This window comes from Zophobas morio, unplaced genomic scaffold (genome assembly GCF_036711695.1).
Source record: "Zophobas morio isolate AGI-343-1 ecotype UQ-CSIRO unplaced genomic scaffold, CSIRO_AGI_Zmor_V1 ptg000243l, whole genome shotgun sequence".
Classification (NCBI taxonomy): Eukaryota; Metazoa; Arthropoda; class Insecta; order Coleoptera; family Tenebrionidae; genus Zophobas; species Zophobas morio.
Genome location: NW_026972347.1, coordinates 250,197 through 311,144, shown reverse-complemented (window position 1 = coordinate 311,144; position 60,948 = coordinate 250,197). Strand labels below are relative to the sequence as shown.

General features: G+C 28.8%; 7 protein-coding genes and 5 long non-coding RNA genes across 15 annotated transcripts; 5 read left to right on the top strand and 7 right to left on the bottom strand.

The window, feature by feature from the left end:
• Window positions 1–446: 446 nt before the first annotated feature.
• Window positions 447–1,463, bottom strand: LOC135146635 (uncharacterized). 2 transcript variants are annotated; one of them, XR_010283892.1, is made up of 3 exons: window positions 1,037–1,463; window positions 830–978; window positions 447–774 (listed from the first exon to the last, which is right to left on the bottom strand). It is a non-coding gene; the product is annotated as an uncharacterized LOC135146635 (long non-coding RNA). The 2 variants fall into 2 exon arrangements; XR_010283893.1 differs by having other exon boundaries at window positions 447–771.
• A 244-nt stretch (window positions 1,464–1,707) lies between these two features.
• On the bottom strand, window positions 1,708–2,119 carry LOC135146615 (uncharacterized). The gene is made up of 3 exons (XR_010283886.1): window positions 2,036–2,119; window positions 1,874–1,981; window positions 1,708–1,799 (listed from the first exon to the last, which is right to left on the bottom strand). It is a non-coding gene; the product is annotated as an uncharacterized LOC135146615 (long non-coding RNA).
• Window positions 2,120–2,157: 38 nt separating this feature from the next.
• On the bottom strand, window positions 2,158–4,037 carry LOC135146586 (WD repeat-containing protein 75-like). The gene is made up of 11 exons (XM_064078706.1): window positions 3,975–4,037; window positions 3,786–3,922; window positions 3,649–3,725; window positions 3,483–3,581; window positions 3,337–3,429; window positions 3,003–3,165; window positions 2,866–2,945; window positions 2,686–2,813; window positions 2,512–2,627; window positions 2,336–2,461; window positions 2,158–2,284 (listed from the first exon to the last, which is right to left on the bottom strand). The coding sequence occupies exons 2-11, from the start codon at window positions 3,791–3,793 to the stop codon at window positions 2,158–2,160; spliced, it is 1,017 nt and encodes a 338-aa protein (XP_063934776.1). The 5' UTR covers window positions 3,794–3,922; window positions 3,975–4,037.
• A 5,875-nt stretch (window positions 4,038–9,912) lies between these two features.
• LOC135146565 (uncharacterized) lies at window positions 9,913–10,583 on the top strand. The gene is made up of 4 exons (XR_010283872.1): window positions 9,913–9,999; window positions 10,071–10,180; window positions 10,244–10,317; window positions 10,500–10,583. It is a non-coding gene; the product is annotated as an uncharacterized LOC135146565 (long non-coding RNA).
• Window positions 10,584–11,275: 692 nt separating this feature from the next.
• On the top strand, window positions 11,276–12,784 carry LOC135146585 (uncharacterized). Its single transcript, XM_064078705.1, has 8 exons — window positions 11,276–11,305; window positions 11,394–11,451; window positions 11,502–11,602; window positions 11,655–11,772; window positions 11,864–11,910; window positions 11,961–12,073; window positions 12,500–12,641; window positions 12,695–12,784. Exons 3-8 carry the CDS (start codon window positions 11,576–11,578, stop codon window positions 12,782–12,784), a joined length of 537 nt encoding a protein of 178 aa, XP_063934775.1. The 5' UTR covers window positions 11,276–11,305; window positions 11,394–11,451; window positions 11,502–11,575.
• Window positions 12,785–12,869: 85 nt separating this feature from the next.
• On the top strand, window positions 12,870–20,045 carry LOC135146584 (uncharacterized). Its single transcript, XM_064078704.1, has 36 exons — window positions 12,870–12,900; window positions 12,957–13,068; window positions 13,120–13,228; window positions 13,279–13,430; window positions 13,492–13,647; window positions 13,705–13,854; window positions 13,927–14,074; window positions 14,125–14,237; window positions 14,291–14,403; window positions 14,874–14,974; window positions 15,042–15,112; window positions 15,168–15,326; window positions 15,377–15,478; window positions 15,535–15,625; window positions 15,680–15,751; window positions 15,805–15,879; window positions 15,938–15,991; window positions 16,043–16,159; window positions 16,217–16,329; window positions 16,393–16,476; window positions 16,529–16,597; window positions 16,652–16,774; window positions 16,831–16,938; window positions 16,993–17,081; window positions 17,156–17,285; window positions 17,616–17,693; window positions 17,758–17,812; window positions 17,877–17,959; window positions 18,046–18,120; window positions 18,209–18,333; window positions 18,465–18,552; window positions 18,631–18,696; window positions 18,783–18,867; window positions 18,945–19,211; window positions 19,284–19,438; window positions 19,499–20,045. The coding sequence occupies exons 4-36, from the start codon at window positions 13,392–13,394 to the stop codon at window positions 19,988–19,990; spliced, it is 3,846 nt and encodes a 1,281-aa protein (XP_063934774.1). The 5' UTR covers window positions 12,870–12,900; window positions 12,957–13,068; window positions 13,120–13,228; window positions 13,279–13,391; the 3' UTR covers window positions 19,991–20,045.
• On the bottom strand, window positions 20,036–26,180 carry LOC135146596 (FERM domain-containing protein 8-like). 2 transcript variants are annotated; one of them, XM_064078716.1, is made up of 17 exons: window positions 26,154–26,180; window positions 26,053–26,091; window positions 25,866–26,000; window positions 25,756–25,806; window positions 25,507–25,554; window positions 25,360–25,454; window positions 25,218–25,271; window positions 22,790–22,890; window positions 22,076–22,146; window positions 21,491–21,554; window positions 21,311–21,415; window positions 21,162–21,243; window positions 20,999–21,101; window positions 20,897–20,935; window positions 20,388–20,470; window positions 20,206–20,328; window positions 20,036–20,150 (listed from the first exon to the last, which is right to left on the bottom strand). In XM_064078716.1, exons 1-17 carry the CDS (start codon window positions 26,155–26,157, stop codon window positions 20,055–20,057), a joined length of 1,293 nt encoding a protein of 430 aa, XP_063934786.1. In that variant the 5' UTR covers window positions 26,158–26,180; the 3' UTR covers window positions 20,036–20,054. The 2 variants fall into 2 exon arrangements, with proteins under 2 accessions (XP_063934786.1, XP_063934787.1); XM_064078717.1 differs by having other exon boundaries at window positions 21,311–21,412.
• Window positions 26,181–28,077: 1,897 nt separating this feature from the next.
• On the bottom strand, window positions 28,078–30,228 carry LOC135146595 (polyadenylate-binding protein 4-like). Of its 2 annotated transcripts, none has more exons than XM_064078714.1 (3): window positions 30,042–30,228; window positions 29,644–29,875; window positions 28,078–29,590 (listed from the first exon to the last, which is right to left on the bottom strand). In XM_064078714.1, the coding sequence occupies exons 1-3, from the start codon at window positions 30,081–30,083 to the stop codon at window positions 28,125–28,127; spliced, it is 1,740 nt and encodes a 579-aa protein (XP_063934784.1). In that variant the 5' UTR covers window positions 30,084–30,228; the 3' UTR covers window positions 28,078–28,124. The 2 variants fall into 2 exon arrangements, with proteins under 2 accessions (XP_063934784.1, XP_063934785.1); XM_064078715.1 differs by having other exon boundaries at window positions 29,644–29,872.
• An 8,541-nt stretch (window positions 30,229–38,769) lies between these two features.
• Window positions 38,770–39,561, bottom strand: LOC135146567 (uncharacterized). Its single transcript, XR_010283874.1, has 4 exons — window positions 39,476–39,561; window positions 39,143–39,256; window positions 38,967–39,059; window positions 38,770–38,876 (listed from the first exon to the last, which is right to left on the bottom strand). It is a non-coding gene; the product is annotated as an uncharacterized LOC135146567 (long non-coding RNA).
• A 2,878-nt stretch (window positions 39,562–42,439) lies between these two features.
• On the top strand, window positions 42,440–44,706 carry LOC135146582 (ribosome production factor 2 homolog). Its single transcript, XM_064078703.1, has 8 exons — window positions 42,440–42,502; window positions 42,561–42,693; window positions 42,748–42,984; window positions 43,049–43,138; window positions 43,305–43,440; window positions 44,265–44,389; window positions 44,450–44,555; window positions 44,618–44,706. Exons 1-8 carry the CDS (start codon window positions 42,486–42,488, stop codon window positions 44,704–44,706), a joined length of 933 nt encoding a protein of 310 aa, XP_063934773.1. The 5' UTR covers window positions 42,440–42,485.
• Window positions 44,707–46,100: 1,394 nt separating this feature from the next.
• On the top strand, window positions 46,101–47,095 carry LOC135146566 (uncharacterized). The gene is made up of 5 exons (XR_010283873.1): window positions 46,101–46,167; window positions 46,269–46,392; window positions 46,452–46,676; window positions 46,733–46,836; window positions 47,019–47,095. It is a non-coding gene; the product is annotated as an uncharacterized LOC135146566 (long non-coding RNA).
• A 212-nt stretch (window positions 47,096–47,307) lies between these two features.
• On the bottom strand, window positions 47,308–55,941 carry LOC135146581 (lamin-L(I)-like). The gene is made up of 17 exons (XM_064078702.1): window positions 55,869–55,941; window positions 55,599–55,689; window positions 55,412–55,540; window positions 55,303–55,357; window positions 55,077–55,246; window positions 53,991–54,172; window positions 52,201–52,277; window positions 51,145–51,224; window positions 50,901–51,017; window positions 49,407–49,565; window positions 49,286–49,325; window positions 49,178–49,227; window positions 49,063–49,117; window positions 48,826–48,880; window positions 48,073–48,151; window positions 47,468–47,567; window positions 47,308–47,415 (listed from the first exon to the last, which is right to left on the bottom strand). The coding sequence occupies exons 1-17, from the start codon at window positions 55,889–55,891 to the stop codon at window positions 47,318–47,320; spliced, it is 1,560 nt and encodes a 519-aa protein (XP_063934772.1). The 5' UTR covers window positions 55,892–55,941; the 3' UTR covers window positions 47,308–47,317.
• Window positions 55,942–60,948: the final 5,007 nt, after the last annotated feature.

Here is a 60,948-nt window from a genome sequence, read left to right as displayed (position 1 = left end):
TTTTTCAATTCAGTTATTTTACTTGAGTTTCTGGAAAAACGTAAGTTTTAGTATTTATTTTATTATGTTAAGCTTATTTATTTAATATTAGAATTTATTTTTACAAAGCAATTAATTTTACTTAACTTAATTTTTGAAGTGAAGTTAGCTTCTTAGGCTATTTATATGTTATAGAAATAAGTTATCGTTTAACAAATGTTCGCTAGTTTTTGTTAAAAATTATAGGAATAAAAAAAGGTTTAAATCCTCTTATATGTATTAACTATATTGTTTTCTCTATGTAAGAGTAAACTGAGCTTTAAAGTTTTTTTATTTGTCAAAATGTATGTCAAAAGCTAGCAATTATTATATATAACTTAATAAAAAAAAAAAAGGTAAACTATCTCCAAGATAAATCATTCTTTTAAAAAATTATTTAAAAGCTGTATTACGTTAGTGAATTATTATTATCTTTGACTATTTTTCTTGTTTTTGCTATTAACTTTGTTGTTGGGACAGTGGCTGCTCTTTTTCCCGCCGAGTCCACTGCAGTGATTCCGTTCAAAGTTAATTCTTGATTTGTATTTTTATAAGAATTTAGTTTTGAACTCTTTTTTACTTTCCTTTTAAATATTTCCTTTTGAGTAACAGAGGGCGTTTCGACTTTATCGTTAATTTTTACAATTCCATTCGTATGTTTATAAATAATTTCCTCTTTGGAGGGATGTTTATCTGCAAGTAATTTATATTTATAACCTCTTAAATTACTTTCAGCGTCCTTTGGTTTGAGCTCTACTGAAAAGTAAAATAATAATAAGATCAAAAAAAAAGTTAATTGTAACAGCAATACTTTGAGCAAAAACGTTAGCCAAAAAATTGAAATCAATTGGGGCCCTTAAACTTAAGTTATGATTTGTAACTTCATCTAGAACAGCCTTAGTAGGAACCCAAGTGGGAGCGGTCGGCATTTGAAAATTCGAGAAATCTTGGATCGACTGGCTGCAAATAAAAACTTAATATATACATAATAACTAGTAAAAAGAAGAAAAAAGAGCACCTCTTAGTAGAGTCTTTAGTACACTGAAGAAGATTAGAAACAAAATGTGGAAAAAGTTGGCGAATGGGCGGCAACAAGTGAGATGGCGCGTTGAATACGCCAGTCCACGATTTTTTTTTGGTGTGGTTAGTATTATTATCATCATAATTATTGTTGTTACTGTTATTGCCACAAAGAAGAAAATCCAGATTATTACTATCAACTAAATTAATGGAGTTTTGCAACACTGACTTGGGAAATTCTGTATTCACTACCGAATCTTCTGGAGAACTTTTTATTGTGACCAAATATATATTTCGCTCCTTTTCAGTTATAACAACCAAACGTAAAGACTTTGTATTATCATATTCTAAAAAAGTTAAATTAAGAATTAAATCGTTGTACACTTCCAGAGTGCTCAAAGGCGCTGGAGATGCGGGAGAAAATAATATTATTTTTTGTCCAAGCTTAAGAAATAATAATAGTTATTAGTCCAAACGAAATCAGTTAACAAATATAATAAAATAGTTAACTTGACTTAATAACTAATCTAAATCAAGATGTCTACATTATAAAAGTATCGTTTCCACTTTTTCATAACCAAACATTGTAATATAAATTACTAAAATTAAAAAAAAATGCAAATATTATAAATGCTAAATAAATATAAGAAAAAGGGAAGTTGCCTCTCTTTTCGAAGGAGAAATATACGCAGATACTGCAAATGCGCTGTTCTGAAAACTAGAGATAAGTCGTGTAGCGTGCAGTTCACAACTCCACCAAACTTTGCAAAAAATAGATCAAATCATTTTCGACGTGAAAGACAATGTGTAGATCAGACTAGTAAGGACAACTCACCCGAACAAGTTAATAAGTTCCACACGTAACACATGGACTCGGTAATAGAAACAATATAAGGAGCTGCCCGTATGAACTTGAGTTGTCTGATAGTTTGCCCCGGAGGAACTTTTTAAGTAGAAAGCATAATAATAATAAATAATAACAATGATGAAGGCATACCATAACAGAAGGAGCCTTTTAAAGTGTTCAGGTCTGAATCCCAAAGCGTTATAGATTTCCCATAGGCAACAGCAAGCAAAGAACTTTTGTATAATATACATTAACAGTGTTATCTAAATTAACTATAAGAGCACGTGCCCGTCATGGCAAAAGTCAGCGTAAGTGGGGGGCTGACCACGGTACGCTCCCACATTCCGGCAGCTCCAGTAATAAATATCTTTATTATTAGGTATCGTTTGTCCTTCTTCGCTAATTTTATAATAATTATTATAATAACAATATCGAATAATAATAATAAACCCTTTGAAAGTGGTAGCAGTAGAATCTTTAGTTATGGTGCACTGGGCCCACACTTTAAACTTTTTGTCACTGCCGGTGGTCACGACCACGTGCTTTGCAGGGTGGTAGACGAGGCACGTAACATTGCTATATATTTTTATTATTACCATGACAATTACTTATTACAGAAAGTATACATTTCATGGGGTGAGTCGGCGCATGTATTCAAAACAAACCGAGAAACCGCAACTTCGTAAGTCCAAAATTTTAGTTGAAGTTCATTCCCAAGCTTTCCATTGTCACATCGCTCGACCTTACACAATTATGTAAGTATGCGTAGAGGTATACAAAAAATCGAAAAAAATGTTAACTGTGGCTAAGCGTGAGGCATCCCAACTAAAAACCGCATGCTCAATCACAGTTTTACTCAGTCGGGTGGATTTTTGCATAGCCAAGTAAAAGTTTCGGGGTGATACAGCCAGCGTGTCAACGTGCTTATCTTCGTAAAATATATATATGTATATATATATATTCAAACGAACAGAAGTAACCTGAAACGATATCATAAAACTGCAAGTAGCCAGGCATGGCTGGTAAAAGTAGGTAGCCCCGCCGTGGATTTACCGTAAGTCTTTTTAAAAGACATGAGGATGGAACGATAAAAAAAAAAAATTAAAGAAAGCAGTACAAAGGAAAAGAAGATCTAGCGGCGGGACCCGAGAAAACTGGGCCATGTGTTATGTTTAAAGTAGCCAATGTCAAAGAGGATACAAGGCGGACAGTGTTGTCTCCGCAAGCCAGTAGAAAGTACTTTTCATCGGGGCTTACGCGGATCCATAATATTTCTGATCCTATTATAATAAGTATATAACTGAATAAGAGAAAAAAAAGAGACGAACGATAACTCCTGCTAACAAAATCCATGTAAACAAAGACATTACTTGTTATTAAATATACAAACGGCAAGAAAACAAGAGAGTGGCCAAATCATACCAGAATTTTTCAAGTAAAAATTTATATACCCAAGCGCGGCAAAAAGTTCTTGGCTCCAGTTTGCAACTGCCATACTACAAGAACTGATTCGTTGCCTCCAGATAGAAGGTATTCCCCGTCGCCTATTATTATTCTTGTTACTTGATTAAGTCTAATATATTAACAAAAAAATTACTTGTAAAAGTTATAGTATTAACTCCGTGTGAATGCCAATGCAACTCGGAATTTAAAGGTTTCTGAGTTTCCTTATTAAAATACCAAATTTTTATCACGCCTGAAGTATATATAGTAAATAGCATAAATCTTCTAAGAATAAATATTAATAAAAAATTATGAAGTACCAATATAATCACCGGTAGCTATAAACCCTTTTTGAGGGTGAATAGCTAAACATGTGAGTCTATGATTATTTTTAAAGCTATAAAATAATGTAGTAAAATTAAAAATTAAGAAAAAGATGTACTATAAAAATAGTAACATTTTCATATTATACTGGATTCTATTCCACACAAATAGTTGCTTTCCAGAAATAAAAGCGACGAAATCACCTCTTCCGGATAAATAAAAATTGTCAACTTTGCCCTGTATTCTGGTCTGAACTTTTAACGAGGTAATCTGAAGTGTTTAAAATTAATAACAAGTAAAATAATACTACTTCCATAGACACCTTTCCTGACAACTTTGGTAACGTCACTGAATAAAGTAAAACTTGTTGTCTATTTGTGTTTTTTACTTGGCCATCAACGATTTTTTGATAATAAGAAAGAAATAATATTTGATTAGTACTACCCTTATCAACCTCTAAATGTAAAATGGGAAGACCAAGTTCGTATGTCTAAAAATAAGTCAGATTGGTAAAAAAATTTATAGTAACCAATAAAAAAAACCTTTAATAAGTTCCCATCTTCATAATCCCATAAATTGATATAACCACTTTCAGACCAAACGTAAAGCTTTAAAATTTCAATAAAGAAATATTTTAATAACATTATATAAAACAACTTGTAGGGGATTTATAGGGCTAAGGCGAACTCCAGAAACTTCTTTTTTGTTTTCAAGGGTATTAACCACAAAACCAGTTTTTGTACTTATTATTTTTATTTTGCTTCCAGAACAAACAAAAATATATCTAACCAAAAACTTTAATAAGTAAACAAAGAAAAAAAGTATAAGTTACTTTGAATCCGTTGAAAATACTGGCTCAAGTGAAACTATATCTTCACCAATTTTAAGGCAGTTTAAAAGATTATTAGGTAAAAATGGCATATCTTTATTTTATCTTTTAATTCGTTCACAAACAAAAATTATCATAATTCATTTTTGAGACGTCTAAGATTGCTAAGGTCTTAGTTAACTTCCAAAATCTATGAATCACATGGAGCACTTAGCTATTCCAATCACGTGTGAGCACAAACTTCACCATATTGGAGAATTTTAAAAGTTTTACTGACGACTTATTACTATATCAGTCACTATAACACACCAAAAGGAGTATATTACAATTCTTTATATAGCCTGCCCTAAAAATGCTATATTTAATTTTTTGTAAACTGATGTATTATTACCATAATAAAACTCATAGTTTACCAAAAATCACTTAGAAAGATTAATTATTTTGCCAAAAATCTCACTTTGAAAACTAACTTATAGGATCACTAATGGCTTATTAAATTAACCTCCGTTTTAAGCTATTTAGTTTTTTTATTTTTATAAAAAAAAAAATATTAACAAGTGTTCGAAAGAAAAAAGAAAACGCGTGCTTTAATTATAGCTGACTGAGCTACTCCCACTTGCACGTGATGTTTTTACACTAACACTATCCATCTCCTTGTGCTACATTGCAGGTCGAGTCGAATTTGTAAGTCTTTGTGTTTTAAGGGGAATGGGTAAAGTTGCTGTTCATGATAAAGTAACTGGGAAATTCCGGTTTAAATTTCAATCTTTTCGTGAACAAGTTGCTAATTTAAAAATAGATAAGCATAGACTGGAAACTTTTAAGCAAGTTCCAGAGGTTAGATTTCGAACCTATACATTTATTTTTTATAATATTTTTTAAAGTGCGAAGACTCTTTTTTTCATGAATCCTTGGAAAATTGGAAAGATCTAAACTGCACTTTGGATTTTGCTAAATTTTGTCTTGAAGTAAAATATTTTTTTGCTTGTTTACCTTCTTATATTGTTTAGTATAAAGCAAAAAATTATTGCACAAATATAAGAATTGGGAGAATCTCTAGTTTTATATCTATTTTATTTTTTTAGTTTACTTAAATAACTATGAGCTTTTGAATGTAACATTATATCTAGATAACCCCGTATGTTCTCTCCTTCCATCAGCTATTATTTCATAAAGAGAAAATATCAAGTCTTATTATAGAATACTTAAAAGCTGAAGGTAGTATGGCGCTTGTTCCTCTTCTGGAGTATGTTTTATATGTTACTCATATTATATAACACTTTATAACGCTGCAATATAGCCTAACTGTTCAACTGGCAAGAGATTTAAGACAGGAATTTTATTATTACTTTAAAAATTTTTTCGACGTTTTCATATATTTGCTAGAGAAGTCCACCGACGTGGAAGTTATTAAGGTTTTTAATTCCTTTTTCTAGATTTTTAAGTTTTATTCTTAATTTTATTTAGAGTATATTCACTTCTTTGGCTTGCCTTTTTAAGTTTCTTGGCAAGAATATCATTTCTGATATTGAGATTTACATTAGGTTTACTAAATTTTAATTTATTTAATTTATGTTTGTTTTATACCATATTTTTGAATTTTTTTTTAGAGAGTATTATTTACTTTTGGAGCGCTTTAGGAAAGATTATGTTTTACAATTTGCTGCTGAGAGTTTTGCTTATTTATTAAGGAAACTGAAAGGGCAGAGTCTCGTTAGTAAACTATTGTTTTTACTTGTTGAGTTACCGAAGTCAAAGGTTTCGGTGGATAAAGGTTTGCCTTTTGGTGATAAAAATTATTTTATTTAGAAATTATTTAATATAAACATTTCTTATGATTAGTTATTATTATTTTAAGTTATTAATTTCCCTTTTTTTTATTAGGAATTTCGAAATTACTTTTCGAGCTTTTTAAAGGAGTTAGAAAAGGCTTTTATTCGCAAACTTCTGAAATTCTGAAGCACTTGTTAGATTCGCTTATCAACATACACTCTGAAAAAGATGCCTCTTATGAGCTTAACTTCCGTCAATCTCTAAACATTCGGGTGGCCTTGATTTTTAAAGAGTTAATGATTTTACTGAAAAAGTAATTATTTTTTTATTATTAACTTAATTAAATTTTCTTTTTTTGGTTTTGCTTTTTAATTTTTTTATTAATAAAGTAATAAGATATTTAGTATTTTGATTTAAGTTTAATATAGAGGTGATGTCTTTATTGAAAAGTTTTTTTCTTTTTAGGTGTAGTATATATTATTTTGATTAACTTCTGTTTTTTAAATTTATTTATTAAATTTGTTGAAGGGTTATATTAATTAAAATACTTTTAATATAGAATAAAGTAAATAAATATACTATCATTTAGAAATAATTAAACCTAATTTTTTCGAGTTCTCGTTTCAATGGAATAAGTTTTTATATGGTTTTTGCCTTTCGGATTTTTTTTTAAGTAAGGCTAACGATTTATAGAGTTCTCCACTTTTAAAGTCTCTTACTGTATTTTTGATTTAAATTATTTATAATTAACTCTTTTAATGTTTGCTAGTTTTATTAAAAACTTGGATTACTTTAGATTTTGATTCCTTAAATTTTGTAATTATTTGTGTTTAGTTGCTTCTAATAATTACATTATTTTAGCCATTCCACACCAGAAACTTCTTGTGAAATTTGGCAAGTTCTTATAGACCATCTTTTATTTATAAACGACACTTTGTATCAGTACCACCAGCCAAAAACATCTTTGAGCGACCCATATAATAATGTGACACTCGCTGGTTTGTTGTTTGCGCTTTGGCAGGCGCTGGCATATCTTAAAGTTTGGCTGAACTCGAAAAAAATCGACCACTCTAAATGTTTACCACATTACCACCAATCACTGCAGTCTGTTTTTGATTCTTTAAAAAATGACTCGTTCAGGATTTTTTTAGAAAACAATGGATATGAAACTTCTCATCTTTTGGAAAAAGGTTGTTTTTTCTTAAAATTTATTTGTATAAAATTTTTTGAAGATGAGAACTTTTATAATAATAATTAAATTTTTAATATGGTGATGTTTTACTAATGAACTAGAGTTTATTAACAGCTGAATATTTTATTTTTATGCTTGTTCAGTACTTTTACGTTGATTGGGTTTTGTTTATTTTATAAAGTTTTGAGTCTTTACTCTGAAATGTCGTGGGAGCTTTCTTTAGGATTGGTTGCTTTAAATTTTTAGATTTGTTAAAAAATGAGTAACTTCTGGTAGTAGAAAATGCTAACCAAATTTATAAAAGAAATTCTTGGAAATACAATTATTATATTTTTTTCTATATAGTTAAGCAAATAAAACCTACAAAAAAATTTAAGTTTATATATTTCTTTTTTATCATTATTTTAATATTAAAAAATAATGTTTATATTAAGAATTCTAACAGTTCGAAATGACTATTCTTTAATGTATATTCTGGTTGTGGAGTTTAGTTCGTGAGCTGTTATAATATTTTCTGATCCTAATAGACTGTTATTACATAAAATCTCTAAAAAAAGCTTTTAGCTTTAAATAATATATAGAATATTTTAATGTTTCGGAGGAGTATACTTAATAAGAATTAGACGTAATTATTAAAAAAGTTTATTTATAGTACTTCTCCAAGTTTTTGGAACTGAAGATATTTGGTTATAATAAGATGTGCGAATGTGACTTTGTGGATAATTATCAATATTATACTATTATTTATTAGTTTGTTTTGTTATATTTCGGCTTCTGTCAAGATTTTTATACGATTATTGTTATATAAGTTTCGCATCTTAATATCAGAAGTTATAATAACTGCGAAAACTATTAAAGTAATTAAATAAGATTATTTCGTCTGTTAATGATTTATTTTTGCTTGGAGGTATCACATAATAGTTCTACTATGAATTAATTTTTAAAGAAAAATCTTCTTCTATTAACTGTATATAATCTCTATGTTATTAAAGTCCTAATTTCTATGTAAGTACGTTATAGTTGTTGTGTGTGTATTTATTGGGGCCCTTGATTTCGCCATTGTTTTTTACTATTTAGTTTTCATTATTATACATATAAATTTTTTTAAAAATACCAGAAAAAATTTAATATTATTAGAGGTGACAGTTTTGTTTTTTTAGTGTCTGAAGAAGCTTGCGACCACTTTGTTCTCCTTATCCGGTTTGCTGGGGACTCCTCGCACGCGGCACTTTACTCATCAACATTTATTGATAATCTTTTCAACCATTATATAGTGCCTCGAAGTAGAATCGTTGCCATGTGCGGTACATTTAGTAAACTTCCATCATTTTGTTTTTAACAACTGCCCAAGAGTACATGGTAGAGCACACGGTAGATGTATTTCACAGCCGTTGCTTGCCCGGTCTCGTGTCTTACCTTAATGAAAGCCACGTGGACTCTGCGTTGCTTCAAGACGTTGTACCCCTCTTATGCAAGCTGACAGGAAAAATTAACTTCTCTCTCGTCTCCAACGAAACTTGCTTAAAAGTTATTATTATTAAGAGTTTTTTAAATACCTATTCTACCTGCTGGTTATTTTTATAAGTTTAACATATTTGCTTTGTCAATATTTCTTAGTCCAACCGGCTTAATTGTAAGGAATATTTTACGAACGAGTTGGTGGGGCGCCTTCAAGATTTTAAAACGAACCCAAAATTCGTGTTTGAGGCGCTCATGGCGTTGAATGTCTTGTCCATTCCCCACAAAAACTTTAAAGGACTTATAATTGGCCTTGTTGAAAACTGGTTGGCCCAGAAAGAGGTGTTTGTGCCCTATAATAGTTAATGCTAGGTTATTATTTATTTATGAATTTTATAGCCCTCCAATCAGCGCGAGCTTTCCGTTCTCTGCTCTGCGGCTCTTCGTTGTTTGCTAAAGTAAGAAATTTAAATTTTTTTTTTTTAGTTATTTATTTTTAACTTCGTTCAGTTATTGTGTTGATTACGGTGTCGAACTTTCTGGTTTACTGGAAATTTTTATTATTTTGCTGGAAGTTTTTGATGGTTTAAACAATTTTTTATGAACGTTTTTAAAAGCTTTTGATAGTTTCGATATTTTTATTACAGAATATTGTGTTTTGGAAATAAGTTATATTTTTTTTGAGTTGACTCAGAGGCACAACAAAAAGATCTTTTCTCAGTCTCTGCTTGAAAAAGTTTATTTTACATTATTTTTATAATACCTTTCTATGCCAATTTTCATTTTATTAAGCTATTCTCTTTGGTTGAAAAAAATTTTATAAGCCCGTACAAGAAGCGGCGTCTGTTTACCTTTAAGCTTCTTTCTCTTTTTGAGGCAGAAATTCGTAAGGAGTCTCGTTTTCGAGGCTTTGAAAGTTTTGATTTTTATTTACTATTTACCATTTATTTTTTATTATTTATTATGATTATATTAGTTGGTATTGAATGCGAAAGTTACGAAGCGGACTTTGAAGAGTATCGAGGAAAACTAAAGGCACTTCGCACGATGATGATGTGCTATGAAAATAATGAAGTTCCTCCTCTTTATAGAAACGTATTTATTTGAATTTGTTATTACAATTAAATATAAGTATAATTAAAAATATTATTATATATTTATATAAGGTTCTTGTTTTATACACTTTTGGGCTTTTATATACGAACTTTAAGCCTGTGTGGGAAGGCTCTATAGCTCTTCTCCGCCAGTTCGTTTCTTCCAGACAGAGAGGCTTCTGGTTATATCCATAAAAAGAAATGTCATTGATATATTTATTTACTTACACATTATATGAGTAAAGGAAACTTTTTATAAAACACTTACGCTCTACTCACGAAGTGGTACAGCTCTTGAAAGGGAACGCCTTTCCTTTAGGTTTTTCGTTTTTTTTTGCCTTTCCGATTATTAAAGATTTTAATTAAATAAAAAAAATAAGAGACTTGTGTTGGAAAATACATTTTTATATTATTTGCTTTTAGGATACTTTTTTATAAATATTATTATACTTAAATATTTAAAAGTTTGTTATTGTTGTACGTTACTATTATATTCTGTAGAGATGCATGAAAGGGAAGAAGATTGGCTGGCTGACCATGTTGATCGCGATAGACTCGATTATCAGCATTACTTCTCACTTTTACTCGAAGTTTTTCAAGTTAATAATAATATATATATATTATTTATTATTATAACTTTTTATTTATTTATTTACCTTCAATTGTTTTTATATTACCTGCTTTGTTATTATTTTTTATTTTTACAAGTTTTATTTACATATAGAATATTGTATATATTAAATTATCATAATATATATATAATATGACAAGGACAAAAATTCGGTTCAACTACTTGAAGAGAATGCAACGGAGTTTGTTGAGTTGTTCATAATTTTTCTGGAAGAAGAATATAACGTCATTCATATTGGAGAGCACAAAAGACAAAGTCTTATCAAAGTTCTAATATGTGATATAGAACTTTTTTTCTATAGTTTACGTTATCCTTTTTTTTATGTAGAATATTACGAACGAGGAATTTTCTATTTATAAAAAGCCAGCAAATAAAAAACTTTGCTCTTTTTTGAAAGTTTTTGGTTATTATTCTTCTTACCATGATTAACTTAACTTGCAAAATTCTATTAATTATATAGAAAACCTTTCCAACCCGCGCAAGCTTAAACACTCGCATTACCTTTACGGATTCTACATTGGCAATATTATTATTATTATTATTATCATTATTATTAATATTATTATCATATGTAGAATGCTTGACCAAAGCTCATACTGAAATACAGAAGTTGGCCTTAAATTGTCTTCTATCTTTTAACTTTAATTACTTAAACCCTTATAAGGACCTTTTATTAGTAAATAATAATAATAATAATAATAATAATAATAATAATAATAATAATAATAATAATAATAATAATAATAATAATAATAATAATAAAGGATTTGTCAGACGAGAGCAAATTTCGAGAAGCTCTCAGCAAATTTTACAGTTATAACGGTTCTTTTTATAACAATAAATCATAGTAATAATATTAATAAAAGTAACAGAAGCTGGCAATGGGGTTCATCCCAAGCATCGGACATCTTTATTCCGCGTGGTCATCCCTATTCTTTATTCACACATGCTTTCCCGTGGCAAAGGGAACAAAGTATTACTATTATAATTAAGTTATCATTATTTATTCATAATATTACTATTAGTCTATAACAAAGTCTAGAAGATTTGGCGTTCTGAGTTTCCTGCCTTCACTAGAAAATTCTGAGTTGACAGCTTTCATTGATTTTCTCTGCCGCAACTTTCATTATGAAAAAACTTTAAGTTTGGCTACTTTGTTATTATGTTTTATTTATTTTAATCGTTTTTAATGATGCTTTTATGTAGATTATTATATTATAATTATTTACTTTAGCTGTAAGAGAAGTTGATATCGAAAGTGTTGTGCCCCTTGCCAGACAAGTACTACTTATAATAATTATAATAACTATCGTAATAACAATAGTAAACAGCTTGGACTTTTAAATATTGTTTCTGATATTTTCAAGCAAGTGCGAACAAAGCTATCGCCTTTTGTTGTTAAAGTCGGAGTTATCCTTTTACGTTTAATAAGTGATGCCCAATGGTATTTTTATAATTGTTATTGAAATTTATATACAAGATAAAGTTAAGGACAAATAACGTTAAAAAAAAGTAAAGCACAATTTTCTTAATCTTTTATTTTATAGAATTCTCAGCTAGCGTGTTCTTAGAGTACCAGTTAATAATAAAAAGTTACTATACTACTAATAAAGTATATTAGTTGTTTTATATGTGTACATGAGTAGAATGTCATATAATAATAGAATTTTGAAGCTTTTATAGTTTGATAATATAAAAGTATATCAAAGTAATTGGATTATAAGTTATATTTAATATAGAAAATTGTTAAATTTATTAATTAAAAAGCAAATTAAAAGTTAAATGGCTTTATAAATACATTAATAGAAATTTAAACCTTACAGTTTGTGAATAAAAAAGTTGCCGCGTTATTAATTTTAAATTTTTGAAGGCTTATGACTTATAAGAAAAGTTTGCTCAGCGAAAAGGTTGCCTCTTCCTTGCGAGAAATTCGAAATCGCGGCATAAACACGTTCGCGCTTCTCTGCGAGATCAGCGAAGACTTATCATTGGAACCTTTCATACCATTCATAGTATCTTTTGCGGGTTTTCCTCTCAACTTTTTAATGAAGCTTTTGCGTAATAGTATGAAGCCATTATACTTCCCAGACTGCCTTTTCTTCTTCAAGACAACTTTCAACACCCTTCTGGCTTAATAACGGCAACTTTTATATAACATACACATACCTACACACACATATATATATATTTAATATTTTTTTATTATGCGTAGCTCTTTTTGTATTGGAGTAGAAGTCGTTCTCAATGCACTTGGCTTGCTTACCATAATAAGTAATAGTTCGACATGGGGTCTAATAGGGTACTTACTAATACTTTTTTTATTATAGTACTGTTTTCTCCCACGTGTTTTCTTGCCTGTCTAGCAGTAAAGTTAAACCAGAAGTTAACAATGTTGTTTTAGAAATATTCGAAAATCTTTTATTGTTAAAGGCAGAAGAGGTTTTTTATTATTATGATATCAATATTATTAAGATTTATTATATTTATTAGGAAACAGTTGAATTTCAACTTCAAGGGAAAAATAAAGTAGGGGAGCTCATCTTTTATCCCGCTCTCGTTTTCTTTTTAGAAAACTTACACGCTAAAGTAGCTCTTAAAGGTTTTTTATCTTTTCTAATAATTATAGTAACAAAATAAAAATAATAACAGCTTCAAAGGAAAAAACGAAAGAGAAAGACCTCGCTTTTTCCGCGAGAGAACTTTCCGTCCTTTCGCGTGTCAGTAAATACGTAAAAGACCCCATTTCAAGCGTTAAATGCGCCATGCTGTTGCTCCCTTCTTTACTCCAGCCGTCCTTAAAGGTTCTTGGTTGGCTTTTCTTCCTTATTTTTGATTTATTTTGTGTATTTTTTTAACGAGCAGCTAAATATAACGGAAAAGACTAACATTCTTACTATTCTGCGCCACTTCGTTACGATTATTGAGCTGAACGAAAAGAACTTTAACTTTTTCTATGATTCTTTTTCACGTCTTTTTCTAAGTCTTTCTGAAATGGATCTTCGCATGCTTCTTTGCGAGGTTTACAGAAAATAATGAAAAATGAAGTACCTATAACTTATAATTCGTATACTTCAGTGTGTCTTCCAGCTCACTAGTCGGCGAGGCTTCCTTGACTACGATCGTTTATGTACTTGCTTGTCCGGCCTCAACGCCGTCGCGCAGAGTGGTCTTTCCCAGGAGCCTGATTACGAGCAACGACACGCGGCTTTCTCACTCTTTAACAATGTCTTTTTTTATTATTTACTTATTCAATTATCCTACTTATATATATATATATATATATATATATATATTTAGGAGCTTCTTTCTGGCGCCTCACCCGTGATTCTCCTTCCGTTTGCTTATAACTTTATTTTCACGCTGAATCACTTTGCTGACGATTATTCTCTACGAGCCAGCGCTGCTAATTCTCTGCAGCTCATCGTGCTTCAAGCACTGAAAAATCGTTAAATATTATTTCTTCGTTATTATGTATTATTTACTGTTTCTTCGTAGGCAATATATATAATAATATTATTAAAACCATCCTCGTGCCTGCCATACGACGGGCCATGCACTCCGCTAATAACTTTGTTCGATGGGAATTTGTTAAACTTCTTGTGCTTTTGGTTATTATTATTATTATTATCAACATTATTTTTTATTATTATGATTGTTATAGATTGAGAAATTCCCTGAGTGCTGCTTTGGAGATATGAATAGTTTAACTCACGTGGATGAAGAACAATCTTTTTTTGTGAATATTACTCATATACAGAAACACCGCCGCGCTCGGTAACAATAATACAAGCTTTTTTATTTATTGGTGCCTACCCCCTTAAAATGGGATATCTTCACTGTTTATTAATTTTCTAAATGAAACTTTTACAAGTCGAGTTCTCCTTTTACGATGCCTTATTGGTAGCAAATTTGGCTTGCTTTTTGGACGATTTTTTAGCCTTTGTTTCTATTTGTCATCTTAAGGATGATTTTTAATGACGCGCACAATTATGATATAAATTATAAACAAAAACGAAGACAAACTATTAATAGCGTACTCTAAAGTTCGAGTAGCAAAATTTTATGCAATTAATCATTTCGCTGTTCCAACAGAACAGCGAAATGCTAACACTGCAGTAAGTTGATTATAACAATGTTTAATATGCGCTTCACTTGCTACTATTTGTCGGCATGAACTCTTCAATAAGAGCCAAGCAGTGCTGTTGCTCAGCTCATTATCTTTATTATATTTTTTACTCTTATAGTGCAGTGCGCTTTCTATGCAATTCACTTGAGCTTTCCCAACTTTCGCAACCCTCCGTTGCTTATATACTTTTGCCGTTGTTGAGCCATTTCATTTTTGAAGGTTTATTACTTTTTGCTGTTATTTTTCTATTAGAGTATAGTAACTTTTTTGGTTACATGGAAAAAAGATTGTTCTGACCCCAACTTTGTTCGCGATGTCGTGGACTGCATAGGTCGCTTGGCGGCGTTGCTTTCTTGGGTAATACTGCTAACACTTACAATAATAATAACAATAATAATAATAATTGTTCTAGAGTCACTACTTGCGACTGTTGAAAATCTATATGCACGCGCTTCCCTTGAAGCCTGCGCTCGAAAAAACTTTACTGAAAGTAGTTGTTAGTATAATCAATTCGTTCCATTTCAGCGATAACGAGGTGGAGGAAAAAAAGGAAAAAAGCAAAAAAGAAAAAGTTCTACTATGTTTACGTAAAAAGTAAAAAAATTTATTCTAATTGATTAGAAAAGAACTGTAAAGGACGTCATTGTTGGGCTTTTAATCCCTCAAATAAGCAAATATTTCACCAAAAAAGATGAAAAGGGTGATTTAATAATCAGACCGTTTGTACGCTCCAATTATTTCTTATTTATTTTTTCTTTTTTAATTGGCTCTTTATATAGATAGGTCTAGCTATGATTGGATTGCTGCAGAACTTACCTGAAGAACTTCTGCGCATTCATTTGTTGAATATAATTACTAAAATTACTGCAGGTTTTACACGAGGTCCGTTAACGAGAGGAACGCTTATATTTATCTTATCACTAGTTTTAAAAAGTCGAGAGTTTAAACACAGAGAAGAAGCCCGACAGACTTTAGTGAAAGTCTGCAGAACACTCGGTACCTAATATTATTGATTATAATTACTTCTATTACTCTTTTTTACTTTTTAGGCGTTCGCTATTTTTCATTTGTTGTGAGTCAACTTCAGAGTTTGCTTGCAAGCGGTTATCAGTTGCACGTTCTCGGTTTTTTTTTTACTTTTAACCTTTTTAATTGGTTATCATTTTGTTCATACTTTTGAAGGTTATACGGTTCATGCCCTTTTATGCGGTTTGGAAAAGTGTGAAGTGACCTGGGGTTCAATATTAATACCACTATTATTACTATTATAATTATTATATTGTATAGAAGAGTTTGATCTTTCCCTTCCACAGTTATTGGAAGTTTGTGTTTCCGATCTTTTCGGGAATATATCTGAGGAAAAGGAGGTTCAGAATATTACTCGCAAATTAAAAGAAGCGAAAAGTTTGTTATTATTATCGTTACTATTATTAAATATTATTTATTTAATTCTCTTCGTAGAATGCCGAAGTTACGAGACTCTCTATATTCTCTCTTCTCACTGCAGTGTTAAGTATTTCTGCGCTCTTTTGAAACCTTTTAAGCAAATCATGTCCACCACCGACTCTCCAAAAGTAAAAGATATTTTTTATAAAAAAAAGGTTTAAATATTATATTTAATATATAATTAATACTAGAGCATTAAAAAAGTTGAAAAGGTTTTGGAAACTATTGCTTCTGGTATATGTAGCAATGAAACTTTGAAGTTGGAAGACGTTATGGTAACAGCAACTTTTAATAATAATTATAATAATAAATATATTGTACGTAAAGATTTTTTCTTACGACCTTATTCACGAAAACTTGGCCTTATCGAAAGCAGGAAAAAAATATATAAAAACGGTATTACTACTGTGATAACTGATATTATTACTATTGTTATTATGAATATCACAGAAAACTTTGCAGGAAGTCACTGCGCATGTCCATCACGTGGCTCGGCAGGACGCAAAAACGCCTCGTTGTTGCTTTCAAACACATGCTCATATGTTTATAGAATTGGGACTTACGATTCTTAACGTTATTATTTTTATTATTATTATTATTATTACTATTATTATTATTATATATTGTAGTATTTGTGCAAAAAACATAAAATCGAAAAAAAAAATCCCCGTCATTTGGGTTTACTGGATCCTTTTATAAGTAAACTATGCGATACGCTTTTATCGAAATACGATAAGGTTATTATTATTATTATTATTATTATTGTTATTATTATTATTGTTATTATTTAGATCATACTTCTTTCCCTTAAAATATTATCTTTTACATTTCAATATAATTTACCGAGCTTATCAGAACATGTTTTACTTATAGAAGAAAGGTTCATATATAAAAAATAATAGTGATGATGCTTTTTAACACCTGCAAAATACTTAACATTAATATTATTGTCAGAGTTTTTAAACTTTTGAGAAAAACGGGGGGAGGCACGGCCTGCAAGGAACTTCCTCAAGCATGTTTCAAACTAATAACGACTATCATTCGAGATTATTCCGATTTTAATATTTCGGCGGAGCATATTGAGGTTCGGTTATTGATTGGCTTTAACTCCACTTATATTTATTATAATTAGCAGTCGCTAAAGATGTTTGGGTTTGTTTTTCAGATTTTTGGTGGTATTTTAGCTGTATTTTGTAACTAGCTCATTGTAGCAACCCTTTTTCCTTTTTTTATACATATTAAGTGCTTAACTGGTACCGTTTTATACGTCCAATGGTATAATTGGTATTTCATTCATTACGAGTTTGCTAGCACTGTATTTTTAATTAGTCACTATTTTTCTATATGTAAAGTTAATTATTAATTATTTGAAACTTTTATTATGAAACGGGAGCAAAAGTTTGTTTGTTAACAGATTCTGCTGTTGATTGCCAAGGCGGGGCTGGAAGAAGCTGTCCCACAAAGCTGCACTTTTACTTTCCTGAACTTCATTGTATTTTTGATTGTAAAATCATTTAACAAAGTAATAGTTGTGTTAAGAATGTTTTTTTACTGAGATCAAACACAAACTTTCACTTCCTATTGTTTACGATATCATGGACATTGTTCTCGGTTATTTTTTTATTATTCACTTAATATTATTATAATTGTCTGACTTATCAATTTTAATTTTAAGAACTTGCTATAAAAAGTGATTTGCCTATCACGAGACGAGCTTGCCGAAATATTTTTATTGCTTATATAGTTGCTTATCCAATAGTATTTTATTATTATTATTATTATTATTATTATTATTATTATTATTATTATTATTATTATTATTATTATTATTATTACTTTTTAAGAGCGAAAAAAGACTTGATAAACACATGCATTATATTGTTGAAAACTTGAAGTACGAACAGAAAAGCGGTCGTGAGGTTTTTTATATTCTACTCATGTGCCACTTTCTATTGGCCATTATATTTGTATTAATCGAATCACGTTTTCTATATCTTTAATAATTAGAGTTCGATGGAACTTCTTCACTCTTGCATTTGCCGCTTTCCTAGCGATGTTTTACTGAAATACACCAAGTTTTTTTTTTTATCTCTCGTTCTTGTTTTGGTCAATGACGAAGAGCCTTCCTGTAGGTCGTGCAATTATCATTGCGATTATTATTATTAGTATACGCCTCGTAACTTGTCTGAAGAAGAAGTTTGCTAAATATAACACTACTAAAACCTTCCTCTCTAATAATAAGGATAATAATATTCGTTATTAGGGGAATGGCAGGGTTGCTCATAAAAAAACTTTTATCACAGTGCGTTCCTCCTCAACGTAACCTACTTTTTGAGATGAATAATAAATGGGTTATTACTATTACTTTTATTATTATTATTACTATTATAATTATTATTATTGTTATTATTATTAATTATTCGCTTAAGCTCTTAAGTGAAGGGAACACTCTCCTGCAACGGGCATCCGCTCAAGTTTTGGGATTTTTTATAGAAGTATTATTATTATTATTATTATTATTATTATTATTATTATTATTATTATTATTATTACTATTTTAATTATTATCATTATAAATAAGGTTTGCGGCACATCTTTTTCGATGTTTATAGAAGAAGTGGAGAGGAATATTTCTTCTTTAATACTTTTTTACCTACAAAAACATGGTATATATCTCTTCATAATATTGCAATTTTTTTTCGACTGGCAGTGAGAACATATTAAACTTGTAAATATTTTATAGAATATGAAGAAATCGAAGATAAGAACTGGACCATCATATATTATTGTCTGATAGCATTAGAAAAACTCATTTCGACCTTTCCATTCCTCCTTGAGCGAACTCACCATAACAATAATAATATTGGCGATAATAGTCATGCTGCCTCGGTAACGCTGGTGTGGGCTCATATACGAAAATTGCTGCTATATCCTCACACATGGGTCCGCTTAGCGGCTTCCCGTCTTCTCGGTTTGAGCATGTCCCTCAGCGCCGCCGATAAACTAACGGGTACACTTCTTGTTACGCTTTAGATTGTTACTAGTATAAGCATTGTAACCAATAAAATCCTGGCTAATCAAGGCCCGTTTTTTTTATTGGAAAAGTCGGAAGTCTTTAACCTTGGTCGAACGCTCTGCGGGCAACTTGCGTCTGACCATCTAACCTCGCCCCTCGCACATCAAGTCGTCAAAAATTTGGTTTTTGCGACCCGAGTTCTTTCCCGCCATAAAACAGAGGTTTTCGTTTATTTTTCGTTTTTTTTTTTTACAATCATCGACAAATAATGTGTCCGCCAGGTCGTTTTGGGAGAACCACAGCAAGAACGTAACACATACATTGTATGGCTTTTACGCCGGGTTTCCTTCTTGGCGCGTAAAGGGCTCTCAAATTCCACCGTTGCCGCAATATTAAGGATGCACGTTTTTGAATTCTTCGGCGCCGTTATTATGATATTTGGGGCTAGTGTGGCCTGCTACGCTGATTATATTGTCTCACCGATTGCGCGTCTCTTGGAAAGTAGATCCATACAAGGCAATGTGCGGGCCACCGGCGAAGAAGTTTTAGAACTGCTGAAGAATACTATTGGCACAGAGAGCTACACAGCTACCTATAACAAGCTTAAGATATTTATAGTAAACACCAGGCTGGAGAGGCGAAAACGACGGGCCCTTGAGAAAGTCCTCGACCCAATGGCAACGGCAGCGAAAAGACTAAAATCCAACAAAAAAAAGATGGAGAGGCGCAAAAGACTGTTGGCCGAGTGGAAACCATTCGCACGTATGCAATAGATGTTATTATTCATGATTTATGAGCAACAAATGCACCATCTCCAATAAAGTTAGACGTTTATCTTTATTTAGGGGCATTTTCCTTAACACCACGCGCGATTCTGTTGCGAATTAGCTGCATTTCCATAAAACTTAAAATGAGTCCTTCCATTAACTCGCCCTGCCAAATAGGACTGGTTAAGAACACGTTAGTGCGTACAGCGAGCCACGTGGACCTGTGGGGTCATGATCAACAGGGTTTTGAAGTATTTCAGGTCTCCGAATTCTAAATACAGCAATTTGTCGATATCGGAGTATTGCCAGTTGAATTCGTAATAGCCGAGGTGGAGCTTCAGTTCCTTTCATTATAAAACGTGCTATATGAGCCATGTGGTAGAGTAATCGTAAAACTTCTTACGTTTTTGGCATGATCGATGATGAATATTCCCTCCGAGTTGACTCCAACTCGCATGAAGTCCCCAAACGCGGAGTTAATAGCTCCTAAAGATAAACGCCATCATCACACACAGCAGAAAACACTCATACGAGCCCGATGCCCAGACAGTTTTACGCAGCTTTTTAGGCTTCTAGTTAGTTCTTTTTCCACTTTACACGCGCCGTTTACAACCAAATAACAAGAAAAAATAAAAAGGAGTTCTAAAAACAACAAGGACGTGCTGGCGCGACCAAAGCGCTATTAGCAAACTTGCCAACACACTACGCAGGCTTACTAATAAAAGCCCCATTGAAAAAACGGAGAGCCAATAAAGCTCTCTTACAAACCCGACCAAACAAGTTCCTTATGATTAACGTTTGATAAAAAAAAAAATAGATCAAAAAAAAAGTTTCACCCTATAAACAAACTACTGACAAGAGTGATGCAAACTTCCCAAAAAACACAACACGTCTGTAATGTATCAGTATAACCTTTTGATTCTCTGTACTTTGCATCAAAACATATGCGTCCTTTAGAAGAATAACGTTCATAAGAAAATCTTCGGCCCAAATTTAGCAAATACATAGACAAACCATAAATAAAGGAGCAGCCATAAAAGGGAAACTGATGGCAGTATTGGATATAAAGTTTCTGTATTAAAAGTACATCGTTCTTTCCTTGGTACTTTTTATGAGCCTTAAAATAAAGTATTAATAAGTAATTAATAAATTATAGCACACTAGTAATAATGAAAACCTCCGATACTAAACTTCTCCAAGTTTTCTCATCATTTTTTGCTTGAATAAACTTCGGTATGAGTTCAAAAATTTTCCTTTGGCTAATAATAAAATAATAATAAAGAAAATAATAAAAACTTAAAAAGGCAATGCAAATAATGATACAACCTCAAAAACTGTTCTGAATATGTAGACTCCATCCAGTCACCAAATATAAGCTGCATATCGAGGCCGGCAAGCTGTGCTACGTCGCGTGCGGAAATGGGGTACCTGCTATTAAATGCCAGCAATATGAATTATATATATAAGAATTACCACTAAAAAAAGGGGAACTTTAAAAGAAAATACTTATTCAAAACATTGAATCTACATTCGTCGTATAAAAGTTTAATAGCGCAAGGATCGGTAATGCCTGAAAGGTTGAAATCAATTCATATAGAAACTATAATAATAAAAATCGTCTACGAAATATACCAACTTATAAATAGGAGGACCACTACTGAGTAGCAGCAGCACGTGTTTAATACGCATTAAAGGTAATAATAAACTAAAATCAAGCCTTGTTATTCACTTCTATTTGTACTTACAGTATTATGACTTTATAGACTCGCTAATTACAACAATCACACAATCTATTATTTTGTACTAACAATTACAAATATATTTGCTATCGGCAGTGAGTAAAGTTAAATCGCTTTTAACAGATTATTAAACGCGCTGCAATTACTGCAGAATCCCAACAAAAAATTTAGCAACTCAGTGCAACGGAGAAGAAAAGTTCATAGTAATTAAGAGTCTCTCAGTAAGTATAAAACGCTTAATTCTCTACTAAAAAGTTTTCTAAAAATATTATTATAATTCTTTTATGAATTGGGGGATAATACAATTTCAAAGATAAAAAGACTCTCGAAGGAAAAAAAAAGAAAAATCAACCTTTTTCGATGTACTTGTCTAGAAAAGGATCGCGGCGGTATACAAACACCGGTTCCACCGAAGATTTTATACTTTTAAAAAATATTAAATTTATAAGTTAGTTGAATAATAAAAATTAAAATTGTAAGTATAACTACTAACTATATATAAATTAAAGCTATCATCAGAAAAAAGTTAAAATGTCTTCCTTAAAATATATAATTAAAATAAATAAAACTTATTGTAAAAGTAAAAAAGCGTTCAAAATATAAATTATATATAAATATATTTGAAAAATATGAATAAGCATAATTATACAATAAAATACCAAAGAAAATATTAATAAAATAAATATATTTATAATTAAACAAAACCCAATCTTCAATTATATGTATTAAAAAAAAAAACAAAGCAAATGCTAAAATAGGTTCTCTAAAAGCTAAAAATATTCAAAAAAAAGCATAAAGTTATAACTTGAAAAAATTAATCAATAAAAAAGTATAATGCAAAAGTAGCAAAAAAACTACAAGTTGAAATCATAAAAGCTAATTAAGTACTTATATTGGAATTAAAGTAAAAATAAACATGAGTACTATATTATGATAAAACTGCAAGAGTTAAAAATAAATCAAAAAATGAAAGTAATTTTATAAATAAAAAGAAATTAAATTTCCCATATTTTTAATTTTTAGTAATGAAGCGATCAATAAAGGCCTTGTAGAGTAATGAAATTACGGTCTTCTTAGAAATCTAAAAGTAGTTTCTGGGTAGTGCTTCCGAACTATGAAGGGCTCGTAGTTGAACTTTAAAGCAAGCTCTAATATACTTTCAGTAACCTTTTGTTATATAAATTTAGCAAAAAGTTAAGTTAAAAATAATTAATATGATAAAGATTGACAGGCTTCCGCAATACTTTTTATTATAAACTCTATAAACTTTCAAAAAAATAAAACATTAAAAGTTATAAAATTGGAAATCCAATAGTTGTACATTTATAAAAGCTTAATTAACTTTTATTGGTTATTAAAATGTATAAAATTAATATCAAAATTTTGTAAATTAAAAAAATTGAGATGCTCGAAAATCTCGTAATAATACTATAAAAAACTATAACGAACTTTCAACCTTTTCATATAATATAATATGCAACAAAAATAAAATAAAAGTATAAATTCTTTAAAAGTTAGTAATAAAAATATTAACATTTAATATCAACTCAAAAATTAGAAAAAAGATCAAAAGTTATATCTCATGCTTACTCGATAAAACTAAAAATAATTATCAAAATAAAACAAGATTAGTAGATAAAAAATAAAAAAGCATAAAAATAAGTTTATATATATATTATAACTATTATAAAATTTACAACAAACTTTTATGCGCACCACACCTTAACTCTTTTCAGAGTTAATAGGCTTAAAAAAAATGATAATAATAAGCATTTCCAAAAAAATAGATAATTTACTTTAAGTTACATTAACCATAAATAAAAAGAAGAAAATTTAAAAATATATATTAAAAGTTGAACATCTATATAGCAATCAAAGTAAAAAGTAAATTAAAAAAAAATTAAAAAACTATAGTTTATAAACTTCAATAGTTTAAAAGTAATAAAGAGATGACTTGAAGGTTGATACAGTAATATTATTTTATTTAATTAAAGAAACAATACTTAAGTTTACAATAGGAATTCAAGCAATAATGCGATATCCAAACTGTAAAGTAAATTTATTTGCTGGTTAAGATATATATACAAAAGTTTTTTAAATTTTTTTTTGATATAAATTAGTATTTTATTCTATTGAATAAGTAATTTTAATATAACAAAACTAAAAACTTTTTTCTATTATAGTAAAAAGTTTAATTATTAGAGTGCAGTATACAACTTATCATTAAGTTCTATCTTAAAGTTTATTAACTTAAAAAGTAAAGGAAAAGTTAAAAGTTAAGTAAAATACAATAGAGAAGTTGTAGACATATAAACAAACAAGCGCTAATATATTTTATAAAAACAAATATCAATATTATAAAAAAAACAAGAAAAGTTTACTTCTTTGCAAAAAAATAAAAATAAACTTGAGTTGATTAATTTTTATATCAAAAACTCAAAAAATGAAGAGTAAAAACTAAAAATCAATATTAGTTATACATTATCAGCAATTTAATTCTTTATAATACATAATAAATAATCTAAATAAAAGTTAGAGTTAGAGTTTAACTAAAAAATAAAACAATAAAAAAGTTTAAAAGGGCACTCATCTATACATATTTCAAAAACATTTTTAAAAATTTTTATAAAATAAAATATACTTTATAAATTTACTTACCTTTTAATATAAATTAAATAAAAAATTTTAAATCGTTTAAATAATATATAGAAGCAAACTATTTATAAAAATTAATAAAAATTTAAAAATACTGGGCAGCTGTAGATATAATTTCAAAAAAAATTCATGGTTAAGTAAAATTAAATTGACTAATTTACTATAAAAATTGTAAAACGGATAGTGCCCTTCTCTAAAATACTCATATATAAAAAAAATTTTAAGCATAAGTTTTTCTGTCCCTATAAAGTTTGTATACCAAATATACATTTTTATGCAACTTTTAATCAAAAATAAGTAACTGTTATTTAAAGAAACTTAAAAATAATAATTTCAAGTCTTTCAAATTAAAAAGTAAATAAACTAAAAATTATAAGACCACACAGTTATTAAGTAATAGTAAATTACTAGAAATTTTTAAGGAAGGCCTAGAAAAAAGTAAATACTGTACAACCGTATATAGCTACGAGAAATTTTAAATAAATTAAAATTAATCTTAAAAAAATAGTTATGATACAACCAATTCTTTTATTTATAAAGAAACAAACTTTTAATGTAAATATTAGCAAAAATTAAATGCCGATAAATTAAAAACAAGAAAACAAGTTAATTAGTATTAACGGAAAAGAGCAAAAAAATTAATATTAAAGTAATATAGTTTAAGCTTTACATTATTTAGACATTGAAATACCAAAATTAAAGTTATTAAAAAATTTCAAGGTAAAAATATAGACAAGGAATTAGCTTAGATTTGTTAGAAAAATATTTTGTAGGTTACAGAAGTAAAGATAATGTTAAGAGCAGATATAAATATAGAATTTTATAACTAAAAAAAATACCCACAAACAAAAATATCCCTGGACTTGCGGAGAAAGACCAATTAATTCACCAAGCTAAAAGAAAATTTCAAAATTATAACTTTTTAAAAAAAAAGATAGGTTTATTGATATTAAAATTTTAAAAAAAATCAAAGAAACAAACCCGGTTGCATATTTCCCACGAAGTAGTAAACTTTCCTCGGGGACAAACAAGGATACTTTTACTGGAATCAAGAAAGTACACTTTTATCTCCTTCTCTATTACAAACATATCGCTAAAATAAAGTAAAACAGATTTGTAAGATATAACCTTTTATTAATTTCCCAGCAAGTTTGACTTTAGGAAGAGGTAAACGGGCTAGTAAATAAAAAAAAAATAACTTATAAATGTAAAAGTTAATGTAAACCAGCACATATATTTAGTATTAGAGTTTTTTTTTATTTAATTTTTTTTTTAATTTTAATAAAGAAATAAAATGATTTCTTTTAAAAAAAAGCAAAGGTTAAACGAACAAATATACACTTTATAATCAAATATTAAATAATAAATAAAGTTTACTTTTAAAAGATTCCTTATGAGGTTTATCAGTATAATCGGACAAATAAGTCTCTGTAGTGAAGAACGATTAAGATTTTCCATACACAGACAAGTCTTAATTAAAAAAATACTGCTGTCAAAACTTAAGCTCAAATTATCGGCAGCCACTTCAGAATCAGCGGATTCAGAAGCTTCTTCTACTGCTTCAGTTGAGCTTAACAACAGGTGCTGAAAATTTCTTTTTTCAAGATAACTTTTTAAGTAAGCTTTATAATAACAAAGAGTTAATCAAAAAAATTACTAAGTATAACAAAATACCTTGGCTCTTTTCTCTTATTACTTTAGAAAAACATGAATCTGATTAAAATAAAATAGGTATAGGTATCATGTAATAACGTTTTAGTATAAACAAAAAGTACTCATATCCCCTCTAGCTACCAACACAACTCAAGAGCCACGACAAATTTCTGAGCGAGGCGCAACCTTATTTAGTTCCTTAAAACAATTAACAACCAATCACAGGTTTTAACGCCTTTAAAAGATATTAATTGGAGAATATAAACCACACTTTTAAGTATCCATAATTTGCGTGAAAATACCTTTTTTGGGACCACGTTTCACCAGATAGAGGGGGCACCACCATAACGCTCTAATATAAATTAAATGTTATCTATGGGTGACTAGGTGAATAGATATACATCGCCCTTAGCCATTTAAAGGGTGGTACCATTATTTACTATTAAAAAAACAATTTTTGAACTGAAATAAATTCCAAAATCACCTTTCGCCCAAATGATAAATATAAAATAAAAAAAACAAGGTGTACAAAAGGGAAACAGCCCAGTATTAATTTATGAGTAACGACACACTAAGGCTAGACCCTTTTCTAGTACAATGGCCTAATAAATAATTTCCTCAAAAAACAGTTGACCCCTCGCATTTTTCACTGACTTGCTCAACGCTCGTACCCGAGCTTACGCTGGGGGCGTGTACTTTTTAAAGCATGCTTAGATGATCTTTTTTATCATGCTACTCGCTGGAGAGACAGAAGCAGACGTTCTAAAATCCGTATTAGGATGCTTTTAAGTACACCAGAAATGTAAGCAAATCTTTCAAATTTTTTTATTACAGGTTATCTTTCATTGCGTCTTTAAGTCCAATGTTTACATTAAAAAAAAAGAGAAGGGACCTGATTAAAGCGAACAAAGGAGCGCCAGTTACGAGAAAGTTTTATTGATTCAACTGCGTCTTTACTCGTTCGAAAGCAGAGCGGGCTGCGCTTCGAAAAGATAACTCACTTTTCGTAAATCCGTAGGCGAGTATAGAGTCGCTGAGGATAAAACGTAGGACGCGTCAGCCCATAGCTGTAACAGTTTTGTGACTAGTTTTACCGCTTACCCTCAAAACGTTGAGATTCTATGATCAATCTCTAAAGCACTCAACGCCTTAAAAAATGATTTCCTGTTTCCTTCTGTTGAGTATCTACTTTTTAAAATAGGAAGATCTAACACAGGCAATATATATACCCGGTATTACCATTGGTAACCGCCTAACTGCAAAAGTCTGAGGTTTCTTGCGCGATATACTGCACCTACGTAAAAGTTGCGCGCACCTCATTTTAGCTTTCTCGCCTACTTACTTCTGTAGATGTCGTGAAAAAGCTTCTACCGGCAAATCTCGTTTTGTGCGCAACGATACCCGTTGCACGGCAACCTAAACTTCTCAACGCGTTTCAGCGTACCCTTTTTAATGTGTATTAAGAAAGAGAAAGCTAGAGGAAGCAAACAACTATTACGGCAAATATAGATGAGGTAAACTTTAAGGCCGTCTTCGCTTGAATTTTAGCGAGCATCCAGAAGTCCTCGATAAATATATTATATAAACGTAAAAGTAGTATAAGCTAGCTATCTGGAGTTATCAGAAGAAATATGATTATTAAACGTTGACACAAATGAAAGAAGAGCTGTTCAAATAAAAAAATTGGTTAGAAGTACAGTATAAGCAAATAAATTATTTTCATTAATTCAAAGTACAAAGGAGAAGAGGCTCATATCACCAATGCGAGTAATAGTAAGAGTTATTTGTAGAAAGCATTAGTAAAAAGAAGCATAAAATGTGTAGAAACTACAAACTTTTTAGCAATAAACAAAAGTTGCAATCCCGAACTCAAATCCCTTTTCTGAATTATACCTTAAGCCAAACTCAACCTAGAGGAAAAGAAAATACTAAAAACCTTAACCCCAAATTTGTAAGAACCGTTAGTCAAGTAACTCTTATACTTCTTACCTACACAACTTCTTCAATGAGCGTGCTAAAGGGAGTCAATTAAAAGTTATTATAAAATAAAAGGGTAGAAACCTTTATTTTCAAAACCAACTTATTTACAAGCCCTAAGCTGGGTTTCTTCTAGCGTGCTCCTCAATAACATCCACAGCCTCTTTAACTTTTTGCAGTAGCGCCTCAGGAGATTCCAGTAAATGCAACAACTCGGAAATATCCATCTCTAGCAACATGCCTGTTACTTTGGGGGCCAACTCTGAATTAATAGATGTGATTCTATGATAAAGCTTGTTTCCAATAATAAAGCGTTGTTCTGCTTCCGAAGCCTTAGCAAGTTCGGACGCATTTAATTCAGTATTAATCGGCTGAAGTGGCGGCTGTCCTGAAGATGAGGAATTGATATGACCAACGTCCATCCCTGGTAACACCACCCTGCCATTCCGATTAGCATAAGGAGCTCTCGGAAGGGAGTTAACAGGAGGCATATAATAGCTTGCCATTGGCGGAGGAATAAAACGCCGAGGCGGATACGCGCCGGGGTACATAAAGTTACCACGTGGGTGACTTATGCCATTTAAATAGTAATACGGAGGTTGATAGATGCGGGAAGTATTAAGGCGAGCGACAAATTGACCAGCAAGCAGCTCTTTCCGCTGCTCTTTAGTCTGAGCAAAGGCAACGTAAAGAGACTTTCCATCTAGCACCGTATTATTTACTGCGGCAAGAGCCTTAGACGCTTCCTCAGCGGAGGCAAAGCACACAAAACCAAATCCCCGGTGGGTATTTTTCTCGTTGTACATGACATGTGCGCTTGTGATGGTTCCATAAGGCGCAAATACTTCCTTTAACTTAGCCGAATCCACAGTTTCTGCCAAATTCTTAACGTATAAGTTATGGCCTTGCGTCTTGGCGGTCAGCTCTTTCTTAACGATAAGATATTTCTGCTGAAGCTCTCGCAGGCGCTCTTGACGCTTCTGTGCACGGCCGACATACAAAATCTTCCCTTCCACCTCGACGCCATTGCACTCCTCAATGACGGTGCGTGCGACATTAGGGCTTAAAAAGTTCACAAATCCAAAGCACCTTGAAACACCTTTAGAATCTTTAGCAACAACGCAACTCGTTATTTCTCCGTAGGACAAAAAAAAAGAGTTTAACTCGGCAACATCCCATTTTTCGGGGATATTTTTAACATAAATATTAGTAAAAGGTAAAACGCTTACTTGAAGCTTATGTTCACGTTGTTTCCGAGGTATAAAAGGTCCAACATAAACTTTCAAGCCGTTTAAAAGTTTTCCATTAACTCTTTCAATTGCAGCTTTAGCAGAATCTTCGTTTTCAAAATGAATAAACCCATAACTAGAGTCCCCATTTGGGCAAACTTTACAGGATAGTATTTTCCCAAAAACACTAAAAGTGTCGTACAGACACTTATTATCGATATCTTTTTCTAAATTTTTTATATAAACATTTCCAACGCCACTTTTACGAAGGGAAGGGTCTCTTTGTGACCACATGACACGAATCAGTCTCCCTTTAACGTTAGTGTGATTCAAAGTTTCCAAAGCACGCAAAGCTATAAAAAGATTAAAAAGTTCATATTTTGAACAAAGCTAAAAAATGTTATACCATCCATAGTGCTAAAAAAATTAACGTAGGCATAACCAAGTGATCTTCGAGTTTCAATATCTCTACAGATTCTTAAAGAACAAACATTGCTGACATTGTTGAATAATTCAAACAACATGACTTCTGTAACGCTAGGGTGTAAATCACCAACGTACAAAGACATAGGATTGAAGGCTGGAGAAAAGGGGGGGCTGGTAGACGAAGACTGGTGAAAGTTTTGAGGCTCAGGCTGCTATAACACATTATTATAAAATCGGTAATAATAATAGTAATAATAGTAATAATAATAATAATGATAATAATAATAATAATAATAATAATAATAATAATAATAATAATAATAATAATAATAATAATAATAATAATAAATAATAATAATAATAACAAAATTCAATTACCTTGGGGACGGAATCCGAGTTCACTACGGCTAGAACCGGCATTTTCAAGGACAAATAAATAAGTAGAATTCAAAACAAATTTCCTACCCTTTAAAAATATACTCCGCAAATAATACACTTTTTTTATTTGTTTATAATTTTTATAGATTTTTTATAATTTTTTTTTTTTTTAAAAAAAAATTAACAAAGAGACAACCATAACACGACTAGGATAAAAACAGCAACCACGCGTGAACAAGGCTTAATACAAACCTTTATACTAAAAAACATATCTATTTGATAGTTATTAAGCAATTTGAAATCTTTTGCAATTCATTTAAATAATTTGGTACTTTTAATTTTTTTAATTACAAATTGGGTTTTAGAAATCACGTGCTTATTTACTGGTTAATTCATTAATCCTTAGTTTTTTTGCCAATTGTGGTATTGTATTTTATAAAATTAAATACTAATTTTACTTCACTCTTGTATATATAGTAGTAACTGCATAATCTTCTTTTACTTAGGTTTACATTATTTACTTTTTAGTATACTTTTTGTGTTCATATTATTCCTGCTCATATTTTTACTACTAGTTTTAATTTTTCTAAATAATACGTGAACATTTGTTCTTTCATTTTACTACTTTTGTCAAGCAATTTCATATTATACTACCTCTTTCGGCAACAAAAAGTAGTGAAATAAAAACTAATGTGGTATTATTGCTTCTTTTTATAGTGGGTATATTTGTCGTAATTAAACATGTTATTACCACGATCATCTAATTTTTATGTACCTTCGGTCATCTCTCAGATAAAAGGCTTGCGCCCTGTATAGGGCTTCTTGCTTCTTGTTATATTCTTTATAGTGGAGTGCGTCTTACGACTCTTTTATATGATCTTAGTTCTGGTTTTTCCCTTTTTTGTTTTCTAAGTTTCTTTCTCAGTTTTATTATCTAATTCCTTCTTTTTTCATATATTATTAATGCGGTTATAATAAGATTGTTTTTAATAACCTATTTTATAATTTTATTATTTTTTATTTTTCATTTGTAATTTTGACGCGCTTTATTACCTTCAAAGAACCCTAACGACTTTTAAGCCGTAACAATGGAACAGTGGTAACGTAGGGATGGATTTTCACTGTTTATTTTTATTGTTTTGTTAATATGGTGGAAGAATTTATACCCCTAGCGGCTTGTCCATTAAAGGCAACTTAAAAAAAATAATGGAAAAAAACTTGAAAAAACCTTTTTTTAGGTTCATGGTAAGTAACTTAGGGCCATCATTATCACAATGATAAAATACGCCTTAATCAAAGGTTTAACATATTTTAGTTATATATTTTTTATTCTTTTATTTAGTAGTTATCTTTAGTTTTTAAGTTTATTAGGGTACTTTACTAGTACTTATTTTTAAAAAGGTAATAGTACATCTGATTAATAAGTAAGTTTCGGTTTAAGTTGATACCAAATTTGGTTATAACTCAACTTTAATAGTTACAAAAATAGCTGAAAACAGTTTAGTTTAGTTAAAAAAATAGGGAAGAGGGGCGTTTTATTCCCTCTTCTGGTTATAAGCCTGGAAGTAGTTTATCATATTAAATAATTTTACATTTTACATTCTACAACCGGTCTTTTTCTTTATAAACTTTAGAAGATATTTTTTTGGGGGTTGTTGCTTTTGATATTCTTTATATAGACCCATTTACATATTGTCTTATTAACCATTTGTAAATTTAGTTGTTTAGTATTTATGAGATTTTACAATGGGCTTTTTATTTTTCGCACAAAATACTAAAAAAATTCTACAAGTATGTTACTTGAAGATGAGTATGAAGTTCCTTACCTAGATTAATAAACTATTTATTATATTGGCAGAGCAAAGTAACCTTTAAATGTTAAAACTAATTTGTCAAATATACGCTGAATCAGCCTACAAGCTTCGAAATATTTTTAAAGACTATCGTTAAGCTTTATGCTTGCTTGTTTCCAACCTGCTCCTTGATCCAGCCAGTAACGCAGGTTTAATACATATATAGTTAAAAATTTTTTAAAAAAATAGTTTTTAAATGAGGGGTAGACAAGTTTTACAGTGATTTGTTTGTGTATGCAATTGCCTCAATTAAAATTTTAGTGGTCTGACTTTACGTATTTTTAAAATGACCTTGGTGGACCCTTTAATTATTAGATGGTTATAATGTAATTACTCATTTAACGTTTTAAGGGATTTCCACAACAACTTATTTTTTTCCTGCCCCTCTGAAGATGGGCCATATAATTAAGCATTTTTAACATAAAAAGGAAGATCAGAGTTGAATTGAAATTTAAACTTGAGTTTTTTCAAAAGAAAATGGGAAAGTTAAAAACTTGACTAATTATGTAATATAGAATATTGTTATAAACCAGTTTATATAAAAACAACAGCTTAATTTACCCCTTCTAAATCGTGGGATAGCACTTCGTTTCTAGGTAAGTCGTATCGGCTACGCGAAGTACGCTGAAACTTGAGGATGGAGGGGAATAAGAAAACTTAAAGTAAAATTTATAGTAAGGAAACTAGAAAGTCAGAAAGGAAAAAAGGGAAATTAGGTGAACCGTACTTGTTAGGAAGATATGAGAACGGAAAAAAATGTACTGCAAGGAGAACTTAAAATAACTAATATTAGTAGAACAAAACTGAAATTGAGAATAGTTAACTTGATTAATTGTTTAGAGCATAATAACCAAAAAAACTTTATTAGAGAATCGAAAAAACAAATTTAAAAACGAAAATAATAATTTAAACATCTTAAAAGAACTAAATTACGTAATTTAGAAAAAGAAATCCGAATTTTCACTAGAGATAAAGAATTTACCAAATGAGTAACTTAAAAAAAAAATGCGAAGGCAGATAAGTTCAAGCGGTCAACGCTGGCCAAATGGCGTTCTTTTATATACCTTTACAGAAAGTTAGTTATTTTTGTATTAAAATTTTTTCTTCGGCTCTTGTTTTTTCTGTACCCTTTTAGAAAAAGACATAATATTGCCTTTTCCATAGCTGTATTTCCGTACCCATAATGCTACGAAAGAAAAAATTTGCAGAGCTTTTTTTTATTTGGTTCAATTTAATTGAAATAATAGTAAAATTGACCTAAAAACTCTTTTCAAATGTTATACTTCTACTTTTCTATTGGCCACCTTCGTGGATGATTTATTCGAGCCCACTGTTTGAGCCCTTGGAAATTGTATATGCTTGTCACCAAATATTTCGTTCCATATATATATAATGTACATGTTTAAGTTCGTATAGCGGAATTACTTTAAGTAATTGTGTTAGTTTAACTTGAATGCTTAATCTTCGCGATGAGTACTGTCATCGCCTTTCGAAGAGTAATATTCTGATAAGACACCTAGAAAGATTATGTTAAACCATTGCTGAAACTTTGACAAAACATGCTAAGTTAAACAGTACACTACCTTTATCAAGAGCTAGTAGAAAAGTCAAACGCCAGGAAAGTAAGAACTATTTAATGAGTGATGGTTGATAATACTAACGCTCTGTCCCGGAGTTACTTAACAATCACTAAAGCAGCACAACAGTTTGGCTAAATGACGGACATGTGCCGATATAAGGTGGGCTTTGTATTAGTACTTACTATCTTCAGAGCGCCTTAATTGGCTCTAATACTCTAGATGCTAAGTAGTGCTATCTAATAGCACTATATATACGCGTAGTTTAATCAGGACCTTGCTCGATACGATGCCCGAGATGGGGACCATCATTTGTCTACCCTTTTTTGTTCTACTTTAATAGAACCAGCTAGTTAGCTCTACATCTATCCAAGTAGTCTTTTAAAGTAAGAAAAAAACCAATTTTGGAAATTGGTAATCAGAGTCCAGCTCTCAGTTTCTTGATTTGCCTTCCTTGAATTTAAGTGATTAGTTTAATGGTAAAACTACCAGTTTCGACCTTGGTGTTATAAGTTCGTCCTATATTGCTTGCTAAGTATCTTAGCTTTTATAAGAGTTAGCCTAGGGATAAGGCACTACTTTTTGAAGGTAGTTACAAAAGTTTGAGCCTTTCACTCATAAGCGTTTCAATAATGGCAGTACGCACGATTATAAGCCTACAAAACAAACTAGTTAACCTTTCTATACGGCTAGTTAGTACTTCAATTGTATAATGGTAATTCTTGGTGTGTGTTCCCTTGTACTGTAAAACAACAAAATGACCTCATGGATATAGGAGTGACCCTAAAATTGACCAAACTCATTTTATGTACTAACTTAAAACTCTCCACGGGTACTATTATAATTTTTATTTAATTATATTAATTTCTTTAAAAGTACTCAGGCGCCAACAGGGAAAGGCTACACAATGTTGTAGCAAGTTGACGACAATTTCTAGATATGTTATAATTTTATCTAATCGCCCAAGAAATAAAGCAACGATATATTTCCTTTGAGTAGCTTTAGCTTTTCATAATAGTTAGTTTCATGTAAAGAGCAATAAAATGTATAGAGGCCGTGTTTTTATTAACTAGGATTTCATAAGAACACCTGGAAAATAGGTGGAGGGGCACGTAATGAAAAATACACCATATAAAAACAAAACTAATATCAGAAACGTAATAATCAAACGAATTTACACATTCCCACAAAATCTTCCTACATAAATAATTGTACATAATCACTTAAAACACGTACAAAAAAATTTGACTCAATTAATTATTTATTGACGAAAACAATTTTTTTAAAAACATAACGCAATTAAACTAATTAAATTTACATCATTAATTAGAAAACGACTACATTTTAAACATCATCGAACAAATCAATAAAAAAAATAAAAGCAATATAAATAAGATTGAAAATAAAAAGAAAGGAAAGCAAAACACATGAACTTTAACAAACAACTCAAAAACAGCAGATCTATAGCAATTATTAAAAAAAAATATGAATTCATTTAAAAACAAATGAAATGACATAAAAACAGTATATAAATGTTTAATAAACAACGAACAAATTAAGCAAACTATTGACTATGAATGAACACTAAAGGAAGACGCACAAGCGAGTCAATAATAGCATAGCTGAACACATTTGATTCACAAAACTGTTTATTTTAGATTATCTTTTGTAAAGGTCTATAAGCAGACTAGCATAACATAAGAGCGGTGTTGCTGGTTTTCTTTCTCTGTATTTCTAATAGTACGTCCTTATATTCAATATGACAAAATGATCGCGTTTTAAGCTTAGCAAAACAATCGACAGATTAGTTGTATGCCCAGATACCTTTTAATTAATACAACTTACATTGGGCAACGAAAAGTTTAGGAATGTTACAACCTTGAAAACCTTAATTGTTTAAGGGTTATAACAAACAGCGACAAAGATACAAGACGTAAAAAATAAAATAGTTATAGCATAAGGAACAGACTAGTTAATAGAATTTTTTTAAAAAAACAGAACAAAACCAGGAAGATTAAAACCGAGATAATAAAGGGATGCAAGATGCGCCTCACTATTATTCCACAACTATTATCCACGGGTCAGACGAAATTTGAATGCTATGTTGTTTTCCAACGACGAACATTACATTTATGTCACCTGCATAATTCCCACAAAATATTTTAATTACAGAATTTTGCAGAACTCCACCGGTCCCGCCTAGAGGTACTGACACTAAGCAGATTACGGGTAAGATTAACCTTTGAGCAGTAAAAACGGGACGAGGGTTATCGTAAGTGAATAGTATGTTTTTCTGGGTGTTCCTACTTTTCTCTATAAATTTTTTCTAAATTACATGCCAAGAGATCTTCAAAAATTTTTTTGTCCCAATAAAATGGATATTTTCAAGTAATTATATATATTTCTTATATACATTTATAACGGATCAGTATGACTCCTGGTTAACCGATACGTGACTCTTATATCGGGAATAGTACTTGCAGTAAGAGTATAGCTATTACTGAGAAGTTCTCCATCAGGCGCAAGTCTTTTATTTGACACTTAGCCCAAGGTCAGGCGAAAAAAAATAAAATTTTCGAAGACGTGTGCACAAACGTATCACAAAAAGCATAATAATTGCTATAAAAACTATTGCACCAAGTGGTTGAATGGCTTCTATTTACTAAGAAGTACATTTTTAAAACTGCGTTAAATGGTTGTCCAGGCATGAAATTCTTTAATACTGAGCGCCTAAACAAAGTGTGCGTTTTATCCCTCGTTTCCCATTTTTAAGTAAAGCCATAAAAGCTTCACTGTACAGCTTTCTAAAAGTTGTTCTGAGATTTCAAGGTTCTTCACTGCTAATAAAGTTAATCTGACTTATAACTAAGGATATTAGTAACTTACAATTCATCTTAACTTGTATAAAAGACCAAGCCCTTTCAACAGAACAACCATAGTAATTGTAAACTTTAGAGTGCGTATTATTCCTAAACTTTTAAAGATGATTATAAATACTACTGCTAACAATACAATGCTTACTTTTTTTTTTGTTACTCTATTTTTTTTTCTTTATTTAATTTTAGTTTGCTACATTATTAGCCCCTAAGTTAAAAACCATGTAGTTCAAGTCAAAATTAATAAAATAATTTTAAGAAACCCTTATCAGCTAAGAACTGGTTAAGAAAACTCAAGTATATAATAACCTATTACATAAACTATTTTCCTCAGGAGTAAAATAATTGCTGGAAACCCCCCTGAAAAGAAAATTAAGCAAGTTCTGCTCTAGGTCTTAAGAGTTATTATTTAAAATTTGCATCTTACTACACAAAAAAACTTGGCAGATAATATAATAAACCATTTAAAAAAAACCAATAGTTAGTCCGTAAAATGTAGAACAACTCTGTGGTATACGTCGGGAAAAAGATGGAAAATATCAAATAACATATACCACATCCTTTAGAATTTCCACTGATAAAAATGCGCAATGAAAAAATAACTTGCCTGCAATTTCCAGACTGGTAAACAATTAGAATTTTTTTTTTGTGTCGTTAAAATGTAAAGACGAATCCAATATTCAATCTGGCGAAACTGAACAACAATTTATAAAAAAAGCTCTCAACTTTGACTTTGCAAGATTTGTGATAGAGCTCCAAAAACGTAAAAAGTATACTTAAATAGAAAAGACCGGAAAGACGATATAAGGAAAAATGAAAGCTCTATTATTTACTACCATCAAATTTACAGATTAGTAACGATGATATGAAACTTTCATCTAATTTTTGGACTCTGCAGCTAATCTCCAAATAATCTCAGATTAAAGATTACTTAGTAATAGGTTATTCATAGTCTTAGAACTAAGAAAAATTTACTATCAGTTGCAAAACTTAATGAAAACAATTTATTAAAAATTATATACTTATAGAGTGGTAATGACTAAAAGCGATTTAATAATAGCTGAATGAATAAAAAGAAAAGTATTATATAGACTTAATGACGATATTTGTACGCAAACTTCAAATTTAAATTATTTAGAACTAAAACACTCTTTAAAATATATTTTATGGCTGAGTAAATACATATAACAAAGTAATTTTGATAAGTATTAATCTTAAATAAAATAAGCTATTTCTAAAAAAAAACTACGATACAAATGCTACACACAAATTAAATTATTTTTTTTACAATCCCTTTAACACGAATCAACTGTAAATCCAACTATTTTATACACAAAAAAAGAATTATATATAAAATATTTTTATTTTTCTTCTTTTTTTCAAATTAACTTGCGTAAAAAACGCTATAGTAATCACTAGTTCTTCATTTAAATAAGATCCACCGAAGTAACAAGGGATGTAGAAACAACTCGTTCGTTATTGATAAATTCTTATTAAACATCTTTTTTTTTTTATTTAGAAAAACTAATTTCCTATTTAAACAAATTCCAATCTTCAATTCGAAGAGAAGAAACACAATTAATAAATGTAGATTCATCCAAAAATTCATAGACTTCTGTATTGAAAGAATTTTTTAAATTATATTACATAAATATAAATAAAATTAAGTTTAAAATTTAATTTTTTATAGTATGATTCTCTAAAAAAACCGAATTAAAAATAAAGAATTTTTTAGAAGAAGTTACTAAGTAAAAAGCAACTACTAATACCATTTTTATAGCCTACTTTAAAAAACCATAGGGCGTAGAAAAAAGTAAAAAAAATATATATTAAAATTAAGTTTCTGCTTTTATTTTAGAAATCGTAACAGGTTTATTTTTATAAAGTATATAGATTTTTACAAAACCAAAATAAAAATAAAAAAACTTCTTTTTGATATGATAAAAGTAGTATAAGTCTTTATAGAATATATTTTAAACTAAATAAATATTTCCGAAGTAAAAATCTTTAAATATATATAAGATAAGTTAAACTTTTTCATTGTTAACAATCCATTTCCAATTATTAACAGAAAAAACTTTTAGTAAAAGCTTTACACAAAATTAATATAAATTAAATACCCCTATTATAACTTTTACTAGCAATAAGAATTTTGATTTTTTTAAAAAGAGACGCTATCAAATATTTAATAAATTTTCCTACCCTAATGTAACTGTTTTCTATATAAATACATAAAATAGGGCTCTTAAACGTTTAAATGAAAATTATAAATTTAGTTAAAAAGGAAAATCAATAAACATGAATGTATACATTAAGTAAAAATAAGAATATCTATAAACCTCTACAAGTAAAAATATATATAACTTATTTATACCTGTAATTACTGGTGTGCTAAAAGAAATTAAGAAATCAGTTTGAACATTCTTCAAACGAACTAGTATTAACTGAATTCGAATGAGTAAGTTCGGTAAAGAAACGTCGCTTTCCTTAAAAGAGTGTTCGCCGATCAAATAAAATGAAGAAGAATCCCTTAAAAAAAATAGATATCATATATATATTTCAAGTAAGTCGTAAATTTCTTCTATAATTTTTTCTCAAATAATAGTATAAGTAAATTACTTTATAGCAAGATTGAGATAATCAAAGGGTAGCAAAGAATTGATTTTGGAGGAAGCAGCTCCCGTAAAACTTTTTAATTCATTAAAATGTTTTCTATTTAAATTTTTTATAACAATAAATAAAATTAAAAAGTATAAATTGTAAAAGAAAAGTAAACTCAAAATGATTGTGAGTACATTATAGCATCCTCGTCTGGTATATCTTCTTGTTCTAGCAACTCAAAAATAATACTTTGATTGCTTTCTGGGTAAAAAAACATTTCTTGATGATCGGGTACGTGTCTAATCTCGCTAAAATAATAGGTATAACAATCTTATAAGTATCAAACAATTTTGAAAAAAAAAGTGAATAAAATACATACAATAATAAGTACTAAAAAGAAGGTATAAATCATAATTTTAAACTGAGTGGCTAGTCAAAGAAAAGATTAGAATTTATAACAAAGCCAATAATAATATATATAACCAAAAATGAGCAAAAGTATGGAAAGTAAAAGTAACTCAAAAGACCTTGCATCTTTTAAAAATTCAGGTAAAGTAAGGGATATCGCTCCTCCAAATAATAACTTTCTAGAAAGACCCACTGAACTCATCGCTTTCATCCATTTCAAAAAGCAAAGTTATTAATAGGATGCGGTAAATACATGACAAAAATATTATAGTATATTAACTATACAAATTTACCAAGAAAAAATCAAAATATTTTTTTAAAATTTTTCTGACGGTCTACTTTTTTTAAAATTACACTTAAACCAGACAGTTTAAGCCAAGTTAAATAACTAAAATCTATTAGGGTGTAAGGAAGTCTTGATATTTTATAAATAATACCTACTAAAGTTTAAATTTAAATAATAAACGAAGTCACAGTACAAAAGAATTGCCTATTACCCGAACATAGTACTCCAAACAATTTTCTAAAATGGCGTTTCCTGGCGCACGTTAGGGTCGAAAACACCGAATTTAAGAGCGGACCAATTAGATGTAAATTAGCGTTTTTTTAATGAATTTGTGCAAACGCTCGGTAAAATCGAGCGTAGTTTATTTGTTTTTTCCAGTAACTTGGTATATTTTGCTCATCACTTTCTGAATTATACATTTGCAAAAATTAAGTATGCGCCTAACTAGGGTTAAATTGTAATTTTTTAAGCCCTCTGATAGTTTAGATTGCTAATGATACATTTAAAACAAGCACTAGTTGCATTTGGAACAAGTCTCGAGTCGTACCATGTTTAGGCCGTCGCACATGAAATAAATTGCTCCTATAATTATTCTCATAAGCTTTTTTGTTATGTATGTAGGAGTACAATAGTGGATGTTCGTCTTGTGTTAAGCAACAGATACTTAAGTCTCGATAGATCGAACGCACACATAAACAGGCGCAGTTATGGCGTTTCTCGATGACGAAGGCCAATCCGTAGACTTGAAAGTATGGTGGAACTCTAACGCCTTCAACGGATAAGTTAGAACCCAAGTAATTCCATTTAATATGCCTATAGCTCCATAATCCTTAATATAAATACAACATATTGCACATGACGCGGAGCACGGTAGCTTGCGCCGTTTAATGGTTTATAATTGAAAGAACAACATGAACTTTATTTATTAATACACAGATGGAATTTTCTGGCGCCCTATCTAATTAACTACTTTGAATACTCGAGCTTACAACAAGTTTAGTCGCATACAAGAACTTTTTTTTTTTCTTTTAAAACGATAAGTCCTTCGCGTTTGATATAAACTCTCAACTTAGCTTCGAACCATCACACTAAAAGTGCATCACACGGACGGTGATGTTGTGCGCTGTCCCATAGCATCGATAATGAGTTCCTTCACAAATAGACGCTTAGCATATCCAGCTATCCATTTGTTAAGGGCGGTGCATTGTCTTGAAAGACTATGGCGAGTAGCCCAACATGTGATTCGCAGTACAAGTTTTAATTACTAGTTTTAATTGTTGACTTTGTCTTTGGATCACGCCTCCCTATTCTTAAAGTGAATTATAAGAAAGCTTAACCCTATCTATATCTTCCTATTCTCAACTTCAGTTTATAGTTCAGAATTTTTTTTCTTTCAGGAGCTAAAACTGCTTTTTTCGACCCCAACCCAATGGTGGGGCTTTATTTACTTTTTTTTGACACAGTGGGAGGGAAAAACACGCCAGCTGCTTATATCTAAAAATGAAGTTGGGGGTTAAAATATCAGTACACCACCAAAGTTCTATGTTAGAACTCGATACCTTAATAAATGATTTCCTGCCCTCTTAAGGCGGGTGTCCACTTTTTGGCGTGGTGAGAAATCTAACTTTGCATACGTAATTTATCGACTGAAAATATGAGTTGCCACCTTAGCTCAGTGGTAGAGCATTGTCGCAAGGCCGCAGGTTAAATTTCGTCGGTGCGAACTCGCATTTTTCTGGTCTAGTGGTTACGTATACAACTTCCCTACAAAAAAAAAATTTTGATACATGAACAGACCACTGTCAACCCCCCCGTCCATCCCTCCCATTATTTAATTTAAAAGAATTTATATTAATATTTAATCAACATTAATTTAGAAATCTACCTGATATTTTTGATTATTTAATGATTTAGTTTACGTGCAACTCTAAAATAAACCGTGACCGTATTGTTTCAAGTTATCCTTCTCATTACTTTAGTTTTATCATTTTTACATACCTATATAAATATATATATATATATATTTTGTTCATATTTATCCTTTAGCTTTAGTATACTTAAATGTGCAGGTAGTTTCAGGAATTAATCGACTAAACAACCTCCAACTAGCCACCGCCCTCCCACTATGTTTCCTGCAGCTGTTTGTTCTAAAATTCTTGCTTGAGAAGGTATAATTAGTTCTTTCTCAACACCATCAACTTTAACAATATTCCCTCCTCCATTTAAGTCATATAAAATCAATTCGTTTTTATAATACACTCTCTACTCTCTTCACCCTAGTATTTTACCCTCCCAAAAGCCGGTCACTTTTAGCAACACCTTGGTTTTACTATTATTATTTGTAGTTTTTTGCTTCTGCTTTTATTCTTTTAAAATAAAATGGTTATAGGGTTAATATAAGGCTAATCATGAGTTTAGGAAAAAGGAAAGTGAACATATCCTACTTATAAATCATCAGGCTATGTCATTTTTATAAAAACTTTAAATTGTAATAAATATGTTAATATAATAATCAATAAAAAATTCATATTTATAAAAAAGAAGAATATGACCTAATAACCGTGTAGAACTAGAAGAGCAATTTATAAAAAATTTAGCACAGTTTAAAAGATTTTTTGAGAAATAAGAGACGATGACAATACTAAATGACGCTAATAGCCATTTTTATTAGGTTGCAACGTAGAAGTTAAGCAGCTCCTCATTGGTTCAATTTTTGTTACTGTCTCCTCGTGGTAAGTCTGCAAGGCTTGGTTTTTTAGAATTTTCTAAACAATACACTTAATATATAATTTTGTGTATATTTATTAATAATTAGTATAGTGTGATATTGATTTTCTTAGCTTATGGTTCAGAATTTACCGTAAGTTATAGTTATAACTAGAAATTTTTAGTATTATTAATGTTGAATTTACATATAGAAAAGCCAAAAATGCACGTTCTAAGCGTTTTTTAGAAAAACGCTTACCTCAAGTAATAGAACATCCTAAGAAGGCTATATTTATAAAGGGGAACAATACTGGAGAAGTACTTTACGAGTTTTTAAAAGATATTGTATCGTTAAATTTAATTTAAAAAAATTTTAATTTTATTAACAATGTTGTTAAGGAATGTTTAAAAAAACCTGATGCCGTTTTTTTTAAACGTAAAAATCCCATTCTTCCTTTTGAGGATGCTTCTTCTCTTGAATTTTATTCTCAAAAAACGGATTGTTCTCTTTTTATGCTTGCTAGCCATTCTAAAAAGCGTCCCGACAACGTTGTTATGGGCCGAACCTTTAATTTTTGTTTGTTAGATATGATTGAGTTTGAGTTAATGAATTATGAACCATCTTTTTTTTTTGAGGTTTATAGAATAAATTTTAAAAAATTTATATATTATTTTTTTACATGCTTTTATACCATTATAGAAAGTTAAAAGGCCTGTCTTTGGCAGTAAGCCGTGCTTTGTCTTTTCTGGCGAGCTTTTTGAAAAAAATCTAGATTATACTAAAGCTAAGGTTTCTGCAAATTTTTTTTTAATATAAGTTAGTATTATTATAATTGCTGTTACAGGAAATATAATTCTTACGTGCTATTTCCCCCCTTCCCCCTCACATATATATATATATTTCAAATTAAAAAATTTATATATTAAAAATTCTTTAACTACAATTTTTTTTCTAGAACTTAATATTGGACTTCTTTCGCGGTCGCACTGCTGAGTTTATTAGTCTTCAAGGACTGGAATGGGTGATTTGCGTTAGTGCTAGTAGTGAGCTTTTGTACTTCAGGACATACGCAATAGTTTTAAAGAAATCAGGTTCTATGACTTTCTTATTTACTTTTATAACTTGTAATTACTTTCAAATTATTTCTTACAAATAGTTTGTAAATTCTATTAAAAATTGAATAAAGTGTTATTTAAACTTTAACATCGTATAAAATATATACTATGAAAATTATCTTTATATGGTTAATAAGCTTGCAAGTTTTTATAAATGTGTTAAAATCATATTTATATATTCTGGGCTGTTTTGCGCATACCTAACTTTACTTGCTAACTTTAATGTTTTATTTGAAGGACTTTCCTATATTAAATCATATATTATATGTGTGGGCTTTATTGCTTGTTATTATAATTTTTTAACCTTTGAATGAAAATATAATTATTTGTATAGAGGTTTGAAATTTTTTAAACCGTTCTTATGTATTATAAAAAATTGTTTATGATTATATATGTTTTATATAAGATTTTTATATATTTATTGAATCATATAATACTATAATACTTTGTGGCTTTTTTTATTTTTCTCGTATTTTTTGTTATTTTTATACTTTACAATTTCGAAATTATCTGAATAATTAAGAGTTTCGTCATTGTAAACAAAAAACTTGGATTTTATCTATCGAGGAGGGAAAAGTAAGACAATTTAAAGTTTAGGGCTTTCTTAAAAACTGTTATTATAATTATTTTTTTAATAGTTAGTCTGTCTAAAGAAATTTTGTTATTTTATTTTCTTGAATCGAAGTATTTTAAATTTAAATTCTTTTCACTTTATAATTTAAATTGATCTGTACAATTATTTTTATTTACTTTTTTTTTTCTTGGGATGAAGATCTGTATTACCTATTATTAATAAATAGGGACTCGAATTCCTAGAGTAGAACTAGAATTGATTGGGCCTAACATGGATTTGAAAATAAGAAGAACATGCTTTGCTCCTTTGGCTCTAATGAAACAAGCACTAAAAAAACCAAAGATTTTGAATGTTTTTTATTATTATTATTATCGTTATTATTATTAATTTTATATATTTACTTTGTGATAGCAACCAAAAAAGAAATCAATTTCTAATGATGATTTTGGAAATAAAATTGCTCGATTACATCTTGAAAAACAAGACTTCAGCAAATTACAAACACGAAAAATGAAAGGTAGTCTTATTTTTCTTATAAACTATGCATTGATTTATATAAATTTAATTTTTTTCATTTAGGATTGAAGAGGAAAAAAAAGAGCGACTTGAATAGTATTGTATCAAATGAAGCGCATCCGAGTTTTAAAAAACTCCAAACGGATTCATAAACTTTTACTAATATAATATAAGTGAAATTTATAATTATTGAGGCTGAAAGATTATAAGCGCACTGCTGCTCTTTTACCTTAATAACTTACATTTATTTTTTTAAAAACTTTTGAGATTTACAAAGACATTTTTATGAAATTGTTAGTTGTATCAATTTTTATTTAGGAAAACATTGAACTTAATAATGAATTTAAGATAAATTAAATTACGTTTATTTTTCGCTTAACAAATTTTACGCAGTTTTTTTTAACGTATAATAGTAGTTTAGCATTCTTTTTTTTTGCAAAATGTAATTCGTATACCATTTATTATCTATAAGCTTAAAAATTTATGTTTTGTTTAAATTCTCGTAGCAAAAAAAGGAAACTAGCCCCATTAAAGCAGCAAACTTGGGCATAATTGTGATTATGTATGAGATCTTTCATGGCAAACAAGCCCGTCGAAGGCTACTTATTAGCAAGGAAGTTATAAAAGGTTTAGAAATTAGGCCAACGCACGCATTCAGTTAAACATCATTTAAGAGAAATCTTGCATCGATATACTTTTAAAAAGAAGCACGTTCCATTTAACCAATAAAAAAAGTATATACATTTTGTTTTACTGTAGATTTTAAGCCCAAAAAGAAAACAAACTCAAACACATAAATACGAGAGAGGTATGCGATTTAGTATTTTTACTCGTTAAGGTTTGTAACATTTTAAGCCGGATTGACTCAGAATTTAATAGAAAACAGGGTAAATTTTAACTGGGACTACCGGAAATAATAAATAGGAAAATTTTGTGGCCTAACTATTTATTAAAACAGTCAGCAAAATAAATTTTTTACGTAAAATTTTAGCTCTTCGTTAAAAATGCTTAAGGAACGACTTTTTGTATGATTTAAAGTGCTATGAATTAAGCCAATAAACTTGTTTTCAGACATTTAACTTAATTCTTTATAATTATAATTAATAAAAACACTAGTTTATCTCACAAGTTTAATAATATGCAGCAAGACTTGACGAGCGTTTAAGCTTTCATCTTAAGCTTTTTTACGCATTTTGACCCACAGAATTTTAAGTTTTCTTTTATTGGGTTTTGAATCAAAGCAAACGCTTTTCCTACAGCAAATTTCATCTCCTCCCTACAGTAAGATAAAGAGGCTTTTACCCTTTTATTGTTTCTAGAATTTTCATTACCTATGTGTTTAACCTTTGTAATAATTTTATTTAAAGTTTAAAAATAGTTGCAAAAATAAATTTAAGTTTTAAGAACTCAAGGTTAAGGTTTGGGGATTCTTTGTAATACAAAAGTTTAACTTTTTATGGCTTTAAGCGTTTCTTCCACTAGACCTAGTGGTAATAAACTATATTTCATTTACTCCTTTTCTTAAAGAGTTTTAATTACAACGTAAGAGTATTGAAAGTTGCATGAACTCCTATTTTTCAAATTACTTATTACCATCAATCGAAAGAGTAAAGGTTTTATTTAAAAAGTTGTTTCAACTTTTGTACTACTAAAATTTACATATATTTTTAAATATTATAGTAATAAATAGTACGAATTGTAACCACTTTAACAGCTTAAATTAGGCTGTGACCATGCAACTCAGATCCTTATTTCCAACATTGAAGAAACGTTTAAACATATCGATAAAGAACTCCCCTCTTTACTTACAGAATTTATATTAACCGTGGCAACTATAGGTATATTACTTAGTGTATATATTATATATATATTGGCAATTTTTGTACATGTGATTCAGAAAAAATTAACTCAATTGCACCTTCTGTTTTGGATAACGTCAACTTTAACCAAAATTCTAAAGAATTAACAACTGTAAACTTTCAGTATAGAAAAAGCAACGATAATAAAATCCTGAATGACTTTTTAGCGAGCAGCGCTGTTTTGACGGAAGAAATTAATAACATCTTACGCCTTCAATTTAAAGATGATTGCAATATTTTTAAAAAAATCAAAACTTTAGCGGGTATAACTCTTCTTTGTCGTTTTTTTCTGTATTAAATGGAATTGATTTTTCTAAAGAGGCAATCAAACAGTACCTTTCGGAACTCGGGCTAATTATAAATTTATGTAAAAACTCAAGCATCGAGACTGATTTCTATATACAATTTACTAAACTGGGAGAGGTGATAATAATTTTTTTAATTTAAATGCACTTAAAGAAATCTAAAAATAGCGCATATATGAATCTTTCCTGATAATATATTTTCACTTTATTTTAAAATCTTAAATAAAGTAAAGTAGAAAAAGGTTCAACTGTATGCCATATCCATTTTTTAAAATTTTAAATCATAACTTTATTAAATAGGAAATCATCTCTGTAAGTCTAAAGTTAAGCGGCCATCTTAAAAATTATTTTTACTCAACGATGGAATCAAAAGAAGCTTCAATATTAAAATCTTCGGAAACTTTAATTATCCTTAAAAATATAATACAAATTTTAAATACATTAATTAAGAATTTTAACTGGTGTAAATAAATTAAACTGATGTCCCCTGATAAATAAACTTTAAATATATTTATTTTATCTTAAAGAAAACAGATTTTAATCAATATTAATATTTTTTTCACACTTCAATATTTCTAAGAAATAAAGAATTAATTGAACTATTGCTGAGCACAACGACTCTTATTTCCGTCATAAACTTCTTCCACTTTTCCAGCAGAGACAGATTCTTTATGGGAATCGAAAAGCTCTATGAATCCTTTCTTAAAATAATTAAAAAAAATCTTCAACTCCGCTATAAAATAGCTTACCAGCTTCGTTTACCCAAATGGGGTCTTCAGTTTCCCACAGCAAATCACGTTCCTCATCGACGGCCCCGCGATGCAGTAAAGTGTAGATTGTTATAGTGCTCTATAAAATTATGAGCAGGTGAATCATTTAAAAAAATATTAAAATATTTCCGAATTTAGTAAATCTAAACTAAATTAGAACGACAAAAAAAAAAACGAGATATTAATCGATAACATTGATTAGAAAAAGTTGTAAATCAAATTTATAGATTTCAATTTTAACCAACTTTTACTTTTTTTTTTTAGAAAAGTTTACTGAGTACTAGTAAAAACTTTCATTTTCTACATCTCTTTATATAGTTATGAAAAAGCACTTCTAAGTATATTTTATAGTTCAATGAGATTTTCACAAAATTGTAAAAATTAGGAAATCTCTTCCAAACCGTTTCATTAAAACTCAACGCTGATTGTAACAGGCGCGGACTAGTAGCTTATTGGTTTATTTTAAAAAAATAACTGAAACCCTAACGACGCTATTGGATAATAACCAATCAACTTGCTTTTTTATAAGCTCACACCCAATCAAAAAGGAGGGAAAAGGGGAAAAACAGCGATTGGAGCATTACCTTGCCATTGATGACGTAATTTTCGGGGAATACAAACTCACAGAATATCCCGCTGGTGTCGCAGTACGCCCTCAAAAACCTGAAGATTATATTAAAAATATTATTAAAGCAAAGAGAACACACCTATTTACTTTAGTAAAACGAGAATGCCTTTTAAAATTAAAAAATAAATACTTTAGATATATGAAATATAAAAACATGCCGAAAAAAAATGTTATTAAAAATACTATTCAAGCTAAAAATAATATTTTCTTACCTTTAATTATAAAGTAAACGCTTTCCAAAAGTAATATAATAAAAATTACTTTAATAATTTTTTTAAAATTGTTTTTTAGAAAATAAGCGAAAGAAAATAATTAAAGATATTATTAAAGATACATAATTAGCACATCTTCCTTTTTAAATAAAAAATGCTTCCCAAAATGTAATTAGTAAAAATACTTCTTTAACAAACCAAAAGTTTTTCAATTAGTATTATCATGCATATAAATATTTTAATTATAAGTATGATATTTAACCAGAGAATGAAATTTTCTTGCCTTTAGAAAAAGTAAATGCTTTCTGAAACTAAAAATCGAAAAAAAATAAACATAATCGCTTAAAAAGTATAAAAGTCAGATTAAAAAAAAATTAATCTGTATTAAAAATATTAGAGAGTAAAACGTAAATACTTCATAGTAATAAAAATTATTTAATAATCATTAAAAAGTATTGAATTAAAATAAAAAAAGTAACAAGCAAAAAAAAATCTACCAACTGGTCATGTTAATATCGTGGGATGTTGTGTTCTTAAGTCGAACAAAATTTCCTAAAAAAAAAATTAAAAAAAAAATTAACACATATAAAATAAAATAATAAAATATAATATAAAAATACATATAAATAGTAAAGAATTGATAATAATATCAATATATATAAAAAGCAAAAAAAAGATATAAGATATTAAGCAAAGAGTTCTTTTAAAAAAATTATAGTAAGTTTAAAAAAAACCATCAACATCAATTTCTTCAATGGAAACATCTCCAGATTTATCCACTATTTCAGCCTAAAAAATATAAAAAATTAACGTAAAAATTAAGAAATAAAATAAATAAAAGAAGTAAACCTTTAGATGAACGATATTATTTCTTTTGGCAAAAGGAGCACCTTGGCTAACTAAATTTAAAAAGTAATTATATTAAAAGATAAATAAAAATATTTAAATTCAGCAAACATTCATGTTTTATAGAACTTCTGCGTCTCTTTCGCCCGCTCTAATAAAAATAAATTTATATTAATTTCTAAATTTTTTTTTAAAGAAATCCATAATCACAAGTAAATCATAAATAGCAAACCTCAATTTTTGTACCATTATAAAAAAAAGTGATGGGCGTCGCGTTGGTAGAAGTAAGAGCCAATCGTTTTTCTTCTTCGCTGAGTAAACCGTCAAGAAATTCAATTTCTAATTGGAGTTCTGCTCTTCCATCTTCTAATTTTTTCACTTCGTGTTCATACTTAAATAATAATTATAAGATCAAAGATAATAATAATAAAATTCTAGTATCTATAATAAATTCCAAAGTTAATGAAGTAAAATTATTGCCCAGAAACCCTTAAGTGAAAATTTAATGTATATATTATAATTTTTAAAAAATTAAAGAATTAAAAAAATAAATTTTCAAAGTTTTTAAAAAATTGTTAAAAATTAAAAAAACTACTAATAACAATTCCATAGTATAAAAACAAAATTTCAATAAAGTAAACTATTTTCTAAAAACTATTTACATAAAGCTTTAAAGTATTTTCTGATTCTTCTTAAAAATGTATTTTTGTATTTAAAAATTAAAAAAATAAAAAAATAATTCAGATCTTTTAGTTATTTCAAAATCTAATAAAGTAAATTTAGTCTAGAAATTTTTATATCAAAAAAACTAAAAGTATCTTTGAATGAAAAAATACAAAAAAATACTTATAGAAGAATTATATGAAAGTTACAACTACAAGAAAGTATATAAATACAAAAAGGGATTACTTTATAAACAAAATTTTAATTATAAAATAATTAATAAAAAGTAATTAAAAAGTAAAATACAACTAATAAAACGTAAGAGATATTAAGTGTAAAAAAAGAATACCACAAGTTATGAAAAGAAAAAACTTAAAAATAAAAAATTTAATTTCAAAAATGAATTTTCATAATTATTTAAGAATTACAAAGTTAAAAAATATAAGAATAATAAATGTAACAAAAAATATATACGCAAAGAATAAGTAATTCTTAAGAACCACTATGTTAAAAAAAAAAAAAAAGGAAAAATTTAAAAAAGTTCAAGAAGGTATTATACAACGTTCAGAAACAGCGTAAAATTATTAAAGGAAATTTGAATAATCGATGAAAGGAAGAAAACCTCACTTCCGTCACATAATAAAAATAATTCTCCTCTAATAACTTTAGAAAAGCATAACTATAAAAAACTGTTAACTATTAAAAAGTTAATACTAATTTTATTCTGTAAAAAAAAATATAAAAATAAAATTAGAGATATACAGATTCATAATAAGTTTAAAGCAATAAAAAAAATTATTTAAATTTATAATGGATAATAAATTGCCGATCTTACTAAAAATAGTTAAAAAACTTAAAATTTAATTTACACACACACACACACACATATATATATATATATATTTGTTTGTACTTTTGTTTTAAACAAAACACACGCCTTAAAAAAAAGTTGAACCGCTTCCGGCCAATTAATATAAAATAAAAACCATAAAGAGTAAGCAAGTTAAACTTCAGGTCCATTTTTACAAAAATCTTTAACAAAAAACAATTTTCTTTTTCTCACCGAATTAATTTGTTGATTCAGAAATTCAAGTTTATTTTTAAGTTCAGAATTTTCTTTAGAAAGCACGTCGAGCTCTCTTAAAACCTTGTCTCTCTCGCTCAGCACTGCATTGTACTCCTTAAATAATAATAATAATAATAATAATAATAATAATAATAATAATAATAATAATAATAATAATAATAATAATAATAATAATAATAATAGTAATAAGCAAAAAAAATTAAATTATTTTTTTGTGGACCGAATCTTTAGCCTTCAAAATATTTTGGTACTGTAACTCCGTTTTCTTTAGTAATTGCTGTTCCCTTTTCTCATGCTCCGCTAAAATTAAAGTTAAAGTTACTAAAAATAATAAACCTTATTTAAATAAATTTATATTTGATTTTTTGAATATAGATAATTTCAAAGTAAATTTATTCACAAAACTTATATAAATTGTTAAAATAAACAAATTGTTATCAGTTTAAAAGTTTCATAAATTAGATATAATTTATAAACGTTAATTTAGTTAATAATTTAACTGTACAAGTATAAAAGTATAAAGTAGAGGTATTATAAAAAGTTATACAAATATCAAAATTAGTTATTAAATTAAATTTAATAAATTTTATAATTAGTTTATTAACTTTACAGAAGTTTTGAAAAAAACTTTATACACTCCGAATTGGCAACTACTATAACTTTTAAATTTTAAAAGAAGTATGATAATAAATTTAAAATTTATATATAAAAATTAAAAAAATAAAATTTGATAAAAATAATAAAAATAAATTAATACATTAATACAATATATAATTAATAATCGAGTGTTCCAATCTAAAATAAAAATTAATAAAAATTAAACTTTTTTGAAAACAACTACAAGTATTTAACAAAATTAGAAAAAACAAACTTTTACATAAAAGTATTAAATAATATTAATTATGAACATTTATATAAAAAAATTAAGAGAAAAATTAAAATAATTAATTTTAAAAATAAAAATTTCGTGAATAAAATTAAAAATTTAAGCTTTCCTGTAATAAACGCACATGGTTAACTACAAAAATAATTATACCAATATAAATAAGGAGATATTAAAAAGTTAATTGGAAATATATAAGAAAATTTAAAATTCACACAGAAAACTATTTTTATAGTAAATATATAATTTTATATATATTTCTGATATAATTATAAAGAAAGCTTTTATAGTAAAGGAAACAAAAAAATATTTATTAAAGTTATAATAAAGTTAATATAGCAAAAAATAAATATAATTTAGAAAATAGTACAGTTATAAACATTAATTAATTACAAGTAGCTTGAGACAAGCGCAATTCTAAACGAGCCGCAGAGTCCGATAACAACTTTTCTTCTTTTTCTTTATATTCTCTTTAATATATAAGAGACATTAAAAAAAATTCACTAATTTTAATTATAAAACAATTATAATAACTAGAAAAAGCCCCTTAACGAATTTATACAAAAAATCATTAATTAAAAAACTACAAAGAAAGTAATTTAAAATAAATATTTATCAAGAAAAATATTTATATAATGTAAATTATAATAACTTATAAATTCTAGAAGTTCATAATAAAATAAAATTTATAAAATTAACTATAAAAAATATTGTGTCAAAATAAATATATATATATATATTATAAAAGTAATTGTAATTTATTTATATAAAAAAGAAGTTAGTATAAGATTTTAGCAAAAATTTAAAAACAATTAAAAATTTCGTAAGAAATTTTAAATTTTTTAATTAAGTAAAATAATTTTAATCAGGAAAGTTAAAAGATATCACAGATTTACAATAAATTAATAAATAACAGCAACAATAGCGTAAATAAACTAGTGTGTACCGAATATAAAATATAATATAAAATATATTAAAATTATATTACAAAAAAAGCAAAGGCACAGTAAAAATATCAAATTTAAACAATTACTTGAATACATTAAAAATAGTAATAAAAATTTACAAAATAACTTATAATAAAATTTCATGAGATATTAATAGAAAGTAAACACAAACTAAATATTAATTTATTTTTAAAAAATAATACTTTAATTAGATTACAGAAATTTAAAGAACCGTAAAAACATTAAAAAATGAAAATTAAAATATTAAATTTCAAAAAATTAAAAACTGAAGCGCATAATAACTTTAAAAGTATAAATTCAGTTTATTAATAATAGAGCATAGAATTTAAAAATAAAAATGTAAAAAAATTTATAAAATTTTAAGGTACACTAAAAATAAAAAATTAAAAAAAAATTTCATAAAGTTTTTTCAAAAATCTCCAAAAAAATTCAAAAACTTAAAAAAGTTAAAGCAAAAAATTTTTTTTAACATAAAATTATTTATAACAAATAATTAAGTACAGATTTGAAAAAAATTAACAATTAATTTAATAATACAATAAGGAGATAATTCTAATAAAAATATAAAAATTTCAATAAAAATTGGAGTTATATAAAAAAAGAACCTAAAATAATTGTTAAACAAAAATCTTTTAATTTATATCAAAATTAAAAATTTAATTTAAATACTGTAAAAAATAACTTAATTAATAAAATTTGTAAAACTTTTAGAAAAACTTAAAACTTTACGATGTGAAAAATTTAATATATAAAAAATATATTTAATAAACTTAAAACAAATGAAAAAATAAGTTTAAGTTTTTTAATTTAAAATTTAAAAACATAACTTTAGAAAAAAATAAAAAAATTAATAGTCTATACTACTTTAAAGCGTCCAACTTAAGATATAAGCAACTGTTTCAATAAAAATAATATAAAAAATATTAAAAAAATTGTTAATTACAATATAAAATTATAAAATTAACTTTATATGAGCTTTTACTTAAGAAAAATAGAAAATTAATATACTATACTTCTTTAGGTGTCCAACTAAGAAAATTATTTTGATATTAAATTAACTTTATAATTATTGCAACAAAAAATCAACAAAAATAAATAAAATTAAAAACTTTTACTTCCTTCACTTTAAAAAATATAATAATATATAAATTAACCTTATAATACAGTTTTATATAACTATTATAAGATAGCGACAAAAAAAAATTTAATTTATACTTCTTTAAAGCGTCCAACTGATTCTTCAAGCTTTCTTTGATTCGATTATTTTCGTCGAGTTGCTTTTTTAAATCCTCTTGCAAACCCGTAATAACTTTTGTTTTATCTGAATTAGATTGGTTTAATTCTGTTTGAAGACTACGAATTTCTTTTTTCAAATTAGTTTCTTCTTTATTAAAACCCTAAAGGTAGAATAACTTCAAAATTTTTAGGTAAAAAAAATAAAATATTCGTTGTACGGCCAAAAATATTTCGAATTAAAAAAAATTATATTATAGCAATAACTTAAAAGAGTAGATGACAGAATATAAAATAAATTCAATAACAGCGCAAAATCTAATACCTAAAATGAATAAAAAGTTTAATGATAATTTCTTCTTACATTGCTTAAAATAAAAAAAAGTATAAATTGAATAAAACTCGATAAACCAAATATTATAGTAAAAATAAGATAAAAAGATCGCAATAGTTTTTAGAAATTAAAAAAAACAGATTAATATATTAGAACTATACGCACCTCTTCTCTAAAAGGTATTAAGAAAATAGTAAATAGTAAAATCATAATAAAAAATTACTAACAACTTTATTTCAAATAAATAACATCCAAGTATATTATATTTAAAAAAAATAAATAAAAAAAGTTAAATTTTTAAAAATTATATTTATATAAAAAGTAATAATTTTCCATACATCCAGTTTTATTCTTAAAGTAAATTGATTTTGACATAAATAACATCTATTTTTATTACGTGAAGAAGAATTTTAATTCAATAGAACAGTTAATGATAATATATTTTTATATATCCAGTCTTCCTCAACAAAAAAACTATAATGAATTTATTGAAAGCATTTAATAAAATAAATTAACTAATAGTTATATTACTTAATAATAACGATTATAATAAAATAATACTTATATTTTATAAAAATAATAAGTTTTATCAACCGGTTTGTTCGTTACCAGTAAAAAAAAACCAACATAAAATTTCAAAAACTGATAAAACTAAATAACTAATTACAAAACTTATAAAAATTAAATTAAAAGAGCAATAAAAAATAATAATTATTAGTCTCAGTAAATTCCGCCTTTTTTTCCTCAGTAAGCTGCTTAATAATCTTTTCTTTATCAAGCAAAGAAGCATGTAATTCTGTAATGGAGTTAGTGATGCTCCGTTTTTCCTCTTGAAGACGCTCAACTTCCTTCGTATGCTGAACCTTTAGTCGCTCAACTTTAGCAGAGAGTTCGGAATTAGTTTCTGTTATAGGCAAAATTTATTATACGCAAAAAGGATTTAGTTATATTTAAAAGTACCTCGAACTTTTTCAATCTCTAAATTTAATATAGCCAATTGTTTTTTGTGTTTTTCCTGGTAAAACACGAAAAATAAAAAGTTTAATATTAAATTTCAAAATAAATAAACCTTTTCGGCTGAAAGTTCTTTCTTAAGTCGAGTCTCCACCTTTTCAACTTCGTCGGGATACTTTTCCCGAACTAATTGAAAATAACGCTTTAAACGAGCATTTAAATCAGAAAAGCGTTCCGATTCAATCTAAATAATAAAAAGTGTATATTAATTAGAGACCTAATAAAAGTGAGAGTTAGCTCACCTTGCGCTTGAGGCTAGCAGGTGAAAGTAAGTGATCCTCTGGAGTAGGAGGATCACATTTTGGCTTAGAGAAATTGAGACCGGAAAACAATCTGTTGGAAAAAACAAAAATTATAAGTAAAAGATCATAAAAAGTAAATTACACAAATTAAATTGTAGAAAATAACTAATACTACAATGATTTTAATAAACTATGGAAGCTAGAAAAAATAAATAAAATATTCCATACAAAAATATTAATATTATAGTAAGAATTTAGAAACAAAAAAACCTGTTGGAAGTGGCGTTTAACATTGCATATAATATATAAAGTAGAAATATAGCTGTTTTATAAAGTAATATAATTGAACCTTTTATAAAATATATAAATATATGAAATTAGTTTAAAAAGAAGTTGGGAAGTTTTAAGAATAATAAAATTCTAATCCATAATAAAACAGTTAAGGATATGAGTCAAGCGAGGTAGACCAACCGAGACAACAATGTTATACAGCAATAAATTATATCAAAAAAAAGTACTTCGGAGGGTACAAAACACACCAAACGGGAGACTAAAAAATTCATTTTGGAGATTAGCCACACAATTTTTCACAGAAATTCACGAGAAAAAAAAGCTTTACAATTTTCACTAGTTCATGTTACTTTAAACATTGCATTTTTATTAATTTTTTTTTTTAATAATATCTATTACGTGAATTATTATTACCTTATCTTAATTATCATATTAATTAGATGTAGCAGCTAGAATTTTTCACGCTGATTAACAGTGTCTTATTTACAAGGTCGTTAGAAGAACAAAAAAGAGAAAAGTAAAAAGTTAACAGCCTAGTATTGGTTTGCAATTAATTTTATATAAACTTTCATCCATTTTGGTCACTTAAAGTTTTTTTATATCAATAGTTTAGTTAACAAGTTCACGATATTCATTTTTTTCGTGCTAATAGTTTGTGTGGTATCGTGTGTTTTAAGCTATCCAATAAGAAGAGTAATATATTAATAAAAATATAAAGGGCGGTAGTTAAAAAAAACAAAAGCGATAGAAATTGCAAAATCTTATCGCTAAAAAACAGAAATTGTTATTTTTTATAAATAATTAATTTGGTTCTTATGTTTTTACATATGATGACACCCATTTACTATACATAAAAAATACCGCAGGGTAGAATGTAGATCAGCAGCGCAAACTATATAATAGTTCTAGTTGCCTAAAAGTCGGTTATTCGGCATTTTAATTATTTTATTAAGTGCATCTGCATTAAAGATGACGGACAAGTTCATGGCTAAATAACACGTGGTTAAATGGAAAAAGGGCCTTCCCATAAACGAAGTGAAGCTTTCAAAAGAATCAATCTAAGTGTTTAATACAAAGTTATCCCCTATAAAACTAACCCTTAAAAGAAACTTCCTTGGAGGTCAAACCAAGCCATTGTGAAAATATTAAAAGGTATTTGAGGATAGCTTCAACATAGTTGCTTTCCTATAAGCCCTCCGGTCCGAAAACAACCTAAACGATCATGAAAGTTTAATCATTTTTTAATGTCCGCTTGTTGTGCGTTTGTCTAGGTGGTTTATGGATTCAGTGCATCCTGTGTTTCTGTGCTCTAAGTATTTTGGCGGGGAGCAACGTAATAATCAGTAATCCGCTGTTGTAAGTGACCCTTTTCGCTATTAAATTGGTGCTTGTGTCACGTGAAGATATAAAAAACTATTTAAGTAAAAAAACTTTTAATCTATCTCTGTTACGCTCTATACGCTGACGATACAATCACTTACTCCTCGCCGAGATCGCCTTCCTTGCTATGCCAGCGTCTGCAGCGGTATCTTGATGTCTGACTGACTGGTGCCTGAATAAAAAGTTGCTATAAATGCGAAGAAGAGCAAAGATCTCCTAATAACGAAGTTATCTTCTTGTTGGCACCCTGAATTTCTAATCTCAAAAATATCCCTAAGTGCTCTTAAATGAAACATCTCCGGAAGTCATCACTGATAATTTAATTTCGTGGTGGTCGCACGTAAACTACGTTGCGGCGACGATTAAGGCAGTTGCTAAGGCGCTTTACCCTTAACTATACAGCAAGAGAAGGATTAACGATACCGCGTCTTGCATTCAGCCAATAATGACAAACGCTTCTGCTGCAGGGGTCTACGATCCGCGGTGCGACAAAACAAGTTACTGTGCTTCATGACAAAGGTTTTGTTGTTTGTGTGAACCGAAGGTCTTCACTGGGACCTCCTGCTTGGCTCATAAACGCCGTTTTCAATCGCAATGCTATTCTTTATGACCGGCCACCAAACGCCCTAATCCCCTGCTGATGAGACCGAAGGGCACGTTATTGGCGTTCACGTGACGGGCTTTAAGTACTATTTTTTTTTTATTTTGCAAGTGTCCAGCAAGTGCACATGGAAAACCAAGGACAGGTAAGTTACCATATGTAGTTAATTATATAACGAACTGCACGCCCAGCCTTTTTTGTCTTGTCTTTTGGTGCAGTTGCAGAATAAGTTCATTTATTAGTTAATACCTCCGCTCGCGTATCTCTCTAGTTGACTGTGGCGCTTATAGCAATAAAATAGAGATAAAGAGAAACAGCAAGTTTATTGAACTATTTTGCAACTGCATTCAGAAGACAAAGCTAAAGACCAAGGAGACTGGACGTGCAGTTGTTCGTATAATTACATAAGTAACTAATTAAGGTAATCTGCGTATACGTAGTTTCAAGAGAGATCGAAGAAATTATTGTCCTGTAAATTAGGAAGTGATTGGCTGCGGTTACTTCTGATCAAGAGAGCTCGAGTATTCAGAAAATTCTTATATTGTATGTGCTCTAAGTTTCAGGTTATTTATAATGTTTGATGTTTAGTCCCTATCGGCAAACGACCAAATTATTTTAATAATGCTTTTTAAAAAGAAACAGTCTGTATAATTTACATTTATCGTAACAGTCGCTGAGAAAGGCTGAATGAGACTTCAAAAACGAGTTAAAACAAAGAGAGCTATGGACGCTCTCGATGTTTAGAATAGGTTTCATTATGACTTAGTCTATTTATTACTTTTTAATAAATTATGTTTAAAATTACTGTTTCTTTTTTTATTTTATTTTATTAAATTTGCCATCTTTCGTATTTCTATGGCCACTAAGTTAACTTATTTTCGAAAGTACTGGGTTTCTCTTCAGTATTTACTTTAATGTCTTTGCGAAAGAAACTGTCGGGTTGTGTATTCTGTTTATAGCCTATACTATAGCGCTTTTACTATAGACCAGTTTTATTTTACATAGATGTACAGTTGTGACTTTAACTATAGATGTGTGATAGGTATTATTTCTTTTTCCACAAGCCCTTTTTTATACATAAGGCGGGCAGCGAAAGTGCTTATAATAAACATGGTTTTGTAGCGCAATTTATAATATTTACTAGGAGCATTGATAATAGTTAGCATGGTAGTTTTCTAGTGAGTTGTCATCGATACTTACTAAAAGGTAGAATTTCGTACTGCCGAGGCTTTTTTTAAGTTATCTATTTTCTCTAGCAGCTCAAAAGTCGTAAGACTACAACCCTCAGCTAAACTCCATTCCCTTTGGAAATAACTAATATAAATGGGAATATTTAGATGAGAAATAAATAAAACAACCTTCGTTTTGTTCAGGATTATATATATATTTCTTTTTAACTTTTATAGACAATATTTTAACAGAATTAATAGCTAAGCTCTATTATCAACTATCACCACTCCAGCTTTTTTAGTAAGTAAATAAAAGTTTGAGGATGGGCAAATTAGAGTATTCACTTGGAATCCTACCTTATTAGTATGGATGCTATTAAAGCAACTATTACGGATACTAAGTGTTGCAATAAGTGACAGCTTGGGTTGGCATGGCATGCTATTACTGCCAACGTAGATCCGAGTCTAATGCGTTTGGGAGATTTTCACGGATTGGAAAAGGTGGGTAGCCTGTAATATTATTTTAATGGTGGAAATGCTTTGTACAAGTTCAATGTTGTCACGGTAAACAGTGTTTTTGACTCTCGAAGAGGAGTTTGCAAAAGTTAGAAAACTGCCTTAATCTTATAAGCTCTAAAATTAAGTTCAAGAATAGAATGCAAAAATTAGCGAAATAATGAACCTAACAAGAATTTCTTGGACCCCTACCAAACGATGGGATATGGGCATCCTTTAAGCAAAACGTATTGTTAAGTCGAAAATAATTCAAATTAAGTTTGGAGGACGTAGCCTCTGCAAATTCATGGGAATTACGATTTAACAATAGTATGAGCACAAGATGAATACAGCCTTGAGCGCAATTTTTTCGAAGCTGTCTTTAAAGAAAAGGGCGATGGAAATATGAGTAGTATGGTAAGTGAAAAGACTACAAGAGAAAAAATTACGCTGAAATTTAAATGTTTCTAATGTGGAAGGGCTGAACATATCGCAAAACATTGCAGAAACCAAGAAATTGATAGAGAATAACTCTCTATTTTATAAAATACAAGTAAAATTAATTTGGATTCGGGTGCTTTGCTGCCTTATGCTTGATGACTCCAGGCTTATAAAAGATTTCCAACCCACTAATAAATGTGTCATGGGCACAAAAGGTCATATACCGACCTTAGGCGTTGTAAAATATTACAATAAAAAGGTACTTTAGTTACTTACACCAGAAAACATGGTAAATGTGAAGTAACTGTATGCTGAGGATAAAATAGTAATTTTTGATTTTAAAGAAAGAAAAGTCTATGACAAAGAGGCCAGGACCTGGTTTTTATGTGAAGTGTCACCAGTTATGACTGCTAGCAGAAATTTGAACGGTTGCGATTAACTGCATGAGGTCAGAACATTACGCCCTATACATGATTAACCTGATATTATGGGATATATTAAGAAAGATAAACTAAAAAAATTTTTTAATGAATACGGCATTAACATCAAGATGGAGAAACTTATCTGCATTTCTTGTGTAGAACTAAACCTACTCATAAATCTGTGCGAAGGTTATAATATCTTGACTATGATGGGCTCCCAGCCGGATCTCACCTATATCTTGATTTACCTGCCCATGACCGAAGTCACTAGGCGGGGCAACCTCCCACCTTACTGTAGTGAAAAAGGTACGAGGGTGTTTGTGTGGGGTATACCGATCGCTAAAAAATCTACAGTGGTCAGGCGTTTAGTAAAATCCTAGATAAAAACTTGAGGTAAAGCTTCGTCGTTTAGGATATTCAATAGGATAACGGGACAGAGATTACCAATAAAGCTTTTTGTAATAAAAGTATCCAGAGAAGAATAAAAAGATTATTTATCCGGAACACCGGCCCATAATTCGACTGTGGAATAGTACAATAAATTTTGAGGG

What these genes read in the sequence shown, in the direction of transcription:
- LOC135146586 (XM_064078706.1), bottom strand. An exon ending in AGCTACCGGTGATTATATTG is followed by an intron (nt 3,582 to 3,648) that starts GTACTTCATAAT and finishes TATATACTTCAG; the next exon opens with GCGTGATAAAAATTTGGTAT. An exon ending in GTTTTATGATATCGTTTCAG is followed by an intron (nt 2,814 to 2,865) that starts GTTACTTCTGTT and finishes TATTTTACGAAG; the next exon opens with ATAAGCACGTTGACACGCTG.
- LOC135146585 (XM_064078705.1), top strand. Translation starts at nt 11,576, where the DNA reads ATGCTTTCCCGTGGCAAAGGGAACAAA. An exon ending in TCATTATGAAAAAACTTTAA is followed by an intron (nt 11,773 to 11,863) that starts GTTTGGCTACTT and finishes TATTTACTTTAG; the next exon opens with CTGTAAGAGAAGTTGATATC. An exon ending in AACCTTTCATACCATTCATA is followed by an intron (nt 12,642 to 12,694) that starts GTATCTTTTGCG and finishes TTTGCGTAATAG; the next exon opens with TATGAAGCCATTATACTTCC.
- LOC135146584 (XM_064078704.1), top strand. Translation starts at nt 13,392, where the DNA reads ATGCTGTTGCTCCCTTCTTTACTCCAGCCGTCCTTAAAG. An exon ending in AATTACTAAAATTACTGCAG is followed by an intron (nt 15,626 to 15,679) that starts GTTTTACACGAG and finishes TCTTATCACTAG; the next exon opens with TTTTAAAAAGTCGAGAGTTT. An exon ending in AAAGTGTGAAGTGACCTGGG is followed by an intron (nt 15,992 to 16,042) that starts GTTCAATATTAA and finishes TATATTGTATAG; the next exon opens with AAGAGTTTGATCTTTCCCTT.
- LOC135146596 (XM_064078716.1), bottom strand. An exon ending in GAGCTTAAGTTTTGACAGCA is followed by an intron (nt 25,807 to 25,865) that starts GTATTTTTTTAA and finishes TCTTCACTACAG; the next exon opens with AGACTTATTTGTCCGATTAT. An exon ending in TCATAAGGAATCTTTTAAAA is followed by an intron (nt 25,555 to 25,755) that starts GTAAACTTTATT and finishes TTTATTTACTAG; the next exon opens with CCCGTTTACCTCTTCCTAAA.
- LOC135146595 (XM_064078714.1), bottom strand. Translation starts at nt 30,083, where the DNA reads ATGCCGGTTCTAGCCGTAGTGAACTCGGATTCCGTCCCCAAG. An exon ending in ACTCGGATTCCGTCCCCAAG is followed by an intron (nt 29,876 to 30,041) that starts GTAATTGAATTT and finishes AATGTGTTATAG; the next exon opens with CAGCCTGAGCCTCAAAACTT. An exon ending in TTTTTTTAGCACTATGGATG is followed by an intron (nt 29,591 to 29,643) that starts GTATAACATTTT and finishes ATCTTTTTATAG; the next exon opens with CTTTGCGTGCTTTGGAAACT.
- LOC135146582 (XM_064078703.1), top strand. An exon ending in AATAGTTTTAAAGAAATCAG is followed by an intron (nt 43,441 to 44,264) that starts GTTCTATGACTT and finishes ATTAATAAATAG; the next exon opens with GGACTCGAATTCCTAGAGTA. An exon ending in AAAAACCAAAGATTTTGAAT is followed by an intron (nt 44,390 to 44,449) that starts GTTTTTTATTAT and finishes ACTTTGTGATAG; the next exon opens with CAACCAAAAAAGAAATCAAT.
- LOC135146581 (XM_064078702.1), bottom strand. Translation starts at nt 55,891, where the DNA reads ATGTTAAACGCCACTTCCAACAG. An exon ending in AGCTTACTGAGGAAAAAAAG is followed by an intron (nt 54,173 to 55,076) that starts GCGGAATTTACT and finishes TTCTACCTTTAG; the next exon opens with GGTTTTAATAAAGAAGAAAC. An exon ending in GATATTAACATGACCAGTTG is followed by an intron (nt 48,152 to 48,825) that starts GTAGATTTTTTT and finishes TATAATCTTCAG; the next exon opens with GTTTTTGAGGGCGTACTGCG.